Source organism: Humulus lupulus, chromosome 7 (assembly GCF_963169125.1).
Source record: "Humulus lupulus chromosome 7, drHumLupu1.1, whole genome shotgun sequence".
Classification (NCBI taxonomy): Eukaryota; Viridiplantae; Streptophyta; class Magnoliopsida; order Rosales; family Cannabaceae; genus Humulus; species Humulus lupulus.
Window position 1 is genome coordinate 203,915,395 of NC_084799.1, and position 72,089 is coordinate 203,987,483.

General features: G+C 35.2%; 3 protein-coding genes and 1 long non-coding RNA gene across 6 annotated transcripts; 1 reads left to right on the top strand and 3 right to left on the bottom strand.

Moving 5' to 3' along the window:
* Positions 1–7,035: 7,035 nt before the first annotated feature.
* On the bottom strand, positions 7,036–8,080 carry LOC133790153 (uncharacterized). The gene is made up of 2 exons (XR_009873932.1): positions 7,879–8,080; positions 7,036–7,290 (listed from the first exon to the last, which is right to left on the bottom strand). It is a non-coding gene; the product is annotated as an uncharacterized LOC133790153 (long non-coding RNA).
* An 11,066-nt stretch (positions 8,081–19,146) lies between these two features.
* Positions 19,147–24,708, bottom strand: LOC133789152 (proline--tRNA ligase, cytoplasmic). 2 transcript variants are annotated; one of them, XM_062226902.1, is made up of 13 exons: positions 24,553–24,708; positions 23,870–24,049; positions 23,629–23,714; positions 23,221–23,313; positions 22,811–22,927; positions 22,261–22,448; positions 21,880–21,946; positions 20,999–21,121; positions 20,736–20,888; positions 20,309–20,593; positions 20,004–20,222; positions 19,689–19,782; positions 19,147–19,415 (listed from the first exon to the last, which is right to left on the bottom strand). In XM_062226902.1, the coding sequence occupies exons 2-13, from the start codon at positions 24,036–24,038 to the stop codon at positions 19,351–19,353; spliced, it is 1,659 nt and encodes a 552-aa protein (XP_062082886.1). In that variant the 5' UTR covers positions 24,039–24,049; positions 24,553–24,708; the 3' UTR covers positions 19,147–19,350. The 2 variants fall into 2 exon arrangements, with proteins under 2 accessions (XP_062082886.1, XP_062082887.1); XM_062226903.1 differs by having other exon boundaries at positions 24,451–24,681.
* A 10,211-nt stretch (positions 24,709–34,919) lies between these two features.
* LOC133789153 (uncharacterized) lies at positions 34,920–42,809 on the top strand. Of its 2 annotated transcripts, none has more exons than XM_062226904.1 (13): positions 34,920–35,032; positions 35,139–35,254; positions 36,247–36,390; positions 37,226–37,356; positions 38,891–39,124; positions 39,503–39,681; positions 40,055–40,155; positions 40,445–40,597; positions 40,924–40,979; positions 41,100–41,157; positions 41,866–41,986; positions 42,063–42,173; positions 42,250–42,809. In XM_062226904.1, the coding sequence occupies exons 1-13, from the start codon at positions 35,023–35,025 to the stop codon at positions 42,387–42,389; spliced, it is 1,554 nt and encodes a 517-aa protein (XP_062082888.1). In that variant the 5' UTR covers positions 34,920–35,022; the 3' UTR covers positions 42,390–42,809. The 2 variants fall into 2 exon arrangements, with proteins under 2 accessions (XP_062082888.1, XP_062082889.1); XM_062226905.1 differs by having other exon boundaries at positions 34,983–35,032; positions 42,304–42,809.
* A 13,368-nt stretch (positions 42,810–56,177) lies between these two features.
* LOC133790154 (phytosulfokines 2-like) lies at positions 56,178–57,198 on the bottom strand. Its single transcript, XM_062227690.1, has 3 exons — positions 56,914–57,198; positions 56,722–56,816; positions 56,178–56,623 (listed from the first exon to the last, which is right to left on the bottom strand). The coding sequence occupies exons 1-3, from the start codon at positions 57,038–57,040 to the stop codon at positions 56,498–56,500; spliced, it is 348 nt and encodes a 115-aa protein (XP_062083674.1). The 5' UTR covers positions 57,041–57,198; the 3' UTR covers positions 56,178–56,497.
* Positions 57,199–72,089: the final 14,891 nt, after the last annotated feature.

A 72,089-nucleotide genomic window follows, 5' to 3' on the forward strand; every position in this document is an offset into this window, starting at 1 on the left:
ACCCGACCAACCCGCCCAATGATCAGCCCTAGTATGACCAACGATGAAGTTATAACCCCAGCCCACGATGTGACGCCCCACATCACTATGGCTGCTTTCTGGAATGACGACTGGCCCTACAAACCAAGACAAGTCTTTCCAGCGTGCTTTGTCCTCACTCGCACACTTCCTGGGAAAACTTCCCAGGAGGTCACCCATCCCTAGATTACTCCAGGCCAAGCACGCTTAACCATGGAGTTCTCAAGTGATGGGCTACCGAAAAGAAGATGCACCTTCCTGATATAGGTAGTACCCATCAATCCATTTAAGCCCTCTTCAACTGTGTAGTCCCATACCTACACAGTCTTAGAATCATCACACTTGACCTTCCCCAGGCGATGTGGGATTGCACAGCTTACCCGGTCTTTCCCCTTACGGATCACGGGATTCTGACTGTCACAATCACCCCCCCTTACGGGCTCGACGTCCCCGTCGGCCACACTTCCGGCTGGGTCAAGGCTCTGATACCATTATGTAACGACCTGACTTTTCTTAACTAGACCCACCGAACACGACTATGACTATCCGGGGTCAACTGGACCCTTGCGGTCAACTTTGGTAAAAATCGGACGTTAAAAACTAAATAAACTTTAGAGTAAACTTTAGAAAATTTTACATTGGAGTACTTTGAAATAAAATAGTATTTGGATGGGATCCCATAGTTTTAAAAACAAAATGTAGTTTAAACGTAACTTAATAAATAGTCTGTGGCCATAGGGCCTTCTTTAAGTAGAACTAGTAAACATGAAATTGATAAAACTGTTACTAGACTTAGCGGAAAACTTAAGAGAACCCTGACAACCCTGCAGGTCGGTTGTTTCACAGTATGCATACGTTAGACAGAATCCCCTCCAGCTTATTGCACTGCTCCTTAAGCTTTGCCCTTACCTACACACACAGAGTAACTTATGAGCTATAACGCTCAGTAAGGAAGCTAGCTACAAGTCATGATTCTACTATTCTAAACAAACTTTTCATAACAGAAATGCATATCTAGAACTGCAAACTGAGCAACACGTCTAGCATAATCGCATAAGTCAAAGTGCTGTGTAACATACTGAAAACATATAACTGAGCAATCGTGTTATCTGTGGGGTTTTAATCCCAGTGTGGCCTCCACGGCCCAGAGCAACCTCACCTCCCGTACCAAAGGGGTACACTCCGCTAAAACACGATGACTCTACTGACTTGGCGGATAACCCCACTGTACGGCTGCATGGGGAATCCGCCCTCACAAGGCCTTGTACTAAGCCATCGAGTTATCTGTGGGGTCATGATCCCCGGGTGGCCTCCACGGCCCAGAGAATACTCACATCCCGTGCCAAAAGGGTAATCTCCGCTAAAACTCGATGACTTTACGGACTGGACGGTGAACCCCACTACACGGCTGCATGGGATCCACCCTCACAAGGTTTCCCTTGACAGTCATAAACATTGGACATACATTCATGATAACTTTACTGCACTAAGCACATTCAAACCCGATAGATGGGTACTATCATGCGCATCCAGCCATATAATCACACACATATATAGCATCTAGAATTTAACCAGCAATCTACAAACATGCAAACAATTCACTAGAATCACAACAAGCTAAGTTACTCTTGGTGTATACTTCCTTACCTCTTGTCCTTAGCTTTTGTGAATTATGTCTTTGTGAGTATTTCCGATCGCGTTTAGACCCTATAATCATATTGGGACAATATGTCTTAGTTTATGCTTTACTAAGATTTTAAATATAAATAAGGGAATTTAAAATTCAAAAACTAAAATTCCCGACCCTGGCCCAAACCCGAGCCCACCTCTTGACCTTGAGACTTAAAATCGGTAATATTGTACTTCCTAAAATATTTTCTAAGTCCTTGAAAATATTTCGTAGGTTCTAAGTCATCAAATCTAAACTTTGAAACTAATTCCCGAACTTAGAATTTTCCTTCAAGCTTAAATAATAATTCTCGAGCCTAGCTCGTAAATCATTAATCTTAGATATTACTTAGATAAATTTTCTAAACTTTGATCCACAAATATCAGTTTGTAGACTTTGGGGTACCTAATCCCGAGCTTCACGAAAAAAGTCCAAAGTTTTGGGACCAAATACCACTTTTTGTCCCCTTTGGTTACAAATTGGTAACCAAAAAAAACAACAAAGCATGCATGCATGCTCACGTGCACAAGCCTTCATCAATGGCTTCCTTGTGCACGGCCAAGAATGGAAAACACTCTTCATGACCAGTTTCGAGCCATAGGTGCCTCCCACAACGTTCACTGCATCGTCCCGACACCACCATGATCCTCACCTCCGACCACCACCACCACCACCACCGGCGGTGGTTGATGAAACAAATGGTCAAACATGGCTTCCAAGCTTCGGTCGTGACTCCCAAATTCGTTATTTTTGGAACCCAACCCCAAGGTAACTCCTAATACACCTCTAGAACTCTTAGGGATGGAAAGTTGTATAGAAGGGGATATTCCATGCCATTACTTCGGTGTGTGACTCCACCCGAAGCCAAGAAGATCATTGAAGAAATTCATGAAGGGTTTTGTGGAGACCATACTGGGGGGCATAGCCTGTCCAAGAAGATCATACGCCAAGGTTATTTTTGGCCTACCATCAAATCGGATTCTTTCGAATATGTAAAGAAGGGCGATAAATGCCAACGGTTCGCCACGATCCCTCGAGCTCCACCATCCGAGCTGACCATGATGACTTCCCCATGGCCATTTGCGGTATGGGGGATCGACCTCATAGGATCTCTCCCAACTGGCAAGGGAGGAGTGAAGTATGTTGTAGTTGCCGTAGATTACTTCACAAAGTGGACAGAAGCTGAACCGTTAGCAACAATAACTTCCAATAAAGTCCTTGACTTCGTGGTAAAGAACATGGTGTGCCGATATGGGATGCCGAGGAAAATTGTATCCGACAACGGAACCCAGTTCGATAGCGACTTGTTCACCAACTTTTGCGAGAAAAATGGAATAATAAAGAGTTTTTCATCAGTAGCTCATCCCCAGGCGAATGGCCAGGTCGAAGCTGTAAACAAAACTCTAAAGAGTTCGCTGAAGAAAAAGTTGGAGGAAGCAAAAGGACGATGGCCTGAAGAATTGCCCCAAGTCCTATGGGGATATAGGACTACAGGTCGAACATCGACGAGACATACCCCGTTCTCTCTGGCATACGATTGCGAGGCTATGTTGCCTATTGAGGTCGAAATTCCTACAATTCGAACCCACGCTTATGACCAAAGCTCGAACCACACTGAGCTTGAAGAAACCTTAGACCTGATCGAAGAAAGAAGAAACAAAGCTCAGCTAAGGAATGCTGCATACCAACAACGAGCTACCAGGTACTTCAACAAGAGAGTTCGAGATCGAAAGTTCGGTGTGGGAGATTTGGTGTTAAGGCGTGTATTTTTGGCGACGCGAGATACAGCAGCTGGCGTGCTCAAGCCAAATTGGGAAGGACCCTACCAGATAGAGTCAGTCATCCGATCTGGTGTCTACAAGCTAGCGAGATTGGATGGGAGCCTAATACCGCGAGCATGGAATGGCAAACACCTAAGACCTTACTATTAATAGTGTAGGAAGGATGTTGCCTGTAACCATGCTTGTCTATTTGTATTGTTTTGCCTACTTTTGGATTTTATCAAATAAAGAGTTATTTCGTCTAACACGATTTATTTTTGCAATCTCTCTTAATCTAATAACCTATGGTCACATTCATAGGATATTAAGGGGGCATCATTGGTATATATATAAATACCACCAGCTTGAAAAATAAATTAAGATATACGAAATAAGTGTTTGGATATAACCAAATACGCGAGCTAAGATAATTCGAATATAACAGAATTATTAGAATCATATAAGTGTTTGGATATAACCAGATGCGTGAGCTAAGGTAATTTGGATATAACCAAATTATCAAAAATATATAAGTGTTTGGATATAACCAGATGTGCGAGCTAAGGTAATTTGGATATAACCAAATTATCAAAAACATATAAGTGTTTGGATATAACCAGATGCGCAAGCTAAGGTAATTTGGATATAACCAAATTATCAAAAACATATAAGTGTATGGATTACGAACCAATCACGACCTTAACAGGTTTGGAGCAAACCAGCTAAAACTAATCGACGATAAGTTGGAACTTAAACCCACTTCGAGATCGAGGCTGGAGTATCTTATAAAACAATAGTTTCGAGCTCATAACCTCGGAAGGATAACCGAGGATGAGAGAAAGTAACTAAAAAATAAGATATAACTAAACCGTTTGCATTACACACCATACAAGTACTTTCGGGTTCATGGTTAAAGTAATATCCGACCTTGACGAATAACGAGATCGGAAGCGGATAATTTGAGCAAACTATGCATGAATGCATTGAACCTCGAGCCTAAATCCAAACTAAGTTTGTGCGAATAAACAAACATACGCGATTCTTTAAATAAAATGTGCAAAATATTTCGAATCAAGAAATATAAAGCATATATATTAAAAGAAAAAGAAATTGTATCAGCCCTACGAGCATAAATTAAAACATTTACAAGAATAAAGGGACACAGCCCCGAGATGAGATTCAAGAAGGAGCAGTCTCCTTAGACTTCTCAGCACCAGCAGCACTAGAATCTCCAGGACGAATAGCATGACTATCCTTCTGAGCAGCCTCCTCCGCGTCAAGTCGAGCTTGCCATTTGGCCACAAACCCTTCCTCGAAAGAGCCCAGAAAACTGGTATCGAGGTCAGCGTTGCTAGCCCAGATCCTGTACATGGCTTGATCGACCGCTTTGTCCTTCTTCTCTTTGAACTCATTAAGGAGGCGGGCCTTTTCATTTTCGATTATCTCGAAAGTGGCAGCTTTCTCCTCCTCGAGCTTGGCATTAGCTTTCTCCAGCTCCGCAAGACGAGCCTTTATCTTTTCAAGCTCTGTCTTCGAGTCCTTGAGTTCATCAGCCGTTTTAAGCTGGAGATCCCTCGACTCCTGGGCCAGAGACATGCTCGTGTGCACCTCATTGGTCAGCTTATAATTAAGCTGAGCCGAGACGACGAGGGCCTGAAACACAAAGAGATTGAATTAGAACATAAGCCAAGGCGCACAAGCAATTAAAAGTATAGTGCAAAAATTACCGCGGCAAAAAGTTCAATACTCTTATCATAAAGAGTATTGCAGTCTCGGGCCTTATTCACAAACTCCAAATGACCAGCGTCAAATCCCGTAAGACTCTGACCCACTCGAGAGAGGATATCCGAGCCAAGTATAGCTCCGTGGGCCCCAGCGGTACTATCGAGCACGAACTCATCAACATGAGGTCGGGCCGACGGTAGGAGTGACTTGGAGGTTGAGGGTTTCTTCGGGGGCTGGCCGAGTGTTGGAGGAATTATGGCTGGAGGAAGCGTGGCAGGTGCGGTCGAGACAGATATGTCGACCTGGGCATTCGGGTCCTCGGCTGTGCTCACAGCAGTTGGAGCCGGTGGAGTCTTCTCAGTGCACTTGGGGATTTTAGAGGGTCGGTCTAACCTCTGCGAGCCTTTCGAGCGCTTACTCTTTTGAGCTCCCTCGCCACTGTAGAGCACGGCGTCAAGGTCGGAGTCCATAGCACCTGCACAGTTGCAATCAAGGTTTAGCATGGTGCTAACAAACGTAGAGGATACATAAAAAAAAACAAGTGGAGAAAAACCTAACTGGAACTCTCCTCCGAGCTTGAGCTCGGAGACCATGAAATTCCCCCATCTTCAGAAGAGGCGGGGGGGAGTACCTTCCCTATATGTGGACGTCAACCTCGAAAGGTCCCTATAGTCATTGGTCCCGTATTGGACGGCTATTCCATTCCATACCTCGTTCAGGCTATACATAGTATCGTATTGCCCGAGCCAGCTATCGAACCTATGAACCCGTTCATCTACCCAAGTCCACACATAAAAGTGGTTCCTATCATCTTTGCACAGAACTAGCCTATTGGGTTTGTGCTTTAACAAGGTGGGGGACCACATTTTCAAGCTTAAGATGACTATACCTTGATCATCCGAGCTCGAGCTCAAGGCTTCATCGTTGGTCTCGTTCCCTAATTGCGGGCTCCTTCGGCGAACTGGAGGTGGGGGCCTTACCTCTCTCCTCGGGGGGAGGATGCCTGTTGGCAGGGGCACGAGCTCCCAGCGGTCGTATTTTTTGTTGGATCAGTCCGAGGTGGACTGGCCATTTCCCAAGAGCCCGCAAGCTCGAAGTTTACCTTCATCCAAAAGGTATGAGAGCGATCTCCTGCCATAAGGGAGTTGGAGCAGGTTCTCCCTACACTCCTTCATCTCGTCAGAAGGAGTGGGACGACGATAGTTGGCTGGAAAATAAAATACATTTCAACTAAGTACAAGCCTATAGATAAAAAGTTCGAGCACAGAGATAAAGGAGGTGGGATACTTATGGATCTGTCTAAACGAATAGCATCGTGACGGAGATAGGCCATCCGTCCAGAAGAAGGCCTTCTTAAAATCAGGAGGATGATTGGGAAGATCCTCAAACATCTTTTTCTCCTTCGGGTAGCTCGAAAGGTAATAGAAGTCGTCTCCTCCCTGAGCTCGGGAGGGATTGCTTTTCAAGTAGAAAAGATACAGGATCTCCTCTGGCCTCGGTCCTTCCCACTTCAGCTCGTGGTATATCGACCTCAAGGCAGACAGAACCCGGTATGAATTAGTGTTGAGCTAGAATGGAGCCAACCCAACGAAGTCCGTGAAGTCCTTGAAGAAAGACTTCAAAGGCAGTATCGCTCATGCCTTCATATGCTCCTGGCTCTAAGCCGCATACCTCAGCTTGTTGTCAGGATGTCCATCTCCTGGGGCGTAGCAGCTTTGCTCGCTGGAAGTAGGGGCTCGACATGTAACGCCCTGGATAACCAAGACCGTTACACTGTGTGTTTAAAATAGTGCAAGACTTGCTAATCAAGTCATTCAGACAAAGTGTAGACTCTATACCATTATCAGAGTAGGAATAAAAAGATTTTGGTCACAAACAGGCTATTCTCATTAAAAATGACGGTTTAATACTTGGAGACTCAAAATAGGGTTTAGATGTCTTAGTTACAATAAATTCTAGAAATTACAAATAGTTCAAGCCACTCTAATGGCAAAATATACATTTTAGGTTTCCGTTCCTGTACAATTTCTCGACCGTGGCGGCCGAGCAGCTGACGATGTACACCTCGCCCCCAGAGCTCTCCAACTCATGGTCGATTCAGCCTACCCTTGCCTTTACCTGCACCACGTAGCACCCGTGAGCCAAGGCCCAGCAAGAAAACATAATAACATAGCAAAATTAGCAACACTTATCAAATATTTCACAAAGCTCAACCAAGAATTCAATATTTCATAACATTCATCCAAATAGTGATAACAGTTGTCATCTAGACAGTCAACCAACTATATCCATAACACAATATTCACATGTATAATCAGTAAGTTATCATATCCATCAAATAACATTCAGGGTTGGCGCCCTTAGTCGCACCCTCTATTTAACACACTGTCTTCGGCTCATTAGGGCCGCCCCCAGTGTAATACTCACTGACTCAGGCCAACTTAACCGAGCTCAGTGACAAATAAGCTGCCTCAGCTCCCAGTGGCCGAGCCGCGCCCCAGTGCGCAATAGTGATTCCGACACCCTTAGGCCGGTAATCGCGTGTCCCATGGCATAATAACACCATCTCACGACATGATAAACAAATGTAGGGAGCTCTTAGTCCCATCGTGTCCACCTGGTTAATCACATTCACATAACAATGCATACAAACATAGGGAACACTTAGTCCCAACCTAGCCACATAATCAGGTGCAGCTTTCTTACCTTTCGCTTTCAAACGAGCTAGTTATAAGCGATGTTCCTTGAGCGCGATCCGATCCCCGAGCCCTAGCTTAGCACCTAGTCACAACCAAGATAAAGGTTACCATTAACAATCTTAAATGAGCTTCTAAACCAAGTTCTAGTCCTCGGAACATTGAACTTCACCAAATATAGTAAAAGACTCAACCCCGAGCACCCTAGGTTAAATTCCCAAGCCTAAATTCTCAAAATCCCAAAATCCCTTAAGCGCCGCGGCATGGGCCATCCATGCCGCGGCATGGCCCCTGACAGAACCCTCCATGGGCACAAAAACAAGTAAGGGTCGCGGCATTGCTTGGACCATGCCGCAGCCCGCCCTCCTTCCTCAGCATGCCACAACATCGAAGGGCCGCGGCTCACCAAGAACCATGCCGCGGCCCGACCCTTCGAACCCAGAAAAAAACCACCATTTTCAATCTCTAAACCTCACCTAAAACCATCCTAAAACCCCCAACTCAAAACCAATTAATAATAACAACATTATAATGATTTAGACAACACAACCCAACCAAAAATCCAGCCTAAGACTCACCAAAATCCCAACTCCAACTTCTGAAATTTCAAACCCACAAACTCAAAACCAGCCATGAAAACTCTCAAATTCAACCATCAAACTTCAAATTAATCCTTACTTCAGCTGTAGAATCGTTCTAGCATCCAACCAGCTTCAAGCCCTTCAACTCCTCAGGTTCATATCCCTTTATTCATCCAAAACTCAAACTTAAAAACTATCTCATTAAAACCCAGAAATTCACATCAGAAAACCTTAAAACTTACCTCAATTGACTGGCTTAATTCTGCTAGTTCTTCAAGCTTCACCAAAGTCCCTAGCCCCAAGCTCCATTCCTGAGCTTGCTCTAGAATTCCAGCTCCAAAACCCACAAGAAATGGTGAAGAGATGTCCCAGTCGAATGAGAGAGAGTGAGATATCTAAGTGTTCTGTTTTCCTTTCTTTCCTTCTTCTTTTCTTTTCCTTAAGTTTCTAAGTTTATCTACAACCTCCACTAACATCAAAAAGCAGAACATAGCCTAAACTTAAGTAAGCCAAATGACCACCTTGCCCTCCCAATAATAACTAAACCTTTAAACATTCTAAGGGCATTTTAGTCATTGCTCCCGATTCCCACTAATTCCTCAAGTGTCTTAAATATTTACCACTTAATTCCCGATACCTAACTAATCTCCAAATATATTCCTCGATGTTAAAAATAGACTCCAATATGCTCACTGAATTCCCGTTTATACCCCTAGGCTCACCCCGAGCCGGGTATAAATCCCCGCCATGACTTTTTCGCTAATTTGCTCACTAGGATCGTCTCAAGTCGTAGATCACAGATATATCCACATAATAATGTGGTCTCAAATTTAGCTTACCAATATATACGCAAGTATGCAATTACGCTCTCAATGAGCCAAATTACCATATTACCCTCACAGCAGAGTATATAGCCCCATGCATGCCTTTATCATCATATAATAATATGACCCACATAATCATGCATATAATCATATAATAGCACAATAAATCAATTATGGCCCTCCCGGCCTCCTAATCAAGGTCCTAAACCTTATTAGGGAATTTGGGTCGTTACACGACACCTTAACGAGCCTGACAGTCTGATACCATGAAAGGCCAAGATATCGTTTATCTGACCTAGCAAGGTAACCGAGCTCCAATAGTGCTCGGCCTCGAAAAACTCCCTCCTTGGCTGCGAGGTAGAGGGCTCCCCCATCAGTGAGAATTGAAGCTCTCCCGGGTTGTACGCGATTGTCACTTTTAACCTAGGATCAAGGGGGATCGGTCTAGGCCCAGAGCCAATCTCCGAGTAAAGGGCTTCTCGGAGAACCCTTCTTTTCTTCTCTATGACCTCGACAATTTGGCGATGGTAGTGAGCTCGGGTTTCTTCCTGTTCGAGCGCGAGATCGTATTCACGAATCAGACGTTGGTTCCGAGCAAACAGTGATTCTGGGCTCGGAGTTTTTGGTGAATACGAGATGGAAAGCAGCAACCCCCACCGTCTTTCCAGATTCTGTGACATCTAGCGAGAAAGAAAAAATGGTGAGGGCCATGCATGCAAGGAGTCAAGAATAACGAGCTTGGTGAAACAAGCTCGGAAGTGCTTGGGTACGAGACGAGATCGATCCTGGAAACTCGATTAAGGGTCAAAACGTGTATTCTACGAAAAAAAAAAGGAGGGAAGTGGGTCTAAATTTTGAGAATCCCGAAATATCAGGGAAAAAGGTGGCGGTTGTTCAAAAATGGAATTCTTAGGTATCGTGCATTCTTTAAAACCGAGATTTTGTACCCAATATCTTGGTGTGCAAGATACGTCTTTTAAATTTTGAAAACCCAGAAAAAAGAGACCATGTTTGGGTTTTTTCTACATATAAACTGGATTTAGAACTAGTAATGGGAAAACCTAAACCTAAATACCTATTGGTCAAAGCGTCCTAATATGTCAAAACTACAAGATGAACCAGTGCATTCCCAAGAACTAAAAAACATCAAAGCCAAAGACTGATAAAAATATATATATCAGATACTTACGCAATGAAGAAGACGATTGCAGAGAAATCGTTGATTGAAGAAGAGGCTGCAAGTATAATCCCACGGTCTCGAGCAGGCTGGCGGTCTTTTACTTCTTTGGCTAGGAAAACATGCAAAAGCAAGAAGCTTTCTGGGATAGCCTCTGGTGTTTCCTTTCTCTTTTCTTTTTCTTTTTTTTTCCTCTGATGAACGTAAAAGTAAAATGAGGAAGATGGCTAAGGCCTTATATATAGACAATCAGAGATGGAAAAAAGGGATTAATCCGAGCCATTGGTCAGGATTCTTATCAAATCTGACGGTCAGGGACAAATGACAGGATGGCGTTGAAAAGGTGGCAGGCGAACGATCGTGGGCAGGTTTCCAAGGTACTCGAGTACCTTGGGTGAGCAATACCCAACTGGCACGTGTCCATACTCGAACATGTGTGACGGTGCAGTTCCCGAGGAAAGTAGTTCAAAAGTTTCCTTCTCATAGGATTCGAACAAATACTTTTGAGGGAGCAAAATGTTACACCCAGATTTCGAGCCTTGAGAATTGTGATCTCGAAAGCTGGATTCGTCTGGTGTGAGTTCGTAATATCTAGAATACGTGTTCGCAATCTAGGCGTCGAACCTACAAAGCAGGTGGCAACCTCAAAGATGGGTAGGCTCGAAGTCCTCACAAGCTTGAAAGACAAACATCGGAGTACGTCTATTCTCGGGTGGCCTCGGATCAAAAGTTCCGAGCCTGACATAAGTATGAGCTCGAAACTATGTGGTCTTGGAGAAAATAATACAACTCGAAAGTCACTCAGAGAGCTGAGCTGGTACCATGTTGACGATGTTGATTGCTGACTTCGAACATCTTAGTGAGTCACCTGGAGAGACGCAATCTACATTTATTGTTGTAACTTCCCTATAATAAATGGATATTTATTAGTCAGTTATACGCCCCCTGGTCTTCAGGGGACGTTTCCTTGTATATAGGAGTTACAGGCTTTTAAAGTCATTAAATTTATTAATGTAAAGGATAACTTCCCAGAAACGTGTGGGAGAGTATCCTGAGACTTCCTCTATAAATAGAGAAGTCATACACCTTTGAAAGGGACCGAAATTTTGTGATCTGGGGATAAACTCTGGAGAATTCATCTCTGAAGAATTTCCAGAAATTTCCCTTAAGTTCTAATAACAAAGACTCGTGGACTAGGCAGAGTTAACTGCTGAACCACGTAAAAATCCTCCTTGTTTTGTTGTATTTTTCTAGCCACAACTATTTACTGTTTACTTGTTCTACATTTCAAGTAGACGAAAAACGGCGTCAACAAATTTACATGGTAAAACAATTCAAAATATTATTTATCTTTATTTTTATTAACTATAATAATAATGAAAAAGTAAAAGTAAAACATTTGTGGAAGTATATGTTTTTATTATTATTATTATTACTATTATTATTAACATAAAAACTGAAATTTAATACAAATTAATTACTATTAATATAGAAACTAAAATATAATTGAATTACCCCACGTGTTGACCTATTATCAATATAGACAATGAAATAAAATATAATTGATTACTATTATTATTATTATTTAAAAAATAAATAAAAAAAGGAAAAAAAAAAGAGCAAATAGGAGACTAAATTGTAGAAACTTTGATATGCCATATTACCTCGCTCAGATAGATGGAAGACTTTTCAATAGTTACTACCCATAGGTGGGTACTTACAATTATAATGATTTGGTAACATAGTGACTTGGTATAGCAAGTCACCAACAGGTAAATATTTTTTTTTTACATTAATTTCAAATTTAGTTTTTTTTTTTGCCATAATTAATGTTGTTTCCAACTAATGAGAGACACTAGTTATATTTAAAAATTGACCTGCATTTGAAAAATGAAAAGTTTACAATATTATACTTTCATAATAAATACACGTTTTTTATTATGTAACCCTTTCATAAATTTGAAAAAATCAAAATTTATTTTTAAAAATATTAATTAACAACTATAAAAATGAACTATTGATTTTAATCTAATGGTTAATATTAAAGTAATCATTCATGGGTAGTAACCATTAAAAGTTCACTCATAAATAGATATAGATATACAAGATGAATAAAAAATAAAAAAATAAAGGAGGAAATTCAGAAAGTAGATTGTATACCTTTGTAGGACTTAACCACAAAATTATAGAACTTTAAATTACCTTTGTAACCTTATATATATCACTAAAACAAATATTTGAGTAAAAAAAATGACTTTATTACCAAAATGAAAATTTCAGATTTCATCAATATCATGTTAACTTTAAATTCAACTCACTTAATATATTACTCCTTAGAAGATGCACATATTAATCCCTTAGTCCCTCAAATATCAACAAATAATTCATAAATAGAAACTATAACTTACCTTGTCCACAAAAATCTGAATTCACAAGCGAGCTTTTTAAATCCCTAACTACTTGAAACCCTAATTACCAAGAAAATAATTATAAGTATTATTTCTCAAGAGATTCAAACCTAAAATACAAATCATAACATACTTTAATAATTTTTACTCATCTCATTTATTGTGCTCGAAACCTGATTACTAAGATAATAATCATAAGTACTACTTCTTACGAGATTCAAACCTAAAATACAAATTAGCACATACCTTAATGACATTTACTCCTATCTCCTTTGTTGTACTTGAAAGCCTAATTACCAAGATAATAATCATAAGTACTACTTCTTATGAGATTCAAACCTAAAATACAAATCATCACAAACCTAAAATACAAATCATTTACTCTTATCTCCTTTGTTATGATAACTTCTCTCTCTACCTCACATTGAAACCCTAATTATCAAGATAATAATCATAAGTACTACTTTGGCCCCGTTTGGGACAGCTTTTAAAAAAGCTAAACGTTGTTTTCTAGAAAAGTTGGGCAATAATTGTGTTTGGTAAACAGCTAGAAAATAGTTTATTGAAAAATTTATGCAGAAGCTACAGCTATAAGCTAAAGTTGGCAAAACTCAACTTCTAGTTTTTTCTAAAAATAACTTTTTGAAAAAGCTTTGCAATTAACTTATTTATTATATATTACTCAAAATAAAATATTTAAAATAAATTAATATTATAATAACATAAACAATATTTAATTCTTAAATATATTTTTTTCAAAAAATATTTTTATAATTTATATTTATTAGATATTATTTTATTTTAGTAAGTTTAAATTAACAAACCACTTTAATAAATAGTTTATTATACACTATAACATTATTTTTTGTATCTCATGGTATTTTAAATTATAATTTATCAAAAACTTATCAATTTCATGTTTTAGGAAAAAAAATAAAAAGGAAAATAATTAAATGCATAAAAAATGAGAGTTTTAAGATAACTTAAGTTTTACATATTTGATTATATCATGAACAAGATTATAATACTATCGTCATTATAATATGAATATTAACTACATCGACTAGTTATAATATATATATACACAATAATACATATATACTATATAATATAATACTTTTGTTTATGATCACTTTAATAGTCTTTTATCGAAAATATATTTAATTTAAGCATGTAAATTTGTTTAAATAAAATAAATATGACATAATACAACTTTTCTAACTCACAACATTTTAAAATCTATAATTTACCAAACACTCAGCAATTTTTTCCTACATCACAGCTGCAGCTACTTTTCCCCACAGCACAGCTGTACCAAATTGGCATTTCTTATGAGATTCAAACCTAAAATACAATCATCGCATACCTTATAACATTTACTCATGCCTCCTTTGTTGTGCTTGAAACCTTAATTACCAAGATAATAATCACAAGTACTACTTCTTATGAGATTCAAAGCTAAAATACAATTTATCACATACCTTAATGACATTTACTTCTATCTCCTTTGTTGTGCTTGAAACCCTAATTACCAAGATAATAATCACAAGTATTATTTCTTATAAGATTCAATCGTAAAATACAAACCATCACACATATATATATATAAATATATTTTTTTTGTTTTTTATCATTTATTTTTAAAAGAAGAATAAAAAAATTGGAGAAATTGGAAAATAGATAGAGTGATTTAAAGTAATTTTAGAGTATCACATCACCTTCTTAGGGCTCTCTTTTATATTAATATATTAGAAAACATAACCGTTTTTCGCGTAATCTTTTGTAATGATTAAAAAATATATTTTTTTAAATAATTTTTTGGATATTGTGTGGTAGGGATTCATTTTCACCATACATGTACAAAATACTCCTTATATAGACTCATGAGGGCGTCTTGATCATAATTTTTTTTTCATAATGTTATTTATTGTATAGCCAACCCCTGCACGTTTTTTAAGAATTATGAATAATTATATTGTCGAAAACAAAGTTCAAACTGTTTGTTTTACGTGTGCTTTTATTTATTATTATTATTATTATTATTATTTTATAGGCTTTGTGTGGTTTTTTATAAAAAGTTATTACACGTTTGTTTTATTTATTTTTTTGAATTATTGTTATCAATAGTAATTAATATAAAAACTAAAATAAAATAAAGTTTTTTTAAATAATTATAATACAGTTTTGTTTAAATAAATAAATAATTAAATTATTATTAAAATTAATTTACATCTATTATAAATTTTTAGATATTTTAGTTTAATTTTTCTTTAATTATTAAGTAATAATCATAAATTTAAAAAAAAATTAAAAAAAAATGAGAAAAAAATAAGAAAATAAAAAATATATATTTTGGAGTAATTTTAAAATGTCGCATCACCTCTTTGTGGCTCTTCTTCATATAAATATATAGATATAGATAGATTCAACGTAGATGTTATATAGACCCATTTTTACACATATGTTTACATTGTTTTTACATCATTAGATGAAATTAAACTAATGGTAAAGATAAGAGCATATTAATAAAAATTAGAATAAATAAACCTAAATAACTTCAAAAGAAAATATAAAAATAGTAAGAAAGCATTAAACAAGAAAGATATATATGACAAAAATAATAACTTAGAAAGTATATATGTAAGGAAAGAAATAAAAAAAATTACCAATATTAAAGTGAATTTTAAAAAAATAATAATCAAGTAATTAACACAGTAATAGCAATAATATGGTGAGATTTTTATTTTATTCACATTTTGTTATTAAGTGATGTTGTGGTTTGGCCTTCTCGTTAAGTGAAAAAGAAAAATAATTGATAAAATACTATGTGAATTCATGGAGTCAATCTAATAAAATTATTCATTTTTTTATTTTAATTATTGGTACTGCACTGCTACAAACTATATTTTTTTAATCAATCGTATAATTTGTTTGATATTAGTCATGCAATATTATTATTCAAGCAAATATACATATAATTCTAACAAAAACATATTTTTCTAAAAAAAATCCTAACAAATACGTGGACAAGACTTGATCATAATTACAAAAAACTTATATCAAGTTCTACTTACATATTTCATTTAAATACACATGTATATATAAATAGAATCTTTAATTGTTATTAGATTTTTTCATCTAATGGTGGAAAGTTAGTGTAAAAATATATACATACATATAACTTGGTGGTGTTCGTTGGCGTGTTCTGGCGCTAATGTGCGCATAAATGAAGACAAATGGATCCCTAGAGCGAAGACTTTCACTCTCAGGCAGCAAGCTCGTGTTCCTAAAGATACTCGAGTAAATTGGTTAAAAAATTATGACGGCACGTGGAACAATTCTAGAGTTACAGAGGTCTTTCATAAGGATGATGTCCCTTGGATTTTAGGATTAGCTCCTAGCCTAACATCCAAAAACGATGATTTAATCTGGGATTCTACTTCAAACGGTCGGTATTCAGTTAAAAGTGGCTACCATCTTGCCACTACTTGGACAGTAAATGTGGAATGCTCTAATGGCATGGATTTGATTCGATGGTGGAAAGATGCGTGGAAACTTCAAGTTCCTGCGAAAGTCATATTTTTTGGTGGAGAGTGTGCCATAAATGGCTGGCGGTTCTACATAACTTGATGCATAGAAGTTTACTTGTTGATCCCCACTGCTGTTGGTGTTTCCCTAGCAAGGAGTCAATCACTCATGCTCTATGGCTCTACCCCAAGGTTAGAAAATTTTGGAAAATAGTTCTTTTGTCTCAGCATTTCCCTTCTAACATAGAGGAGCCTGAGGCTTTTATTCAATGGATGAAAACTCATTGCTCTTGAACTTACTTTACTCACTTTATTATGATTTCCTGGGCTGTTTGGGGACAATTCTTCTATAGGAGCTTCACTTTAAGCCTTACCGGTGGAGCTCTCAGTGTTTCTCGACTTGTGAATAGTTTTCGACGCGATTTTTTTTATGACCGTGTATATTATAGCTATTTAGAGCATCATGCAAATTTTCAGAAAATTTCGAATAGTTTACAGTACCGAAAACTAGGTTCAAACATGTTGCTTTCCACGTGCATAAAAAAAATTAGTCACGCGTGGAACAACATGTTTGAACTGAGTTTTCGATACTGTAAACTATTCGGAATTTTCTGAAAATTTACAGGATGCTCTAAATAGCTACAATATACACGATCGTAAAAAAATCGCGCCGAAAACTGTTTACGAGTCAAGGACACTGAGAGCCTCACCGGTAGGGCTTAAAGTGAAGCCCCTATAGGAGAATTCTCCGGTTGTTTGGTACAGAATAAACATAAAGTATTTTTGTTTAAGTGTCCCTACTGATGCAGATTTAGTCTTTTGGGATGTAGACGTCGTACAAAGATACCAAGATACTTTGATTCCTCTAACTCCAAAGGATTCCAAGCTTGTTGCTCGCTGGTGTGCTCCCACTAATGATTCTCTTATCTTAAACTGCGATGCTGCTATTCACCCTCTCAAGCTTGGTTGTGGATTGGGTGTTGTCATTCGAAATGGTTGTGGCTCTGTAGTTGCTGGTGAAACTCGGTACATGGAAGGTCTTTTCTCTGTCCCCATGGTTGAATGCCTTGCTATCAAAATGGGTCTTGAACTGATTTCGAAACTCTCTACTTGCCACTTTAATCTTACTTCTGATTGTGCTCTTATTTTTCAAGGTTTACTAAACAAAGATCACACCTTGCTTGATTGGGGAGTCCTAGTAGATGACATCAAAGAAAGGGGTCTCCTTCTCATCTATAAATCAATTTTTCATTCTATTAGGCTACTAATAAAGTAGCTCATTCATTAGCTAATTTTGCTCTTTCTTACTTTAAAAACTCTATTTGTTTTGGGGTTGTTCCCATTTGTGAGTTGCCTAATTTATTTATATATATATATACGAAATTGAACTATTAATTTTGCTTTATAAATGTAATTTAATTCTAAAATGAATTTTAATTGATTTATTATAACTTAAATAATTTTTACGAGGAAAATTATAATTTTGAACTGATTTACCATATACAATATATTAAAAAAATTTACTCGTTTGATAATTTGTGTTTTACTAAAATATAACTTTAATATCTTTTAATTTTATTACGAATAATATTAATATGTTACTCTGAATTTGTAAAATTAGAATAAAATGATACTCTAAACTTAAATTTTGTCATAAATGACAGAGTAGTAAATGAGTGTATTCCCATGAATATAGGGTAACATTTTATAACGATTTTTAAATTTCGAAGTGCCTAATAACTATTATAGAGAACACGGGGTATCATTTATAGGAATTTTCAAATTATATGGTAGTTGATGATCAGTATCAAGAACACATGATACAAAAGCTATAATTTGTTAAATCTAAGGATACCAAATAAGTATCTACCCATATATTAATTAAATAATAATATACTAATTTGATAACATAACTTAGTGGTACATGTTTAAAAATAAATAAACAATATATTATATATTAATCTCCTCACAATCAGAAAGTCACAGAATTCCCCTCTCCCAATGTCTAAAAAATAAATAAAGAAAATTCAATTTGTTATCCCATCCATTAAAGACAATATTGATAGAAAAATATTCGACTAAAATTGTGGTGACATTGTGAAAAGCTTTTATAATAGTGACATTGTGACATTTATAATGGTGACATTGTGAAAAGCTTTTATAATAGAAAATTATTCGACTAAAATTCATGTTTAATTTGAGGCTTTTATAAATACCTTATAAGCTTAGTGTATTTTGCAGTTTGCAAAATTTATTTTTAGTATGTGAGGCATTGGAGTGTATACAAAATTTGACATAATAAAAAATACAATTAAATCAAAAATCATAGGACGATTAAAATTAAAACATGTTAAAAACGATATATACACACAAGTTAGTACATTTATTTTTATATTAACTTGTGGCAATTATAACTATCAGTTTTGCCCCAAATAAAAAAATGATCAAATTCACCTTGTCAATCCATGGTCATGATTTTGATCATCCAAACTCTTCCAAAACCCAATTGTAATTCAATGAAGGAATATGAGGAATAAACCACTTGAAATATCTTGGAATTTACTCAACATAAAGCAACAAATTGTAATTTAATCACAAAATATAAACATGCAAACAACACTTAAACTTGTAAACTTTCTTAAGTTGCTAATTTCAAGCAGCACATGAGAGTTGAAATAGCTTCTTATGCTAAAACTCGTGAAAGCAGAGGGAAAAGCAAATCCAACTTTATAATAAAAGAAATTGAAATCGAACATAAAACTGATCCAACAAAATTGGGTTTCAAAACATTTTTTATGTATGCATGTAATGTAATTTTGCAAAATGAAAAAATATAAATTAGATTGAAAAATGAAGTGGGATTTGTTCAATTTTCAGGTCAGTACTCTTTTCCTATAACAAATCACACTCCAATACAAGCTCGGCTACATTGAAAAATACCAAAGAAATGCTAATATCTGGTAATCTAGTAACTCCTTCCCCAATAGGTCCACTTCTTCGCCGGCTTTCCCGATGCGAAGCACAGAGTACCTACAATCGAAACAAATCATTTTATTTGAAAACATGCAACTTAACAGCATTCCAAAAGGTAAATGTCAAGATTTTAATAGCGGTTGCGGTCCCCTCATACAAAGTATCATAGAACCAGCTCAACCACAATGAAATCACAAGTTTTATGAACTAAATAGGAAAATACACCTAGTTCTACTATCAATTTTTCCTTTTTTTTTTTCATTTCAAAATCTGAATTCCCACAGGCAACAAGCGAAAGAGAAGAAACACGAAACAAAAAGGTTAGGTTACCTTCAGGGAGCTCTGGCTGTTCAAATGGGGAGCATAAAGTCTTGGCTGCTCCCATCTCACCCTTTGTCTTTGCTTTCACATCCTTCTCTACTTCCTACAGTGAGGACACAGAACCTCTTTAAGATCACAAAACAATAAAAATGGGACGCAAACATATCGATTTTGTAATAAAAGGAATGAAATCGTAGTAAAAAAAAATTATTCCAAAAAATAAAAAGGGCATCAGGCTACATAGTCTTCATTCTAAAAACCAGACGAGACTTGACAGGCCGACAAAAGTCAAGGAAAATTCACAGTCCAAATTAATATATTTACCTCCTCGTCACACCAAGGAGCTAAGATTAATTTCCTTTTGCCGAGTGCATCTACAAATTCTTCCCAAGTCTTAACAATCTGAACGCATTCATCTCGTTTTACTTTTGCAGCATCAAACAGGCTCTGTTGAACGTTGTCCAAAAGTTCTTTTACTCCCTCAACCAAGTTTGCCATTGGAATATCTTTTTTTGCTGCATTGTCACGGCGAACAGCGCGCACCTGTATTTGAACCATTTTAAGTAAAACATTTCTATAACATCATTCTGAACTAGAACAAAGACAATAATGATCAGAAGCTCCCTAACCTGACTGTTTGCCAAGTCTTTTGGCCCTATTTCAATCCTAAGAGGAACACCTTTCATTTCCCAATGAGAGTACTTCCAGCCAGGAGAATAGTTGTCTCGGAAGTCAGCCTCAGCACGAATACCTGCTTCACTCAAGCTATTCACAGTAGCAGTACAGGCATCATAAATCCCTTGAGTGTCGGCATCCTTGTATGGCACAGGAACTACAATAACTTGGACAGATGCAACTTTTGGTGGCAGCACCAAGCCTTTGTCATCCCCATGAACCATCACCATGACTCCAATCTATATTTTGTAATCAAAAAGGTTGAAATGGTCAATTTTCAAAAAGTTTGATTCAAGGAGTATCATACAGTCATAGACAAAAGAAGAGAAGAACCGACGGTGTAGCACAATGCTATTACAAGAAGTTAGACAGAAAGAGTACCGTTCGAGTACTATAGGCCCACGAGTTCTGCCAGACCATAGCCTTCTCTCCCTTCTCATTTTCAAAGTTAATCTCGAACATTTTTGCAAAATTTTGACCTAGGCAATGTGAAGTTGCACCTTGTACACCACGACCAGTGTTTGGAACGAATGCCTAACATATGAAGACATGCAGATATAAGCATCAAATAATTATAACACATAAATAAATGTGTCATAAAATCAAAGGCAAAGAAAATGGATTAAGCAAGTGTTGCACTTCACCTCAACACTTGTGGTGTAAAGTCCACCAGCAAACTTCTCCATTTCACTCTTCTTGCCCTTCACAACAGGAATAGCCAAGAATTCTTCATAGATGCGTCTGTATAACTCCAAAATATCAAGAACCTGAAGTATTGCACATGTAACAAACCCCACTTGTAAAACAAAACAGTACACAATCCATGTGAAAACAAATACTATCATTGCAAAAATTAAAGCTTTCATCATGGACAATAATATGCAAGATGCAACATCATGGGAAATATCATAGACAATCCTATAGCAAGTCATATGTACTTGAATACATGAAACTAAAGAAAAATATGAATGATAGCCTTGATACTAAATTAAGTGAATGAAAATAGAAACAAGCTAAAAGCAGTGTAAAGTTAACGAAGTATTTAACTAGTTCCAGAACATAAACAAGTTAGATTTAATTCAAAGTAAAAAAAATGTATTTGATGGAGTTCTAAGTGAATGAAAATAGAAACAAGCTCAAAGCAGTGTAAATTTAAATAAGCATTTAATTAGTTCCAGAACATAAACAAGTTAGATTTAATTAAAAGTAAAAAATAATAATTTGATATAGTTCTAAGTGGTCCTTAAATATGCACTTCGTAATCCAAATGAGCTATAAAACTCGTTAAAATCGGAAATGTACACATAAATCCTGTCACTAGATCTTTCATAAAATATAGAAAGCTATATACAGTGAAAAATATTTACTAACAATAAGAGGTAAGGGTGGAGATGATTTATGGCAGAATATCATGCCAGATATTATTTTAACCAAGAAATTTTAAAATAAACAAATAACAAATTAAACATGTTGGCAATCCTTGAGACAGGAGCACATAAGATCTTTACACGCTTGAGTTTCGTACCTCTTCATCTGCTTCTGGCTTTGTTGCAAAAGCAGTATGCCCTTCCTGCCAAAGAAACTCCCGACTCCTATAATAAGTATAAATGTCAGTGTTAAGAATTATCCATTCATGGCAGTCAACAGACAAAGCAAAATCTTCTATTCAACAGCTATTACATTATTTTTTCTCAGATTAATAAAAATTTACAGATCAATTAAGATATAATATATAGAATAAACAAAAAAAAAATTCCAGAGTAACTATGCCATGCTGTAGGCTACATGTGAAGTTCTCCATTTGTGACACGACACTCATGGCATGCTCTAGGAGCCTTGATGATATCAACATTGTTTAAGAAACTAAACTATGATAAATGAAGAAATATATATTTAAAAAAAAAACCTGATGAAAGGAGTGGGATTGCTGAACTCCCACCGAACAACATTGCACCACTGGTTAAGTTTCAAAGGAAGGTCACGATGTCCCCTTATCCATTTTGAATAATAGGGATACATTACAGTCTCACTAGTTGGACGAATTGCTATAGGCACCTCTAAATCAGACTCTCCAGATTTAGTCACCCAAGCAACCTGAAGAAACCCAAGGTATATGATTAATAAAAAAAGGCATTGTAAATTTTGTTGTTTCAAAAGATAAAGCTAAAACATTTTAGTTTATCAATTAAGATCAAATTAAACTTATATACTTCTTTTTGAACTTCAAATATAGAATCATATTGATTGTTATTCAACTTTGGTCAACACTATAACTGCAGATTAACATGAAGAATTAGCTTCATCCAAGGAAGAATCCTTTTCATTTGCAATTTATATTTACTGAAACAAAGCTCAAAGACATTTTTACACAAGATAAAATGACTTCAAAGAAGCAACAACAATCAGAAAAATAAGTGAACTTTTCTCATTGTTCTGAAAACGTTTCCAAATCTCACCTCAGGTGCAAAACCCTCTATATGATCCTTCTCCTTTTGCAAGACAGTAGGAGATACAAAAAGGGGAAAGTAGCAGTTCTTTATTTTCATTTTCTTTATTTCTGCATCGAAAAACGCCTGCAAATCGACACCATTGACAATATCATTAGACAGTCACAAATATTTAACACTAATAAGATGAAGTAAATAGAAAAATTGATAAAGGAAAACAGGAAATCTAAAATTATTGTAAAATGACTGCTTAACAGTTAAAAATAGGGGAGTTCAAATTAATTTTGAATGTTTCATAGAAGAGAAAAAAAAAACTAAAATCAAAGGGAACAACATCTTTTTAATTTTTAATAAATTATGATATTTTTAAAAAAAAACAATGAATATTATGGCATGATTATCAAGTTTCTCAGACTCACCTGCATGATCTCCCATATCGCCATGGTCCAAGGCCTGAGAATATAACACCCAGATATGTCATAATACTCGATCATTTCTCCATTGACAACTACCTACAACACCAAGAAGTAAAATCAAATTAAATTTAAATTTAAAAAATTTATGTTAATTTTTAAAAAAAAAAAAAACAGAACTTGTATTAAACACGGGTTAATACAAGAAAAGACTCATAAAGTCTGTGTTAGCTTCTGTATAGCATATTTGGTTATAACTTGGGAATGATATCTTATCATCTTCTATCAATATCCAACATATCATTTCTTGAATGAAAAAAAAATAAGGCTAATAGTTTGAGACTGGCATATATGGAAATTTTACAATTTCTACAACTTCAGAGCCCATAATACTAAATGTTACTTAAATGATACCTCAGAGTACCACTCTCCAAAGTTCTCATCCTTCTTGTGGGTAAGTCCTAATCCAGTCTCCTTCTTAACTTCCTTTTTCTTTCCCCCTGTAAAGCCAACATAATGCCATAATAAGTATGTGTAACCAAACAGAGCCATCAACTAAGAACTGCAACAAATGGAGCACTGAGCTGTTCACAAAGTAAAATTATGCACATAAATACTACTACATAAAAAGTATCGATGGTGAGACAAAACTCACCACCACCTCCACCAGCATTATTCTTTTTCTTATCTCCACCAGTCTTTTGCTTATCTCCACCAGCATTATTCTTTTTCTTTTCTCCACCAGACTTTTGCTTATCTCCACCAGACTTTTGCTTATCTCCATCAGCCTTGAGCTTATCCCCATCATGCTTATCACCATCCATGTCTCACAAACCTGGCAACAGAATTCAATCTTTCAAATGGAAATATCTAAACCGAAGACCAAATGCAAAAATGCACCAGTAACATGAATCTAATAGTACTCAATTATAACAACACAATGAAAAAGATATCACTTTTTTCTTATAAATTACAGTGTCGAATGATGCTAAAAAAAATCCAATTTGACATCGACCCAAATGAATTTCCAACAAGATAAACCAAATTAGAGCTACAAACCGAGATAAAATTCAAATCTTTCAAATGGGTTTCACTCTCAATTAAGTCAACGTAGGAAAACAAACTCACACTAACATATAACACTCGCACAAGAACCAAGCAGCAACACAACAAACAACAGTAGGTACCAAACATTGCAAAAGAACTAGATCTATCCTATATGAGCCGAAGAGGAACCTGAGCAACAATGGAGTCGTGTAGCAGTAGAGGAGAAACCAGACAAAAAAACAGAGAGCAACAACACCATTAAATAAAAGCTTGTGAATTAAGTTAGCTTACTTGGGTCAGAGAATAAAGGCGAGAAGGAGGAGAATGGAATCGACTAAGAAAGAGAAGGAGAGTGGAGAGAACGTTTGATATGATAGGGAAGGTTGACGATGATAAAATGCCCTGTCTGACCAATACCCTTTGAGAGAGATTAGGGCATCACCGCAATTTCACCTATTCAATATTTTGTCATTAATTTTTTTTTATGACAAAATTCTATATTTTATTTCTAAAATAATAATAATAATTTTTTAAAAGGATAATAATAATTTTGATAATGAGCATTTAAATTATTATTATATTTATGATTATAAGCTTTTAAATTCTGGTGGTGGAAGACAAGGCCTTGCCATATGGTATTAGCATTTTTTATCAGAAAAGAAAAAAGAAAAAATTATTTGATGACACATTTTTATCCTTATTTATTATTGAAATAATTTAATTAAATTTTTATATTTTTTATTTTTGAAATTAAAAGTGAAACAATAATAAAAAATAAATTTTATGAAAAATGTCATATGAAATTTTATAAAAAACTAATATTAGTTTAAAATAAATAAAATTTTATTAATTATAATAGAATAAAAATAAAAAAGTCTCATTGAAAATAATAAGACAATTTTACTCTTGTTTTATTATAATTTATAGTAATTTTATTTTTTAAATTAAAAGTAAAAATGTCTTATTGAATCTACATAATTCATGAGTCACTATTATTCAGATGACCTACGTTAAAGCTTGTCAGCAATTTCAAAGTTCTTAAATAAAAATGTGTGCGTGCTTTACAACTAAAAAGACTCGGTATTTATAGGCTAAGTTTTTATACTTCTTCTCATGTTTTTAGGGAAGTTTCAACAATGCATAATTTGAATTTGAAACATAAAAGAACGCGTGAAAATATGATTAACTAAACAAATCTATAACTAAGTTCACGATTGTAGACTTGTAACACGTAAACACAACTGTCTGTTTGTCCACCGATCATACACTTTCGAGCCTACACCATGGTTCGAGCTGACAATTGTGGTGGTATCCATGTCATCATCCTTCGAGCCTTCGAGGTAAACCTTTGGGACGACACGTTCCTTTCGAGCTAACTCCTTATCTTGAGCCAAACTACTGACACAGCATCAGTGTTGATGACACTTGAATAAACCATATGCTCATTTTACTTATTCATTTGATCCTTATCTCTACGAGCCTACATTTCGAGATACATTAATCTGTCTCGAAATTTTGGGTGTAACATTTTGCCCCCTCAAAAGTATTTGTTCGAGCCTTGGGAGAGAGAAACTTTTGAACTTTTCTTTCGGGAAACATGCCCACCTATCATACTCGAGTAGATATATATATGTAAGCTTGGGAATGGGGCAATTACAGTACTCAAGTACTGTCTTCTTTGCCCACATCTTTTCGTAAGCCTCATTATCGCAATTTTTCGAGATTAAATGTGGCCCCTTGGATCAATTGTTAATAAATTTTAAGTGTAACGCCCTACTACCCTAAAGTCATTACCATGTGATTTTAAAATGTGTCATTAGTTCACTAATTGAGGCATTAGACTAGAAAGTGTAATTAATTTAAAGTAAAGACTCTTTTAATAAAAATTACGAATAAAATGTTTGGACATTACTTAATATTATAAAAGTGTTACACTGAGATCTCAAAATATTGTTTAAAACGTATTTACAACTCAAAATTAAACGTTTATAGCATGTAGGCCAAACATGTACGTGTCGCTCCATGCCCTCCAACTCATGTTTGGTCGGCCTTTCCCTTGCCTTTATCTGCACCATAGAACACTCATGAGCCAAGGCCCAGCAAGAAAACTCCACACACATAGCATAAATAACAATTCACTCTAGTAAATGCATAACTTTAAACAAATACAATAAACTATTCACATAGCGGCCTATGCCAACCACAGTGCATTACTGTAATGCCCCGGATTCCCTTTTATGGTTAATGGCTGGGTTAGTAGGCCGGGAGGGCCATAACTGTTTAATTATGCCATTAAACGTGTTATGCATGCTTATGAGAATTATATTATAATGTGATGTTAAATGTGTGCATGTGAGTCCACATTTGTTTACAGGGGTGTTTTGGTAATTTGGCCCGTTGAGGGTACAATTGTATATTTGTATGTGCGTTAATGATATATTGTGAGACCACATTATAATATGGATTGGTTCGAATATTCCGACATGAGACGATCGTTGAACGGGATTTATCGGTTTGGTCATAACAGGTTTAAACTCGGGGCTCGGGGTGAGTCTCGGGATGTTATTAATGGCTATAGCGTTACCGGGGATTTTAGGGTAACGAGATATGGATTATTGGTGTTTGAGGATTTTGAGATTAGCGGGAATTGGGAAGCGTTAATTATAATTAACGGGTTAAGCTAAAGTTCCAACTTTACCCCTAGAGTAGCTTGGAAGGCTTTAGATGGCACAAGGGTATTTTGGTCTTTTTGGGAGGATATATGTGACTTAAGAGGCTTAGAAGGCTGTAGAATAAACAGAGTAAAAGCAGAGGCAATTCCTTTCTCTTCCCGTACCTTCTCCTTGCTTCATCTTCTTCACTTCTCTTTGAGGGTTTTGAGTTCTTGGTGGAGTTTCAACCAAAGGAAATTGAAGGCTGGGTTGGAGCACTTGTGTTAGCTTGTGTGGGAGGTTGTAAGCTAGTTTCAAGGTGAGTCTTGGTCATATAACACAGTTGGTACTCTGTTTTCGTTTTAGTTTTTAATTCATGGATTTTGATGTGGGAAGTAAGAATCAAAGGGGGTTTTGGTGTTAGTTTGATTGGGGTTTGATGTGAGTGAGCTAAGGGAGTTGTTTGGGGGTTTAATTGTGTGTTAGGAAGAAGTTTTATGAGGGTTTGAAGGACTGGTTTGAGAGGAAGAAGCACAGGGGAAAAAACTGGTTCGTGTGGGCGTTCTTGCTGTTCTGGGCTGGGCGCCGCGGCGCAGCAGGGGTGCGCCGCGGCCCTTAGCGTCTGGCAGATGGGGAGCCTCTCTGTTTGGGGGCGCGCCGCGGCGCAGCAGAGGGGGGTCGCGGCCCTTAAGGCCAATTTTGCTAAAATGTGGTTTTTAGCTTGGGGATTCAAGCCATAGGCCTCGGGGTTGGACCTAGTACCCGGTTGGGTAGTATTTGATGTCTCGGGGGCTGGGATTTGGTTTGGGAACCCTCGGTTATCATTTTTATTGATAAATTCTATAATTTGGTTATGACCAGGTGACCGTCAAGGAATTTAAAGGTTGATCGTTCTCAGGGGTCGTTCATATTATAATTCTCACTCGAACCAGAGGTAAGAAAACAGTGTATGATTACAATTGCACCCTGTATAGGTATATGACATGCATGGTTTGATATTGAGGCATGTTGGTTGATATATGTGGACGTGGATTGCATATTAAATGCTGATGTACGCTGATTACCTGTTTAAGACACTGACTAGTCAGGGACTGACTCTAAAGTCGAGAATCATGCATTAAATGGCTTTATGGCATTAATGCTAGACCGACCCTAAGGTCGAAGAACTTATAAGCGCCTGCCTGGTCTACGACCAGATGACTATAGCCAAGGTATATGACCCCGGTGACCGTTTGTCACATGGCTAAGGGACGTTGTCCATAGTTTCGACTCTAGAGTTGTGAGGAAGGTTATGTTGGTGACTAATCACCATACACCTGTCCTGAACAAGCTTATGAAAGAATCACCTGTCAGTTAAGCCCTGGTGACCCTATCGTCACATGGTTAGAGGGAGCGATACTCACTATTGTGACTTTTGGCTATCGTCACCTATTTGTTGGACTGGTAGTCCTGAATGGTTGTTATGATCGTTGTTGATATTATATCATGTTTTATTATGTTTTCTTGCTGGGCCTTGGCTCATGGGTGCTATGTGGTGCAGGTAAAGGGAAGGAAAAGCTTGGCCAGCCTTGAGTGGAGAGCTTGGGCGATGTGGTGTACATACAGGGCCGCTTGACCGCCACGGTCAAGGAGTTCTCAGAGGGACTAGGGGTTTACCCTACTTTTGCCGCTTAGGCCGGCGGGGATTGTAAATTTGAAACTGTAGCAACTCTTTTGTATTACGAACTACTTGTAAACATTTTGAAAGGCTCATGAGCAGTTTATTTACTTAATGAAATGTACCCTTTCCTTTTTATTGGTTTTTCACATTAACCTGTTAATGGTACCTAGATCACGTTTTTAACCAAAGGACTCGGGTAGCGAGTCAAATTTTCGGTTCACTGTTCACCGTAACTGTTCTGGGGTAACCAGGGCGTTACAATTACCAGGCACCGGGTTCACGGTCTTCACCGAACGGGTGAGTACCACACCCTAGATGGCCATGCCATGGCGGCCTGCATTCAGCATGCTTATTGCCTTTCCCGGCCTTCGTCGATCAGTCATAATCACACAAACATGGCATAACCATTAAAAAAAATACTCATACATAGCATTAATCACATATAATCGGGTCATGCCATGCTCTACAAGCACAAACAGTTTTCTTACTTGTGTCCCGAGCAGACCGCATAGTGCGGTCCTGTTTAATGCCCAAAACGTGTATCCACTAAGCGGTGGTTGTAGTATAGATCGGGCGGTCGATTCCACAAGGAGGCAAATAAATAAAGTTAATCAATAAATAAAGTTTAGAGATAAATAATATGAGGAAAATAGAACAAGTGATATTTTTGTTGTTTTTTAAATTTAAAGATTAGAAATAAAGATAGAATAAAGTGTGATGTAACAATAGGTAACAAGTAGGAAGGATCAAGAGTTACCAATATGCATACTTATTTATTTGGATCTTTGATTCACAAAAGTTACACAAATGAGAAGTTCACATCCCAACTATTCATTTGGAAGATTTAACATTAAAGCTGTAACGACCCAAATTCGCTATTAAGGGTTAAGGGCCTTAATTAGCGTGCCAGGAAGGCATGATGGGATTTATGTGTGACTTTAATGAGTAAAAAGCATGGTTATGATTTAAAGCATGTTATATGACTATTTGACTATTTGAGATGCATGACTATGTGTATTAGTATGCATGAAGGCCCTGATTGTGTTAGAAGGGCATAATTGTAATTTTTACCATTTTGGGCATAACTGTGTCGTTATGTGATAATTGTTTTATGTGATTTGTACCACGTGAGTGTGGTGATATTATTGTGATGCACGTGCCAAGACGGTCCTAGAGAACTAGTTAACTCAAATGTCACAATGGGATTGTTATACCCGGCTCGACGGGAGCCTAGGGGTATTTTGGGGATTTTGTAATTGGGTTCTTGTGAGTTATTGGTAATTGGCGATATGGTAACTTATGTAACTGTTAGTAACCATAGAGAGTAACAGATTTAGATGGAAAAATGGTAGAATTGTAATGGATAGGAAATGACAAGTGAGCCCTTGGGGCTTAGTTATGAAAGGATAGGTAAGGAGGGGTAAAATGGTCATTTGGCAAGGGGTTTAGACAAATTTGAGCTGTGTTATAGGGGTACACGGTTTGGGCTTGGTCATTGTTGGTTTTGATAAAATTTGAAGAGAAGGAAAGAAAACTAGAAGGAGAAAAGCTAAAGCAAGAAGAAGAAAAAGAAGAAGAAGAGTAGAAGGGGGGCTGAAGTGGAAGTTTGAGAGGAGATCAAGGAAGTTTGAATGGATTCTCCACTTGAGGTAAGGATTTTATATACATTTAAGACTTGGTTTCTGTTTTGATTTGAGAAATATAAAGTTTGAGTTATGTTTTTAAAGTTTTGGGTGGAGTTGCTGAAATTAGGAATCAATGGGTGGATCTTTGGGTGTGATGGTGTTTTGGTCTTGATTCTAGTATCTATGGGTGGTTAGATGGTCCATTTGAAGTTTTAAATTGATTTTGGGGTTTAGGTATTTGTTTGGGTTGATTTGGGAGGTTGTAGCTCGGAGAAAAACGCAGAGAAAACCCAGAAATTCTGGGTTCGCGAAGGAGCGCCGCGACCCTGTTCTTGGGCGCCGCGGCGCAAGGTTGCATCAGGAGAAGGGAAAGCCGCTGGGCGCCGTGGCCCTTGAAGGGAGTGCCGCGGCCCTAGGCCAATTTTTGGCAGCCAAAAAGTGGGTTTTTAGGGCTTTTTCCCAGGGACTCGGGGGATGGTTCCTAGGTATTGTTTTAAGGAATTAGAGGTCCCGAAAGTGCGGGAATGGTCCCGGGAAATGGTTTTGGATTGGTTAGTATTAAAAAATGTTTTATGTGTGTTGTGACTAGGATTTCGGAGAGGCTCGTGCTAGGGGATCGTGCTTGTGGCCGCGGTGCATCGGAAAGCCGGGATACAGGTAAGAAAACTGTAGCACCCGAGAATAAGGCATGGGCCCATAGTGTTATTGCAGGGCATGGCCCTAGATTGTATTATGTGCTAATGTATAACCTTGAGTGAATTATTATATGTGTGAATGGTTATTTGGAAATGTATTATAAGTGTGATTATAGTGCAATGAACGGCTAAGGCCGAGAGCGGCAAGGCCGAGAACGGCAATGGAGACGAGAACGGCGAAAGGCCGAGAACGGCAATGGAGCCGAGAACGGCGAAAGGCCGAGAACGGCAGTGGGGCCGGAAGTAATACTTAGCACATGGGATGCTTATAGTCAGGGTAGGACCCAGGGGATACATGTGATATCCTTACGGCGAGGACCGAGACCCCAGGCTTTGGTAAGGCTTCTGGGGCGGCATGGCCGTGTTTGCTTAGTCTAATGGTTGACCTGTTTATCTGTGGACTATCTGATATGATTAACTGTATAATTTGCATATGTTATGAGCTGCATGAGTTTTCTTGCTGGGCTTCGGCTCACGGGTGCTCTGTGTTGCAGGTAAGGGCATAGTTTGAGTCAACCAGCCATGAGTACGGAGAGCGTGAAGCGACGCGTACATGTTTGGCCTGCCCGACTGCTTTGGTTGGGGGTTTCTTCGAGAAATGGCTATAATAATCTTTGATTTTTATAACTAATCAACTGTAAACTTATTTCAAGATGTAAACAGTTTTCAAACCTCATTTTGGGATCCCAAATGTTTAATACTAGAAGTTTTTAATGAAACGATGCATTTTTCAAGGGTTACAGCCTTAACTTTTAATTAGTCACACTTTCGTTTTAAAAACCTCGGTTAGCGAGTCTTTGCACACTGTTTTGTCTTAAAACTCACTAAGTAACGGCTCTAAGGAAGTAGGGCGTTACAAAAGCACAAATATGTTTTACAAAAATGTATTCAAGTGATTATTATTCTTTACCATGAAAAGATGAGATAAATCTTATGAGAAATCTAAAAATGACATTATACCATTGAGAATAATGCAATAAGAGATTGGACATAAAACCTAACACAAATATTACTTTTACTATTTATAAAATACATAGAAAGAGCATGACCAATTCTATATAGATTTAGCAAAAGTAAATATATATGAATGAGATGGAGAAAATGATAAAGATATTATCTATATTATTTTCACTAATTTGATAATACATAGATAGTGCATGACAAAATCTATATACTATTAATAAACATAAATATAGATAACAAGATGAAGAAGTAGAGATGAAAGAAAATAAATCACTAAAATATATAAACTTTAAGCACATGGTGAATCAAAAATATCAAACAAAGCCATAGTGCATATAGGATCATCCTAACCTTCCTAAGAAGGTTAGCCTATTATACTAGACATTCTCATGAAATTCTAGAGATAAAATATGATAAATGAGACTAAAGTTTGGTAGAGTTTTGCTACCTAAAAATTACATAGAAAATGTGAAGAAAGAGTCCCTATTTATAGAGGGAGAAAATGACTAAAAATAAATTAAACAACAATTTGAGGTTTACAAAATAAATATGAAATATTAACAATAAAATATGATTTTGAAAAATCAAATCTTATTATAAATAGGGATATTTGCGGCATAAGTACCCAATGTTTGGGTTTTGTACGCAATATAGACCCAATGTGTATTTTTAGTGGCAATAGTACCCAAAGTCAGTAAATGTGTAATTCTGTCAGCCTCCTCCGTTAGGTCTCCGTTTCGTGATGACTGGACCAACACGTGTCACTCCATGATTGGTCCAGCTCAATAATATTTAAAAAAAAATTATTATTTGGACCAATAAAAACGTGACACGTGTCTGCGAAATCAGCTCATTAACAGACCTAACGGAGGAGACTGACGGAATTACACTTTTACTGACTTTGGGTACTATTGCCACTAAAAATAAACATTGGGTCTATGTCGCGTATAAAACTCAAACATTGGGTACTTATGCCGTAATTATCCTTTATAAATATTAACCTAGTTATTTTGGTGTATGGTCAAATGCATTTTTTCTAAAGCACAAAAAAAGATGAGCTTTAAAGCTCCAAATGGCAATTTTGCAAGGCCCAATGTGCATAAAAAGGTTGGGCTAATACTCGAAATACCCTTTGACTCGCCACGAGTCGGGTATTCGACCTCGTTGTGACTTTCTAGCTAAACCGCTCCTTAGGACTGTGTTGGATTGTGCAACATAGATATATCGCAAATATATCATAATAATCACATTTATGCCCTCAACAGGCTAAAATTACAACCGTGCCCCTAATAACCAAATGGGGCCCACATGCATACTTAATTCACCTAAACATGCATTTCTAATCACACACTCATCAAATTCACACATTAACATAATAAACCACTTATTGCCCTCCATGCACGCTAATCAAGGCCCTAAGTCTTATTAGCAACTTTGGGACGCTACACTTTTTCCCTCCCAATTAAATCCAAGCCTTTTAATCATTCTAAGGACATTTTGGTCATTTGTTCCCAATTCCCGCTAATTCCTCAAGTGTCCCTATTGTTTACCACTTAAATCCCGTCATCTAATTAATCACCAATTATTTTCCCCAATGCCTAATAATCTCCAATATATTTCCCAAATTCCCAGAAAACACCCTGAGGCTCCCCCGAGTCGGGTATAAATCTCCATCGTGACCGTAATGCTAAATCGCTCACTAGGATCGCCTCAAGCTACTAGCTGCAAATATATACACATAATAATGTGGTCTCAACAATTTATCACAAATAATTACATTTAAGCCCTCAATGGGCCAAAATTACAAATATGCCCCTATAAGCTAAACAGGGCCTATATGCATACTAATACCCATAGTCATACATCTCATATATCCATATAATCATATAAGCATGCTTATCACATAATCATGCATTTAATCATTTAAATCACACATAAACCAATTATGCCCTCCCGACATACTAATCAAGGCCCTTAAGCCTTATTAGTAATTTTGGATCGTTACAAGAATCCTTCCTAAGCGTTTAGATTTGAGTTCCTGAGCTTAAAAACCCTATTTGGCCAAAATTCTCGATTTGAGTCGCGACTCCCCTACAAAAAAGCCGCGACCCTCTACAAGTCAGAGAGCCTTACGCTGCGGCGCTAAGGCAGTTCAGGGAACCCCCTTAGGCCTCTGAATTCATGTTGGCTACGGCGCTCCAAGAATAGTGCCGTAGCGCAACCCCGCGAACCCAGAAATTCCAACGTTTTCCCTGCGTTTTCCCCAAGCCAAAATCACCAAAATTCACCCTAAACACAAACCCAATCCAAAATTGAGTCTAGGACTCTCAACAACACAACATAGACACCTCGATTACCCCACAAACCAACCAAAATCTTACCCCAACTCAACAACCAAAGCTAGTATTAAATCTCAGTCAAAACCTAAGCTAATCAGAAAATTTAAAGTAAAATCAAGTCATAAACCTTACCTCACTAGTGATTCCGACCCCTGAACTGAACCTTAATCAACTCCAACCTCCAATCTTCAATTTTTCTCAACCAAGCTCCCTAAAAAAGACTCAAGCCTCAACCAAGCTTCAAGGGAGAGAGAGGAAAGTGAGAGGGAGAAAGAGTGGACTAAGTGAGCTTGTTTCCTTATGTTTTTCCTGGTTGTTTCTAGACTTCCAAGGGCAAGTCTATCCCTTGACAAAAAAACTAAAATGCCCCTTAGTCATAACCTTATTCTTTAATGCCCCTAAGGGCTAAAACGTCATTTGCCACATTTCCCGCTAATCCTCAAGTAGCTCTATAAATTCCCGAATAATCCCAACATACCCAAAAAAATCACTAAATAATTACCCATCACATATAAATCTTATTTGATATATTTAGTATATATTTGATATCAAATTTAAAAAAAATTATTTTAAAAATAAAAACTCAAAAACCGTATTTTTGAAATAAATATTTTCTAAAAAACCTAAAAGTTGGTTATTTTTTAAAAAATAATCTTAAATTTGGCATTCTAATGCAAAAGTCTTTTGGGCCTTTATTTATTTTATAGTGCTTCTTTCTAGCAAGAAAAAGCCCAAATGTGAGTTCGGTTTGGTCACCGCCAAGAAATATAGAGAGAGGTCTTCGTTCAACTCCTCTCTCTCTCGAGCTCTCCACCGTCTCCAGTTAACATGCCTCAAGGTCCTTACTTTATCTAATTTATTACATATTTTTGAATAATTTTTTCTGGGTTTGAGAATCGAATTGTGTGTGAGTTTGAGCTTGAATTGTGTTTGTTTGTTTACAGATCTTCCTGGGTTTTATTATGATGCGGAGAAGAACAGGTACTTCCCCTGCAAGGGTCCAATACCTGGTTCTGCTTCTGCTTCTTCTTCTAAATCTTCTACCAAGCCAATAACCAAGGTAACCAATCTTCTACTATTTTCTTCTTCATAAGCAAACTGATTGTGCAAGTGGAAGAGTTTGTTAGCATTGTTGAATTTCTATATGCCAAGAGAATGTGCTTGTTTACAAAATTAGAAATGATTATGGGTATGTTTGTATGAAAATTGTAGCAAACATTGAATAAGTTTATTTCCACTTGTGCTTTTCTAGGCCCATTTGTTATTCCTTTCTAAATTTTCTTGTATTCATATTGTTATTCTTTTTTCCTGTGTTTTGATTGTAAGTATTTCAACTTTGATTTATTTTTATAGTTGTAAAAACAATAGTTAGTCGTGTGAATTTAAGTTTTTAAAAAATTATATTTTGCTCAATATGTTTGAATTAGATTATTGAGGATATGCTTGTTAGCATATAACATTCTCTTTTGAAATTCTGGATCAGTTTGGCTGTATTTTATTGCTAACTATTTAAGCATATAGCAGAGAAAAATTGTTATTTATCTGCCTTAGGTGACTAGATGAATCATATTATATAATGCGAAGAGCTTATTGGAAGATTAAGTCTGTTCAGTATTTCAGTTCTTCCTTTGTGTGAGTTTTGGTTAGGCAAGGATGCTAGTCATACTCCTCAAAGATGTGACATAACGCCTAATGGTAACAATGTACCGAAGAAGTCATTGATTCTGATTGTTGGAAAGTGATAAGTCTAAAATCTATTAGAACTAATTTTTTTTAAGTTACTTATAGGAGTTGTGCAATTTTATCTGGGAATTCTTGCCTAAATATTTGCAACCATGAAGTTGACTTAGGGAAGGGCACATGTCTTAACACAGATGGAATTACATGGTCAAATCACTTCTTGCTTTGTTTATGATCTTCAATATGAAGTTAACCAATTTCTGTATTAAAGTTATTGTTAAGGTGGCAAATTTGATAGTCTTTTGAAAATTATCTACAGATATGCTTTCTCTCTGGTTTTTGAAAATTAATACTGTCCTCATTTTATTGCAGGAGATAAAGTTAAGTAGGAAAAATGAAGTAAGAACTTCTAAGCTGCTTCAAGTTAGAGAGTTATTTGGTAATCTCATTTCTTTAAATAAAGGAAAGTGCAACTTTAAGGAGGAATTCAGGAAAACTCGAGCATCAGATCCAAAGGTATGTTAATATTTGGTAGGTTTCTGAATGTGAAGTACAAAATTAGCTGATTCCTTAAAAAGGTTATCTTAAAAAAAATTGACAGAAGTGTTCTGCACATTTAACTGATAGTTTTCCCTTCACAATAAGGGAGTTTTTGAAAAATGATCTATTATCATTTGAAATCTTGAAGTGGAAAAGTTTTGACTGTTGGAAATTATCAAAATGCTTTAATTAAATGACCAATAAATGTATGTTTTGATCAATTTTTTTGGTTTAGGTCATTATTAGAAGTAGAGATGTAATGATAGTAGCTTTCTACTCTCTTGTCACACTAAGAAGAACGATGTTTTTTTTAAATCCACTGACCCTAAAATCTTTGACGGGCTGGAAACTCTAGCAAAGTGCTAGATAGGCGGCGTGAGGATAAGAAATATGGCTGTTGAATAAAGCCTGCTTAAGTTGATGAAATATTTATTTTATTTGCACTCTTTCACTTTAAAGGATGAAATATTCATTTGATTCATCTTAATGTTGAAGAATTGTTGGACCAAAGTTTGGTTAACTATTTTATTTTCATTATAGTTGGTTTCAATCATGTGAAAAGGCCTTGCTATCCTTTTTTTTTCCCTCTTTTTTTTTTTTTTTAAAGTTCTCCTGAGTTTTAAATATACTAGGTATTGAAAATTTTTAATATTTTTTTCCTCTTATGCCCTTTGATATTCCTATCCATTTCTTAAACTTGCTTTGTAAAATCAAGTTCTATACTTTGTCATTTCACTGAACAAGCATGTAAATTTGAACATTTTTTTTTCTTAATGCAAATAAGAAGGAATATTTATATGCATGCACGCAGGTTTGGAAATATTTCAGAACAGAGAAGATAGGTGATTCTGCTTTGGAACGGATACATGTTGATGTGCAATTGTCAGAGGGTCAAACCAAAACTGATGTTTTATTGGCAGGCGGGATAAATGGATCTCTAAGGTATACATATAGTTGTTAATTATATCTGGCTGCAATACATTGAATGCTTTTAAAAGTTTTGCAGTCAGCTATAGTTGTATGAAAAAAAATAAAAAACTTTCTCCCCTATTGGAATAATTGTACAATTTCGAAAGTAATAATCTGTTAAGACTAATATTGTAGATTTGAGCATTATTTGAGATCCAGGCTATATGATAGAGAGTTTCTGCATCCCAAAATTTGAGGGTTCAGTGCGGGGGAACTGTTATAGAAATGGTTGTAGCATTATTTGATGTGGTGGTAGTGAAGAGTGAACGTACGTTGCTTAATGTGTTACTAACCACTACCTAATTAGTAATTACTAGGATTTGTATACCTTCATTCATAAAAGTGGTATAGGGAAATGATATTTCATGTTGAAGGAACTTGAATCATTGAATATTTTTCTTCCTTTTTGGAGATAAAACAACACACTATTTCTGGTGCTGCAAGTAAAGTCATTAAATAGTAACAGCTCTTGTATTTTACATTTGCTTCGATGTTATCATGTGGTAACTAGGAGTATCTACTTTGATACTATTATGTGATATATAGAAACTGCAATTTTATTTATAAAGAAACATAAACTTCTATCAATGAAATGAACAAAATACCGGAAAGAAAAGGATAAGGTATCCTTGAGAAAAGAAATACAGGAAAAAAAAAAAACTGAAAACAAAATAAACAATTGTTTTTCCTTGATAACAAAAGAAAATAATTAAAGAAAAAAGTGTTTTCCAACACCACCTAGCAAAGTGTTTTCCAACTAAGAATAATTAAAGAAAAAAGAATGTCATTCTTTTTCAAAAAAAAGAAAAGAAAAAAGAATGTCATTAAATTCCTTTGTTACTGAAGCCCAAAGTGAAGGACGGAACTTATTTTTTTTCCCACAAAGAAATCAAATCCAGGTCTTTTTCTTCGAATATGCAATTGTTTCTTTCCAGCCAAATGACCCAAAGAATTACCAAAACTACACAATTGCACATAACTATCATTAATTTCTCACACCCTTTTAGTCAACACCCAAGTAAAATCCACATTCATTCAATAGCTTATACCAAAAAGCATTAGCCACGTTACAATGTAGGATTGACCCAACCCAATCAATCCCCATCTGCTGAAGGATTGACCCAAATGGCCCTCGTAAAAGAACAATGAAGGAATAGATGGATGACCACTAGTCTCAGAGTTCTTCTTGCACGTAACACCAATTCGGGGAAACCTGTAGACATGTTTTCCATCACTGCAAATGTGTCTAGACATTTCAATAGTGCTCTTAGGAGGAGTGAAAGAGAATCTTCTGTTAGGTCTCAGTTATTTCTCCCTCACCAATTTGGAGGAATGACTGTTTATTCTTTAAATTTGTAAATATCCAGTTCCCTGCTTAGCATAACGACTTTACTTTCTTTCTACTTGTATTGCTTTGCAGAATTTTTCATTTTTTGCATGCTTTTTTGTAAATATTTGTATGGATTTTATTACTAGTTATTTCGTGTGAAGTTTGTTGCCTTTGCAGTTTTTCTGATGTGGGAAACGTTCGACAGCAATTTGATCATGGTCTACAAAGCGTTCCTTACTGCGTGTGGCCTATCACTAGAGGAGATGAAACTAAGCGTAGTGGGTCCCCTGAACATATTTGGAGAGGATCAGGAGCTTCATTACAAATGTCATCTAATATATCATGCATAAAAACTTTGAGAAAGAACTCTTCTTCCACCATGGAAGATGGTGGCAGTATCCAGCATGCAATGTATCCTTTTATTAATACTTGGTTCAATTGTTTTGTACGATGTGTGTGCATATGAATGTATGAGGGCTAATGTGTGCGCGTATGACTATATGGGGGCTAGTGCAATAGGGATTTTCTTCCCCTATTCAATAACAATTGTATATGGTTTTTGTTTTTTTTTTGTACAAATTTCAATAAGAATTAAATAGTTGTAGCATTTGTTTCTATAACCATCAGATTAAAATCTAACTTCTAATATTAATTTTCCTATATATAAGAAAAAGAAAAAAATTACTTCTGTACTATATATATATATATATATATAGACATCCATCTCCTGCCTAGCTTTAGTCAGGCGTAATAAAATGATGCATCATAAAACCTTAACATAGTGAACAGGATATCCACTTTGGGATCAGAGAGACATGGCGGATCTCTTTGTATTATTGATCTAAGTGAACCCTTGGATTTTGATCAATCAGCCCTTTTCATAAGACGGAGGATACAAGAGATTGCAAATTTTAATTGTACCATATGGACTGCAGATTGTGGATCTAATGAAAATCGAGTAGTGATTGGTAAGTTTCTTTTTTCTCTAGCTTTTTTCCCCTATTTATTTTTCAGTTTTTTTAATATCAAAGTAAAAGTTCGGTCTTGGATTAGCTTTTGATGTTGTATCATCAGTAAGTTCCTCATTGAGATGCAACCAGCAATTTTGATAGATTCCATGTTTAGAAATTACTTACAGTTTCCATTTGTTGAGAACATAAAAACTTTTTGCGCAAGTTTTACGCTCTCAACTTTGGTGCACCTTTTTTCGATTTGCTTAAACTTTGATCTTTGGCACCTGTGCTACTAAATATCTGTAAAGTAATTGGTTCAATGGAAGATTGAAGGTAAGCTTTGTATCTTTTTGTATGAATACTTATTGTGATTGTTGATCTGTTTTAGGAACCGATATGGGGGCTGCTTTGGTAGATCCAGAAACAGGAGCGACATCATGGGTGTTACGCAGTAAAAGTGATGTTTTGGCACAACAACTTGTTCACTCGGTGAGTTATACTTGAGGATAACCACAGTTACTTATAAGTTACTGAATGTGCTCATATATATGCTTCTGGGTTCTGAATACGTTTATTTTGATATTTACCATGTTTCTATGTGTTGGTTGTACTTTGTACTGATGTAAGAAATCAAATTCTCAATATTACACATAAAAGAATAGAATGAGAATTTTTTTTTTAAATCTATATAAATTCAGGTTTGTACATATTCTTGTGTAAGATTTTTCGTCTTTAATTTTGGGGCTGATTTATTTTCACTGTTCTTTTTCTGGAGTAGGGAAATGTTGTTTTGTGTGGACTTAGAAATGGAGCAGTTATTTCTGTTGATGTTCGTGAGAAACGGGAAGGATCTGGTAGGCTTGTCAGACATAGAATTTCACAATTGCCTTTGGATAACAGTGCCAGAAATTCAAACAAACGATGGTTTAAGGTAGCAAGTTATTTAAAAAGAATTATAAAATTTGATAGTAGTTGGTGCTTGATGTGTGGTATGCCATCATGATCTTGGTAGGGGGCGTAGACTATTTTTATTTTCATTTTATTTTTGCAGTGCAAAAGAAAATTATTGTTTTATTTTTGATGGATTTTATTGAACTATTTATTTATTTTTAAAAACCAATGTAATTCTATCATTTCTTTATAAAATATGAAGCTGATTTATTCCTGTGAATCTGTTTCTGTTTATCTGTGTGGTATTTTCACTGCTTTTCTTGGTGAAACTATTAGGTATCGATTATGATTCTCTATTTTTTACAGCTTTCTGGAAATTTACATCCTTCTCACACAATTCAATTGCCTTCATCAATCTCCAGGTTAGTCTGCTGTACAATCTCAACTTTGCTGTTACTCTACTTTTTATTAGCTGTTACTATATTTTAGTTGTTCTTGTTTTCACATTTTGATAACTTTCGCCTTTCGACTTCCATGCCTAGTTTGTTATCACTTCAATATGATGATCAATACTTCTTGGCAAGCTCCATGGACGGATCGGTTAGTATTTTCTCTATTTTAACTCATGCACATGTATGATATCTTTATAGCTTAATTTTTTTTTTATTAGCCACTCGAGCAGCAGTTACTTCAAAGCTTATATTTCTTCATTTAATCTTTGTGTTTATTTATATTTGCATTGATGCCCATTTAGTTGTCTGTTTTGTTTTTATTCTTCCTTCTCCGCCATATATCTCTCTCGAAGTATCTTTATCAAGTTATTATTCTTGTTAGGAAAAGAAGCAAAGAATGGATTGACGAGATTAGTCGAGTTTTTTAATGTCTATGCCAACCTATGAGGATGACTTAAAAGACTAGAGTAAAAAATTCAAGGGAAAATGTTTAAATGGATGAAGGTAGACTTGATTAAACATTTTGAAGGCCTTAATCTTGTCTTTTGTTGTGTTACTAATGGTGCAATTCTCGTCTCAATTGTTACTCTTTTGCTTTCACTTTCGTTTGTCCTTTTTGGTTTTGGATTGGGGCTGGGTTAATTTCCATTGTGTTTTGAGAGTCTTGCTAAGATGCTCCATAGATATGGTAATTTACATCTTCTAGTATACAAATTTTTTCTTGAATTATCCTCGGCACTCAGCAGTACACACCTTCAGTAATTAGTCCTTCAACCCAAAGTAATTGTTAGAATCATTGTTTGAAAAATGAGTGAATTTGTTTTGCTTATCACTTTCGTCTCCTGTTCATTCGCAGGTAAAGCTTTACGACCATCGCCTTTGCCAGAGAGGTGCTGTACAATCATACGAGGGACATGTTAATTCTCACACTCGCATACAGCTCGGGGTTGATCCATCCGAGAGATTCGTAATGTCAGGTATTAATTATGTCACTGCTTATAATTTTCTCTCCTTCAATTTGCCGAGTTTTCCACTCATAGCTTGCTTTTATAGGAGGAGAAGACTGCTACTTACGCCTTTGGAGTATCAAGTCTGGTGAACTTCTTTTTCAAGATAAATTCTCAAACACCATCCTCTCAACCGTGTCCTGGCAGAGGAGAGAAGGTAGGTGTTGTTTGTTTATTCATCAATATTTTTCTTCATTTTATGTATTAATTTTTACCATGCCTTATGTTTGTAGTCATAGAACTGGAGCCCTCCATGGGACTCACAGATGAAACAAAAACCTTTACAGGGTACCATGATGAGCAGAGTTCTAGCATAGGGGCATCAGCATGGCTTGGATCACAGGAAGGACTGTTTTTAATGCAATGGTCATAATTGTAAAAGCTCAAGAGATTAACTCGACAACGTTTGCCGCCATCATCGAGTCGAGAAAAGCGGACTCGTTCTGGGCTAGTGCAGGAAGCTAGGAAATTTTTTCTACTGATGTTTTTTGTCAATGGCAATGGCCAAAGCACAGATGAAAAGTATGGTGGTGGGGTGGGTAGATCACCAGCAGTAAAAGAGTACTGCATAGATCATTACAATAGGAAATAGTTTTTTTTTTTTTTTTTGTAATTTCTTAATGTTCAGTCAGTTTTAGTTGAGTAAAGGGTAGTGATTTTGTAAAGGATTTTTTTTTTCTGATTCAATTTCTTTTTTATTTTGTTAAGAAATTGTGTATTCTAGGGAGGAATAAACTGTTTATTATTTTATTGTCACCTCTATAATTTAAACGACAAAAAAAATGATGTGTCATCTAGTGTGTAACTAAATTTTCATTCCAAGTCTTCCTAAAGTTGTTTGAAACTTCACAAAGATCGAATGTGAAGTGAGATTTAACAAATTTTTGAAACTCGCACAAGTTAAATAATTTTTTGTGAGTTTTTTTGAAGAAAATGAGTATTCTTAAAAAGCTAGAGAGGGTTGAAAAGTATGATCAAAGTTTTTCAAGTCTAAAATAATCATTTTATAGTGTGCGTGCCGCCATTAAATTTAACCAATAAAATTATAGCTTTTAAATACATCATTTTGGAGCCTGACTTTCTCGTAACGCTTTCGCCTATCTTGGTTTTGGTTTAGTTTTGTAGCACATGTCACTCTCTATTAGTAGGGTGCCCAAAGTCTCTTTAGATATATCATAGTATTACTTTAGATCTATAAAATTTAATAATTAATGGTTACAATAATTTTTTTTTAACTTAAGTAAAAATCGTTAAGTGTTTTATGCTACCTTGCGTGAGACTACTTAATCATTATATTTAACCAATCTCAACATATATTTATTTTAATAATACATTAATAATATTGGATCTTTTTCTAGAAAAATAACACATAATTATACAAATTCAAATATGAGGGAAAAATATTATCTTTATTTAAATACTTAGTAAATGCTTTAAGAACACACATCCTAACAACTTCTACTTTATAAAGTTATATGAATATCTAACTTTCTCTTTCAAAAACTAACATTAAAATGAAATTGAATGTTGGGTTTTTCCAGTCTCTTATGAACGAGGTAAAAAATTTGAAACTTTCGATCTATTTCTTGCATCTTAAGAAGAGCTTCCGCTTTCTTCTTTCTTTTTACTATTTGCTGTTCTATTCTTATTTTTCCGTAGTATTTTCTCATTTATTTGATTTGTAAGGCCAACTCCAACCGAACTAGATAATACCAAATTTGAGGTGATTTTACACCAAATATCATTCCAACCAGACGACATATTATATACTATATATGCTGATATATACAGTAGCCCCTCAAATTTGAGGTGACACTGTAGATGACGGCAAAAAATTATTTAGTATATTTTTTTTTACTTTTTAAATATAATACTAATAAAACTTGTTAAATGTATATATATTATAATTATATGTTTTTAAAAAATAATATAATAATAAAAAATATACTTTTTGGTGTTGTGGTTGTAATGAAAAAAAATATGTTGCTAAGATTCTTTAATTTTGGTGTTGGTGCAACATCATATATGATATTATGGGTTGGAAATGCCCTAAGGAAATCAAGCTCTAAATATTTATAAAAGGGGATCTTCTTGATACATTGTTGCCCCTATATTGACATTTAAAGGTTTTGACCTAACTGAGGCCAAAACCACTTTAAGCATCAGTTACAACTTTTGGCCTTGGTTAATATTTGAGGCAAAAATTACATAAGAAAAAGGTGTAATCCAAAATGCATTATCTAAGGTACCAAATTAGAGTAAAAACACAAAAATCATATCCACCAAAACATAAACATTAAAGAGCATAATCAAACCCATAAACATAACATATTTATTTATTTATTTTTAAAAAAAAAATTGATTGCAAAACAAATCCATATACATAATAAACCATATTGTCAACTCATATTACAAGAATATAACTTCAAGCCCTCCCAACTAAAAAAAACAGAAAACAAAATCCCCAAAATTACTCATGGATTAGCCATTTAAACTATCTTCATGCCATCCTAACAAAGAACATAGAAAACAAAAACTAAAAAATTACTTATCACCTAGCCCTGTCCACAGCCGGCGCTAACCATACCAAACAAAAACACTTTTTTTTTTTTTTTTAAAAAGTAAAATAAAAAAAAAAGAAGCAAGATCATGATATTCAAAAATGTTAAAAGTAAATATAAGTGAAAAAGTAAGAGAGTGTTTAGCTATTTAATTAAAAAAAAAATTTTGTTTTTAAAACTTAAAAATTGTTTTCTAGAAACAAGTTGGTTGTTTGTCATTGTTTTAAAAACAAAATTACGAAAAACAGAAAAATTTGAGAAAAATAAAAAGTTGTTTTTAGTTATTCTCAAATTTTTTTTGTCAATTTTTTTTCTCACATAACATTTTTAATTATTATTATGTCACATCACTTCTCTCTCATTAATTTATCTTTCCTTACTTTTGATATCCTTATTTTCTCTCTCATCACTTATTATATTATTATTTTCTTTCTCATCACTTCTTATATCCTCATTTTCTCTCTTCTCATTTTTTATATCTCGTCATTTTCTCTCTCATTTTGTTCTTGTATCAATTTCTCTATTCTCAATTTTTCTTCCTCAAAATTTCTCTCCTTATTTTCCATCAATTTTTCTTTCACATTACTTTATCTCATTATTTATTACAAATTTTTAAAAGATTTTTCTCTCCTTATTTTTCACATTATTTATTACAAACTTTTAAAAGATTTTTCTCTTTGTAAATATATTTATTAATTTTTATTTAAGACTTTTTTTAAAATAATACTAAAAAATTATTTTTATAATACATTAACCAAACACCTGTTGTTTTTTTAAAAACTACAAAAATTGTTTTCCGTTCTCATTTCTGAAACACAATTTTGAAAACAAAAAAAAGAAAACAATGTCAAACAGGGCCTAGCTACTATGCCCATGCCTTGTGCTCCATCGTAGTCCTCCAAGCTTGCACCACATTCTTCATCGCTAGCCCCTCGCCCCGTGCTTCATCACTGTAGCGTCCCAAATTTGCTAATAAGGCTTAGGGCCTTGATTAGCGTGCCGGGAGGGCAATAATTGATTTAATTATACTAATATGTGAATTCAATGATTATGTGATTAGAAATGCATGTTTGGGTGAATTAAATATGCATGCGGGCCCGTTTTTGTTAATATGGGCATATTTGTAATTTTGGCTTGTTGAGGGCATAAATGTGAATAATGTGTGTGAGAATTTATTTGTGTTTTAAGCACCATGCTTGGTAAACATGGGCATTTTTGTAAATTGAACCCGTTGAGGGTATGATTTTGAGCTATGTGCGGTATTTCCGGCATGAGGAGATCCTGTCCCGCGGTGTTAGCGAAGAGTCACGAATTTGATATTTGGTATCTCATCACTTATTATATCATTATTTTCTTTCTCATCACTTCTTATATCCTCATTTTCTCTCTTCTCATTTTTTATATCTCGTCATTTTCTCTCTCATTTTGTTCTTGTATCAATTTCTCTATTCTCAATTTTTCTTCCTCAAAATTTCTCTCCTTATTTTCCATCAATTTTTCTTTCACATTACTTTATCTCATTATTTATTACAAATTTTTAAAAGATTTTTCTCTCCTTATTTTTCACATTATTTATTACAAACTTTTAAAAGATTTTTCTCTTTGTAAATATATTTATTAATTTTTATTTAAGACTTTTTTTAAAATAATACTAAAAAATTATTTTTATAATACATTAACCAAACACCTGTTGTTTTTTTAAAAACTACAAAAATTGTTTTCCGTTCTCATTTCTGAAACACAATTTTGAAAACAAAAAAAAGAAAACAATGTCAAACAGGGCCTAGCTACTATGCCCATGCCTTGTGCTCCATCGTAGTCCTCCAAGCTTGCACCACATTCTTCATCGCTAGCCCCTCGCCCCGTGCTTCATCACTGTAGCGTCCCAAATTTGCTAATAAGGCTTAGGGCCTTGATTAGCGTGCCGGGAGGGCAATAATTGATTTAATTATACTAATATGTGAATTCAATGATTATGTGATTAGAAATGCATGTTTGGGTGAATTAAATATGCATGCGGGCCCGTTTTTGTTAATATGGGCATATTTGTAATTTTGGCTTGTTGAGGGCATAAATGTGAATAATGTGTGTGAGAATTTATTTGTGTTTTAAGCACCATGCTTGGTAAACATGGGCATTTTTGTAAATTGAACCCGTTGAGGGTATGATTTTGAGCTATGTGCGGTATTTCCGGCATGAGGAGATCCTGTCCCGCGGTGTTAGCGAAGAGTCACGAATTTGATATTTGGTATCTCATCACTTATTATATCATTATTTTCTTTCTCATCACTTCTTATATCCTCATTTTCTCTCTTCTCATTTTTTATATCTCGTCATTTTCTCTCTCATTTTGTTCTTGTATCAATTTCTCTATTCTCAATTTTTCTTCCTCAAAATTTCTCTCCTTATTTTCCATCAATTTTTCTTTCACATTACTTTATCTCATTATTTATTACAAATTTTTAAAAGATTTTTCTCTCCTTATTTTTCACATTATTTATTACAAACTTTTAAAAGATTTTTCTCTTTGTAAATATATTTATTAATTTTTATTTAAGACTTTTTTTAAAATAATACTAAAAAATTATTTTTATAATACATTAACCAAACACCTGTTGTTTTTTTAAAAACTACAAAAATTGTTTTCCGTTCTCATTTCTGAAACACAATTTTGAAAACAAAAAAAAGAAAACAATGTCAAACAGGGCCTAGCTACTATGCCCATGCCTTGTGCTCCATCGTAGTCCTCCAAGCTTGCACCACATTCTTCATCGCTAGCCCCTCGCCCCGTGCTTCATCACTGTAGCGTCCCAAATTTGCTAATAAGGCTTAGGGCCTTGATTAGCGTGCCGGGAGGGCAATAATTGATTTAATTATACTAATATGTGAATTCAATGATTATGTGATTAGAAATGCATGTTTGGGTGAATTAAATATGCATGCGGGCCCGTTTTTGTTAATATGGGCATATTTGTAATTTTGGCTTGTTGAGGGCATAAATGTGAATAATGTGTGTGAGAATTTATTTGTGTTTTAAGCACCATGCTTGGTAAACATGGGCATTTTTGTAAATTGAACCCGTTGAGGGTATGATTTTGAGCTATGTGCGGTATTTCCGGCATGAGGAGATCCTGTCCCGCGGTGTTAGCGAAGAGTCACGAATTTGATATTTGGTATCTCATCACTTATTATATCATTATTTTCTTTCTCATCACTTCTTATATCCTCATTTTCTCTCTTCTCATTTTTTATATCTCGTCATTTTCTCTCTCATTTTGTTCTTGTATCAATTTCTCTATTCTCAATTTTTCTTCCTCAAAATTTCTCTCCTTATTTTCCATCAATTTTTCTTTCACATTACTTTATCTCATTATTTATTACAAATTTTTAAAAGATTTTTCTCTCCTTATTTTTCACATTATTTATTACAAACTTTTAAAAGATTTTTCTCTTTGTAAATATATTTATTAATTTTTATTTAAGACTTTTTTTAAAATAATACTAAAAAATTATTTTTATAATACATTAACCAAACACCTGTTGTTTTTTTAAAAACTACAAAAATTGTTTTCCGTTCTCATTTCTGAAACACAATTTTGAAAACAAAAAAAAGAAAACAATGTCAAACAGGGCCTAGCTACTATGCCCATGCCTTGTGCTCCATCGTAGTCCTCCAAGCTTGCACCACATTCTTCATCGCTAGCCCCTCGCCCCGTGCTTCATCACTGTAGCGTCCCAAATTTGCTAATAAGGCTTAGGGCCTTGATTAGCGTGCCGGGAGGGCAATAATTGATTTAATTATACTAATATGTGAATTCAATGATTATGTGATTAGAAATGCATGTTTGGGTGAATTAAATATGCATGCGGGCCCGTTTTTGTTAATATGGGCATATTTGTAATTTTGGCTTGTTGAGGGCATAAATGTGAATAATGTGTGTGAGAATTTATTTGTGTTTTAAGCACCATGCTTGGTAAACATGGGCATTTTTGTAAATTGAACCCGTTGAGGGTATGATTTTGAGCTATGTGCGGTATTTCCGGCATGAGGAGATCCTGTCCCGCGGTGTTAGCGAAGAGTCACGAATTTGATATTTGGTATCTCATCACTTATTATATTATTATTTTCTTTCTCATCACTTCTTATATCCTCATTTTCTCTCTTCTCATTTTTTATATCTCGTCATTTTCTCTCTCATTTTGTTCTTGTATCAATTTCTCTATTCTCAATTTTTCTTCCTCAAAATTTCTCTCCTTATTTTCCATCAATTTTTCTTTCACATTACTTTATCTCATTATTTATTACAAATTTTTAAAAGATTTTTCTCTCCTTATTTTTCACATTATTTATTACAAACTTTTAAAAGATTTTTCTCTTTGTAAATATATTTATTAATTTTTATTTAAGACTTTTTTTAAAATAATACTAAAAAATTATTTTTATAATACATTAACCAAACACCTGTTGTTTTTTTAAAAACTACAAAAATTGTTTTCCGTTCTCATTTCTGAAACACAATTTTGAAAACAAAAAAAAGAAAACAATGTCAAACAGGGCCTAGCTACTATGCCCATGCCTTGTGCTCCATCGTAGTCCTCCAAGCTTGCACCACATTCTTCATCGCTAGCCCCTCGCCCCGTGCTTCATCACTGTAGCGTCCCAAATTTGCTAATAAGGCTTAGGGCCTTGATTAGCGTGCCGGGAGGGCAATAATTGATTTAATTATACTAATATGTGAATTCAATGATTATGTGATTAGAAATGCATGTTTGGGTGAATTAAATATGCATGCGGGCCCGTTTTTGTTAATATGGGCATATTTGTAATTTTGGCTTGTTGAGGGCATAAATGTGAATAATGTGTGTGAGAATTTATTTGTGTTTTAAGCACCATGCTTGGTAAACATGGGCATTTTTGTAAATTGAACCCGTTGAGGGTATGATTTTGAGCTATGTGCGGTATTTCCGGCATGAGGAGATCCTGTCCCGCGGTGTTAGCGAAGAGTCACGAATTTGATATTTGGTATCTCATCACTTATTATATCATTATTTTCTTTCTCATCACTTCTTATATCCTCATTTTCTCTCTTCTCATTTTTTATATCTCGTCATTTTCTCTCTCATTTTGTTCTTGTATCAATTTCTCTATTCTCAATTTTTCTTCCTCAAAATTTCTCTCCTTATTTTCCATCAATTTTTCTTTCACATTACTTTATCTCATTATTTATTACAAATTTTTAAAAGATTTTTCTCTCCTTATTTTTCACATTATTTATTACAAACTTTTAAAAGATTTTTCTCTTTGAAAATATATTTATTAATTTTTATTTAAGACTTTTTTTAAAATAATACTAAAAAATTATTTTTATAATACATTAACCAAACACCTGTTGTTTTTTTAAAAACTACAAAAATTGTTTTCCGTTCTCATTTCTGAAACACAATTTTGAAAACAAAAAAAAGAAAACAATGTCAAACAGGGCCTAGCTACTATGCCCATGCCTTGTGCTCCATCGTAGTCCTCCAAGCTTGCACCACATTCTTCATCGCTAGCCCCTCGCCCCGTGCTTCATCACTGTAGCGTCCCAAATTTGCTAATAAGGCTTAGGGCCTTGATTAGCGTGCCGGGAGGGCAATAATTGATTTAATTATACTAATATGTGAATTCAATGATTATGTGATTAGAAATGCATGTTTGGGTGAATTAAATATGCATGCGGGCCCGTTTTTGTTAATATGGGCATATTTGTAATTTTGGCTTGTTGAGGGCATAAATGTGAATAATGTGTGTGAGAATTTATTTGTGTTTTAAGCACCATGCTTGGTAAACATGGGCATTTTTGTAAATTGAACCCGTTGAGGGTATGATTTTGAGCTATGTGCGGTATTTCCGGCATGAGGAGATCCTGTCCCGCGGTGTTAGCGAAGAGTCACGAATTTGATATTTGGTATCTCATCACTTATTATATTATTATTTTCTTTCTCATCACTTCTTATATCCTCATTTTCTCTCTTCTCATTTTTTATATCTCGTCATTTTCTCTCTCATTTTGTTCTTGTATCAATTTCTCTATTCTCAATTTTTCTTCCTCAAAATTTCTCTCCTTATTTTCCATCAATTTTTCTTTCACATTACTTTATCTCATTATTTATTACAAATTTTTAAAAGATTTTTCTCTCCTTATTTTTCACATTATTTATTACAAACTTTTAAAAGATTTTTCTCTTTGAAAATATATTTATTAATTTTTATTTAAGACTTTTTTTAAAATAATACTAAAAAATTATTTTTATAATACATTAACCAAACACCTGTTGTTTTTTTAAAAACTACAAAAATTGTTTTCCGTTCTCATTTCTGAAACACAATTTTGAAAACAAAAAAAAGAAAACAATGTCAAACAGGGCCTAGCTACTATGCCCATGCCTTGTGCTCCATCGTAGTCCTCCAAGCTTGCACCACATTCTTCATCGCTAGCCCCTCGCCCCGTGCTTCATCACTGTAGCGTCCCAAATTTGCTAATAAGGCTTAGGGCCTTGATTAGCGTGCCGGGAGGGCAATAATTGATTTAATTATACTAATATGTGAATTCAATGATTATGTGATTAGAAATGCATGTTTGGGTGAATTAAATATGCATGCGGGCCCGTTTTTGTTAATATGGGCATATTTGTAATTTTGGCTTGTTGAGGGCATAAATGTGAATAATGTGTGTGAGAATTTATTTGTGTTTTAAGCACCATGCTTGGTAAACATGGGCATTTTTGTAAATTGAACCCGTTGAGGGTATGATTTTGAGCTATGTGCGGTATTTCCGGCATGAGGAGATCCTGTCCCGCGGTGTTAGCGAAGAGTCACGAATTTGATATTTGGTATCTCATCACTTATTATATCATTATTTTCTTTCTCATCACTTCTTATATCCTCATTTTCTCTCTTCTCATTTTTTATATCTCGTCATTTTCTCTCTCATTTTGTTCTTGTATCAATTTCTCTATTCTCAATTTTTCTTCCTCAAAATTTCTCTCCTTATTTTCCATCAATTTTTCTTTCACATTACTTTATCTCATTATTTATTACAAATTTTTAAAAGATTTTTCTCTCCTTATTTTTCACATTATTTATTACAAACTTTTAAAAGATTTTTCTCTTTGTAAATATATTTATTAATTTTTATTTAAGACTTTTTTTAAAATAATACTAAAAAATTATTTTTATAATACATTAATCAAACACCTGTTGTTTTTTTAAAAACTACAAAAATTGTTTTCCGTTCTCATTTCTGAAACACAATTTTGAAAACAAAAAAAAGAAAACAATGTCAAACAGGGCCTAGCTACTATGCCCATGCCTTGTGCTCCATCGTAGTCCTCCAAGCTTGCACCACATTCTTCATCGCTAGCCCCTCGCCCCGTGCTTCATCACTGTAGCGTCCCAAATTTGCTAATAAGGCTTAGGGCCTTGATTAGCGTGTCGGGAGGGCAATAATTGATTTAATTATACTAATATGTGAATTCAATGATTATGTGATTAGAAATGCATGTTTGGGTGAATTAAATATGCATGTGGGCCCGTTTTTGTTAATATGGGCATATTTGTAATTTTGGCTTGTTGAGGGCATAAATGTGAATAATGTGTGTGAGAATTTATTTGTGTTTTAAGCACCATGCTTGGTAAACATGGGCATTTTTGTAAATTGAACCCGTTGAGGGTATGATTTTGAGCTATGTGCGGTATTTCCGGCATGAGGAGATCCTGTCCCGCGGTGTTAGCGAAGAGTCACGAATTTGATATTTGGTATCTATTGAGATTGGTAACTACTAGTAACTTGAGGTTGGTGTTGTTATTGAAATAATAAGTAAAATGTGGCAGTTTTGATAATAGATGAAAGGACCTAGATACCCTTAAGGGTTAGCCTAGAACTAAGTTAGAGGAGGGTAAAATGGTCTTTTAATGTTAGCAATAGAAACCCATGGCTGAGGGAAAGGACTCTCACGTTAGTTTTCTAAAGCTCTTTGTTTTAGCTCTTGGTTCAACTTTGAAAGGAGGGAAGAAGAAAGCTTAAGCCTAGGCAGTTGGGTTTGAAGGAAATTAGAGTGGAGTTAAGTTACAGGAAGGGATTTGCAGCCATCTTCACCTAGGAATTTCGAATTTCGAGACAAAGGTAAGGTTTCATCCTTGGTTTTGGGTCTTCTCACTTGTTCTTGAGAGTTTGGGATTGAATGTTGAAAACTGGATTTTTGGCTTCATATTTGTGAAGAATAAGCTTGGGAATTAGAGGATTTGAGCTTGGAGTGGGATTTGAGGCAGCCTAGGGTCGAATTCCTCCTTAGGGTAAAGATTCCTTTGAATTTTTAAAAGAGTTTCTGATGGGTTTAAGTTTTTAGGAATTTTAAACCATTAGGTAATTTGGAGTTAGGATGTGAGTTTGGATTTGTTTTTGATGCATATGTGTTGTTTATGTTGTTTATTTGAAGTTTTGGGTTCAATTGGAGCTTGGGTACACTTGGGGAATGGTTTGGGCAAGTTTTGGCTCAGGGAAAAATGGTGGAAAAACCTAGTTTTCTGGGTTCGTGTAGGAGCGCCACAGCGTTGTTCTTCTTAGCCACGGCGCTGGGATGATCCAGAGCAGGGGGTCCTGGCTAGGTGTCACAGCATCCGTATGGTTGTGCTGCGGCGCTAGGCCATTTTTAGGGCCCTTAAAGTTGTATTTTTAGGGCATAGGCCCAGGGGCTCGGGGGACGATTTCACCACCTTGTGTGGGGAAATTAGAGGTTGCAAGAGCACAGGATCGATTCCGGGGTTCAATTATAAAATCAGATAGTAATGAGAACGTTATTTATGGGTTGTGACTAGGTTACTGCTAAGGCTCAGGAGAGGATCGTTCTCGGAAGTTGTGGTTGCTTGCTTAACTGCTAGCGCTTGGGACACAGGTAAGAAAACTGTTGTACTCGTAGAGCAGGGCACGACCCTATTGTTTGTACTTCAGGGCGCGACCCTATTGTTTTATGCTTAATATGTATTGTGGATATCTGTGATTTACTATGTTGTGTTATACATGTTTGTGAGTGAACGACGAAGGCTGAGAACGGCAAGAAGCCGGGTACAGCAAATGGCCGGGATTGGCGTTGAGCACACTGAGTGCAGGCCGTTAGGGCGAGACCCTCCTAGGGTGATGTATCCACTCGCTCGGTGAAGACTGCGAACCCAGGGCCTGGTAAAGCGCCTGGGACGGTGTGGGCCGCTATGTGTTTAGCTCGTTGGTTGTTTTGTTGTATACTGTGAATTGTTATGTTATATGTTTTGTGTTGAGTTTTCTTGTTGGGCTTCGTCTCACGGGTGTTCTATGGTGCAGGTCAGGGCAAAAGAAAGATCGACCAACCATGAGTACGGAGAGCATGGAGCAACGAGTACATGTCCGGCTTACCTGGCTACCACGACCAGGGTTATTTTGGGAAAATACTGTAAATAATCGCTTTATCGCTTAGGTCGACCTTATTTGTATTCTTGAGTTGTAACATATTTTCCAAATAGTATTTTGGGATCCCAACTGTGTAACTTTTTAATAATTTCAATGAATGTTCAAATTTTTATACTTAATATCATTAAACGAGTTTTCTTTCAGTTTAGTCACACTTTTAACTTAAAACCTCGATTAGCAAGCTAATGATACATTTTTAACTCACATAGTAATGGTTCAAAGGAAGTAGGGCGTTACAATCACCAACCCTTTCCCTATCAAGTTGGTCACTGTTGCCAGCCCAGTGAGAAAACAAGAAAGATGAAAACTAAAGAGTGAGAGAATGAGACGGATGAAAACCAAGAGTGAAGTGTAGAGAGAGAGATTAAGAAGGGGTAGTTGGGTGTGAGGAAATGAGAGTGGTATGAGAAAACAATGTGGTTAAGGAGAGATGGGCTTGGGCTTAGGCTTGGGCACAGGACTTTTGAAAAAATATATTATAGGCATTAGTCATGGACTAATGTAGTTTGAGTATGTTGTCTGTGTTTTCAACGTACGAAAATGTGATAAGAATAATGTCGTTTAACCTACCTCGAAAGCTAGAGACTAATCCATGAGTGTCATTCTTATTACTCCCGGAGAAGATATTAGACTGCCGATGAACCTCGCCTCCCAAGATGCCTAATATGGGGATGTTCTTCTAAAGCTCCTCGAGTCGTGAGATCCTCGAGGCGTGAGCAACTTGCCAAAATACATATTTTGTATTTGTACATAATTAGTTATTTTTATATAACTAATTTTCTACAAATAAGTTTTGAAGGTAACCAAAATACATATGAAATAATATAATCTAAAAATAAAACCATTATTAAAAAAAATAAAGTAAGTAATGAAAAAAAGAATTGCTAAGGGGCACTACCGGTGTCCAACACCACAAGGAGGCGACATATCGCTATTAGTACAATTTAATATTGAATTCCATACATTTGAATTTTTGTAAGTATTATGAAGTATCGCTAACCAACCACGTAGTGTTAGTTCATGTGTTATCGTGCATTTTAACAATAAAAAAAGTTACTTTAAAAAACTCATAAAAAGGAACCACGATAAGGGTAAAGGATGACACAACACAAGTAGTGAGTTGACAAAAATCTCTGTCGACATCTACAAAAGGTAGCTGCTATGTTAAAGTAACTGACAGTAGACATAGAAAAAAGGGTTAATAAATAAGCACTACTAGCTACCAAAGTGCTCTTTCCCTCAATAATGGGTACTGCTCTACACGTGATCTTTAAGTACAAGTTGATTGAATCCATGCAATTCATTCAAACTTTCAACCACATAAAGTAGCTGCTTTTTAATTTTATTACCAAATAAAAGAAAAAGTAATTGTAGATCTATCACTAAATTTCTCTTTACTACTAGTGTGTTACTATAACTTTACTTATCATAACACCCCAATCTCCCAACTGTATTTACTATTAAATTGCTTTGTAAGCATAAACCCTTAATCATCAACCACCATATATAATTAATTTTTAAAGCATTGTTATTAGGTATCAGTGTCCAACATCATCATGAGGTGGCACCTTATGAGTAGGAGTAATAATACGTGTACTCAAAATATACACTCAAATATTACACACAGTGATGTGACAGTTTAATATACATTTATTAAAACTGGGACCCATTATTTTAAAAAAGCAGCGACACATCACTGTGTATAATATTTGAGTGCATATTTTAAGTGCACATATCATTACTCTATGAGTAGTTAGTCGTTTTTCATATATGAGATCCAATATTACTAGTTGTGCTCTTTAACAATTCTCTAATTTTTAACTCTGCATAGTAAGTTTGAAAGTTCTTGTTACTTTTTCTTTAGATGTATGTTAATTTTGGTGGTTGAAGAACTTTTTTTTACTACTAAATTTCTCATTCTTAACATGTAATTAATTAATTCATAGATAAAAAAATGTATTTATATTTATAATTGTTTATTAAACTGTTGCTTAATTCAAGTCATCATTTTGCTCCTGATGGAAAAAAAAGGCCGGAAAATTAACCATTTTATATTATTTTTCCTCAAAAACCAAAGAACAAAAGGTTATAATTAAAGAAACTAATAATTACATCAACTTCATTATATAACATATTTTTTTAACATTAATTATATATATATATATATAAAGTTTACACTTCGTTTATAGCACAATATATAACATCATGCCTAAACCAAAGTTACAAATTTAGTACACAACCTTAAATAAACCTAATTAAGTTATTAATAACACTCCTAAATATTAATTATAGAATACACTTTTTTCAAAGCTAGTTAAGGGAATAAAGGAAAAGGTGGGAAGTAATTATACCTGATAACATGGCTAGCTAACTAATTAATAAATACTTATAAAGAAAAAGGTAATAATCATATAAATATATATATATATATAAATATTTCAAGGCTTTTGATGTTGGGTGTAGATGTAGTCCAAGTGAGCCTCAGCAATAATCCTTCCCTTTAAACATTCTTCATCATCATCATCATCACCTTCCTTTCCACAGTCCTCCAATCCCATCAACTCCTAAAAAAATATCCCAAAAAAGAAAAAGATATATTAGCCACATATATAGTTATATATATATAAGTATATTGAAATATATGATCAGTATGGGGCCATACATCAACTGATTCACTCCTTTCCAACTCTTCAAATGTACCCTCAGTACTAGTAGTAGTAATAGTCATTTCTTTGAGTGTTTGTTCCTCTTGTATTCCTGCAATATATATATATATATATATATATAAAATATTATCATAAGATCAAGCAAAGAAGATAAGAATATAAAAGTGGGGAGGAGTAATTATATATACCATCATGTTTGGTTACCAAGAAAGTGGCTGCAGATAATTTTGAGGAATAAGAAATCAAGAGAAGCATGAAGAGAAAGAGAAGAAGATGAGTACTGGAGTTCTGAGAGCTTTGCTTCATTGCTGTCATGAGTTTCAACTTGAAATGAAAGACAAAGAGAGGTGATGTGATGATATGTACTTGAAGGAAGAGAAAGTTGGGCTTGGGAGTTGGGGTGGTGAGAATAATTTATGAAAGCTGATCAGAGAAAAATAATAAATACATATATATATATATAAACAGTTGAGAAAAACAGTCATTGACTACTGTTTTGTGTCACATTAAGCTCCCCTCCAAATAAGGCATTTATAGAGTTAGGAAATTTATATGTATCGACGTGGCCGCTCTTTTGTGTTTTCAACTAGTTTAAAAATAAGATATTGTAAGCGTGACTAATATTTTTGTGCATGTAAAAAATAATATGTTTCAACTTAATTTTTGACACTGTAAATTATTCAAAATTTTATAAAAATTTATAATATATTTCATTATAAAAAAAATCACGTCGAAAATTATTTGCAGATCATAAATATAAAAAAATCCAACCAGTAAAACTCTTTTTGAAGCATAATCCTCCTATAAGTTATTATCATTTTAAGAAAAAAAGAAAAAGAGTTTATATTATCTTAATTATGAAGTGGGCAAACTCAGCATTTTTTTCACCTTATTATAAGAATATACTCCATGCCCTATGTGACACCACTACACTTGTTGATTTTGAGAGAAAGAGAGAGAATTAGGGTTTCATAAATAATTGTCTGCCAAAGTGGTCCACAAGGCAGAAGAACCAAAGTCCAAAGATATATCACTCCAAAAACCAATGTAGTAGTATAGTGGTTGACAGTGTCAATAAAAGTCAACCTTTTCAACATGCTGACAACTGTTGTCCATCACTGCTATATAAAAATATATATATATATATTTATACACTTTTCACTCACACTCTCTCTACTGAGGTGTGTAAAGTAGTTTTGTTTGTTTTCAGAGTTAAATTTGTGAAGAAATCAAATTATCATGGCATGTGATTAGGCATAATAATTAAGTTCCTTGCTTAGAGGAACTAATATATATTAATTTCATTTAAGTTCTAGTAATTTTAATACTCATTTTTTAAGTTCCTCATATATGATTTTTTTTTTAAAAAAAAACCGTATTGTTTATTATTAAATGTGTATATGATTTTGGATATTAGATTGAGTATTAGTGATAATTTTGAATTTGAGTTTTTGGTTTTGATTTTATGATTTTGAGGTTGTTAGTTCGAATCCGATGTTGAAAATAGATTTGTTTATGTAAATTTTTTTTTAGATTTTGGAGAATATTTTGCATTTATGTTTATAGTAATGTTTCATAATTTCAAATTTCTCATCCGATAAATTTGAAAGCAGAGTCAGCTCAACCTTAATGAGATCTTAAGCCAAAAATATGTTGAGGCATTAATAAGCTAACATTTAGATAGTGGAACAAAGCTTATTATTTTTATTTGGACAAAATTATTTTTCAATTATCTGTTCTCCAAAATCTTGAAAGTTAAATTAACAAATGTAATTTGTTTTTGAGTGATAATTCTTATTAATAGATTTAAAATTAATTAAAGATTGGACATTTTTTTATTTATTTTATAATTTACTATATGATAAACCAGACCATCTTTTATAGTAGTGTGGTTTACCATATAAAAAAGATATAAATCAGCTAAAAAAAAGTGGATATTGAAAAAGGTAATTACCTATAGTTAAAATATGTAATGACTTTTTGGACAAATTAAAAGGTCTTTCCATAGTACATGAGCTAGCTAAAAAACTTATTAGGGCATACATAGGATTGCTCATGCCATAAATGTTTCTATTATCATGTATTTTTTTAATTATTATTATTATTATTATTATTATTATTAGATTGTAAAATGGTGGAAGGACCACTTCCATGGATGAGGGGTTATTTTTATATACAATTTTTAGTGTTGTACATGTGTTTTTGTCGTTTCTAAATTATATATTCAAGAAGTAGATTATGATTCTCTTTTAGAAGATATGTATCTACATCTCCTTTTGTTGCTAGAAGCTTGAATAAATTAAAATAAAATTTGTTAGAATTTTTGGATTGGATTTGGATTTGGATTGTGTGGAGAGCTAAGATATGTTTATTATATTATATTATATTGTATATATAAAAATGGATTAATAATTCTCTTGAGAATCGAGTTGGAACTTTGAATAGGTGTGTCTGCTAGCAAAGTTCCAGACAAGACAAGTATGATCATACTTTGAATGAACTAACTCATGGGAAGTGCTAAAGACTCTTTTGACCACATTTAATGTGACAGTCTCGTAATTGGAAACTACAATTAAATCTTATCCTCACTATAGTTTTTTTATTATTACCAAACAAACTTAATTAAATCTAAAAACTATGACAGGTTGTTTTGAGTATAGTAGAGTGACTTTGGAAATTATACATATGCTTACGATGAAATTGATATTAAATTAAGTGTATAAAATGATTAATTTTACTTTTAAAATTCATGTGGGATTTACGAAAATAATTAATTTTACCCTTTTGAAGTTTGAACCAAACATAAAAAGTATTTTAGATTTTCATTCCGACCTTTACTTTACTCTATTCCAAATATCTCTTAGAGTCAAATAGGACTACTTAGGTGGCAAGTCAATGATTTTGCAAACCATAAGGTGTGGAGGAGTTTGGTTAGTTGATTGAAATTAAAATGGTAATAGTAATAGTAATGGAATGAAATTAGAATAATAATATGGTTATATTATTTTATAATATGATATTTAGATTAAATAATGTGACAATGAGTGTTATATATTGTAACATATAAAAGAGAGTTACAATATTTGGATATATGTGAATATTCAAATATGTAACATATTTGGAGTTACAAATTTGTAACTCTTAAATATTACTCAATAATATAGAGATTTGATGTTACACATTTTTATTTGAATTTGTCAAAGCCATAAGTGATATGGCTGTTGGAGACATGATTTTAACTCCCTAATGTAGGAAATGGTATACTTCATTTAAAACATAAAACTGTTCATGGGCCCATAAAAACATTTACAAATTATTTACAATAGAAAATGGTCATTACAGTGTAAAATTTACAACCCACCGACCTAAGCGGCAAAAATAGGTAAACCCCCTAGTTCCTCCGAGAAACTCCTTGGCTGTGGTGGTCAAGCGGCCGCATATGTATACATCTCCACCTAAGCTCTCCACTCAAGGTTGGGTAAGCTTTTCTTTCCCTTTACCTGCACCACATAACGCCCATGAGCCAAAGCCCGACAAGAAAACTCAATATTGCATGTATATAATATCAAATGATGACCATAATAATCATCAAGGACTTATAGCCCTAAACAGACGAGTGACAGTTGTGTAAGTCACTCATGTGGGTTCCGCACCCTTTCCAAATGAGTGACCGAGTCACTAACTTAAATCGGATGAGTGACTGATGAGCGAGTCACTAATGTAAACCAAATGAGTGACCATGGAGTCACTAGTGTGGGTTCCGTACCCTTAGCCATGTGACAATGTAGTCACCTGGGCCTTCTGGCCCTGGCTCTAAGTGACTAGTCATGGAACTAGGCAAGCGCTTTTAGTTTTCATTGAACTTGGGGTCGGTCCGACATTAATGCTCATGATGTAATGACCCAACTATTTCTAAGACCTTGGACCATTAAAACTACTAGACATAGCTACTATATTGGGAAAGATGCATAAGAAATAATATAACTTTATTGAAACTCAAAATATTGTATCAAATACATAATAATAGAAAATATGGCATGGGTACCCATTGTTTAAAAGAAAAACATAAACTTTAATTCAATTGTTTAAAAACTAAATGCGGAAAAACATGATCTAAAAGACTAAAAATAAATAACTTCATCCTCGATCGACACGCAGTCCACACATTCCATCCATCCTCAACACACAAGCCAAGCTACCAAGAATCATTCTGCCTTCCAGATGAATTTTTTTAGTATCACACTAAAAATAAAGGAATGAGCCTAATGCCCAGCAAGGAAAACCTACTAAAAACATACATCATATATCATAAGCATAAAACTACATCATAAACATAAACTATAAAACATATGACTATAAAAACATATATCATATATCATAAGCATACACTATAAAACATATGGCTATAAAAATATCTATTACAATGGACATCATACATCTTGGGACTTGCTAGCTAGGCAATCATATACTCATAAATTTACGGGGCTAGTTCTCTAAACAAGTCATATAAATTTATGGGGCTTGTTATCTAAACAAATCATATGCCCAAGGAATATACTATTGAGACTTGTTATCTAAACAAGTTATTTGTTATCTAAACAAATTATATGTTTGTTATCTAAACAAAGCATACACCCAAGAACTAAAACATATCATACATATATATATCATAGCATAAACATATCATAACATAAACATAACATATAAGCACATAAAATCTATCCTATTTTCCTTACCAAAACCGGAATATTTGAGAACAAATGCAGACTCGGAACACTCCTAAAACCAACAATACAAATGGTGAGTATTTATAAAGAAAATAGATGATAAAGAAATGAACTAAACCATCAAGATGAAGCTTACCGAAAAGAAACCTTAAGTTCACAGAACTTAAATTCCTAACCAAGAATGGAAAACAATGAGTTAGGATTTGAGTAAAGAAAACTAAAGGAAACTAAAGAAACATACAAAAATGAACTTAAGATTAGGAATGCCTTAGTTGACCTTAGGGATTGGTCTAACTTCAATACTGAAATACTCTAAACCTCACTTCCCAAATATTTTATAAAGCTTAAGAATGGCAAAACTTCTATCCCAACCCAAGTGTTTATTACTCTATGGTCTCACTAGCACCTTGGAGGTTCTGATCACAGCTTGAAGAATGAGAGGAAAGGCTAGGTACTAGGTCCTATTTATAGAGGTAAGGAGTGAAACTAACTCCATTTTGATTTGAATAAAATAATGATTTTAAAATGAAAAAGAATTGAATTTTCGTCAATCAGAGGCTGAAGACTCGGTCAAAAATGTTCAGAGGTAGGTCTAAGTAGTTAAGCCTTAATTTTAAAATTAAAAACAAAAATTAAAAAAAAATATATAACTAAGGGCGATATATCGGCTCTGCCCTAATCCCGAGCCTCCGCTCGTACGATCGTGCAATGTCAATGTGTTTTCCGTATTCTTCGTCAGGCGATATATCGGCTCCAAGCTGCGATATATCGGCATGCTTGAATATTTTAAACATGTAATTGCACTTCTTGAGCATAATTAAGGTTGGATAACTGCTTTGACTGGGTCAAAATACGACCCTAACAGTTTCTGGTAAGCACTAAAGTTGTTATTTCTTTATTTCATCATTTAAAATACTTAATTCCTTAATAATCATGCTTATGACAAGTGTCATATTCTTATTGGCTCTATCTAAACCTTAGGTTATAATAAATAATACATTTAGGACCAGCAATATTAATCAAACATTATGTTATAATTAATATTCTTAAACTATAGGTTAAACTTATAAAATCCATAATTGTTGCTATGAGTTTCCAACTAAGTCCTAGTTTGAACCAAAATCCACGGTAACTAACATACTATAACTACTACTACTATCTAACTAGCTAAGTAAATATTCTGGGACTCTACACATGATGAGTCATTCAATGCTGATATCGATTAGATCTAATCTTCTCGGCTCTGCGTTCATGACGCTTATGCTGCTCCTGACTCATAGGTCAGTAACATACGACTAATGCTTAGTATCGCTGTCGAAATTGACTAGTAAGTCACAACTTCACAGACGGATCTGACACCATTGCCGATTCTGACTAATAAGTCAGTGCCATTCACAAGTAAGCAAGATTTGCTAAGCATTTGATATGCAATCAATGTCCACATTTACACACTCAACATGCCTCAATAATAACCATGCATGTCACATATGGGGTGCAGTTTTCTTACCTCTGGTTCGAGCGAGAAATAGTAAAAGAACGACCCTTGAGAACGATCGACCTTTTGATTCCTTAGTGGCTACCTAGTCATAACCAATTATAACTTCCATTAATGAAAATCAACAATAAAAGAGTCTTGACCTAAACCTCACTCCCGGGACCCCGAATTGTACCCAAACGGTGAGTAGGTTCAATCTCGAGCCTTAGGAATTGAAACCCCGAGCCAAAAACCCTTAAAAATGCCCAAAATAGAAATCTGAAGAAGCTAGGTAGCGTTGTAGCGCTACCCCCCTAGCGCCCCAGGGCCCAAGACTGACAAGACTCCTCCCTGAGTAGCGCTACACTCAGCCAGAATTGCCCTGAAACTTTCCCCCTTCGACTCCACCATTTCCAACCTGAACCAAAAGCTCCGAAACCTCATTTTAAGTCCCAAATGAACCCCAAAACCATCTACATATGTCCTAGGCATCACAATCCAAGTAACTCTAGCCAAAAACTCCCATCAATTCCCTTTAACCAACCTAGAAATCCAAGCTGAATTTCAAAACAAAAACAGAGCAAAGCTAGAGTTTCAATCGCTAAAAACTTACCTCAAGCTCAGTTTAGGATCCTATTCAATGGTGGAGCACAATCCTAAGCCCTCAAGATCCACTTCCCTAGCTTGACTCCTCAAGAAAAGCTCAAAAAATCCAAAAGAAAAAGGAGAGAAAAGGAGGTACGGGAGAGAAACTTTGATACTCTATTTTGGCTAACCTTCCACAGCCTTCAATGGCTTAAACATATCCTAGGGGTGAAAAGACTAAATTGCCTCTAGGTCATTTAAAGTTTTCTTGTAATGACCCACTACTCTAGACTTTTGGACCATTAACGAAACTATACATACAAATCCTTAGTAAAACTTACATTTTTGGAAAATACCATAATTTTATTAGGTAACTTGTAAAAAATAAGAGTTTTACTTACAAAATATCAAGAAGGATATGGGATCCCATTGTCTTAAAAACAAAACATAATTTAAGATAAAGGAGTTACATAGAAAGTGCGAAAAAATTACACATAAACCCATAAATAAAAGACTACATCCTCGAAATCGAACTCTCGACTCCTTGAATCCATTCACCATCGATACACAATCTCCAAGCATCCATGAACCTTACCGCCACTAAGACCTATTTTCCTGCACACATAAACAAAAAGGAATGAGCCTAATGCCCAGCAAGGAAAATCTAACACATAAGAAACATAAAAACTTAACATAACACTTATAACATACACATACTATAATGGCCATTATTACTTGGGGTCCCATAGACTAAACAAGTCATATGCCCATTAGATTGGTGGGGTCCTACTAGCTAAGTAGGTCATATGCCCATAATCTATTTGGGGTCTTGTTAGTCATATGGGTCATATGCCCAAGCCTACAAACATACATATCATAACACATATCATAACATAAGAAACATAAGATAACATATAAGACATATAACATATGCATTTCTATCCTATTTTCCTTACCAAGTTACCGAGATAAAAGGACAGCGTTGGGACTTTTGGAACACTCCTAAAACCATATATAACAGGGTGAGTAGATTTGAAGAAAAAGAAATGAAAGGAAAGGAAGGAATGGAATGACTAAACCTTTGAGAAGCATACTTACCAAAAACTTATGTGCAAGTTCTTAGATTTCTTAACCAAAAATAAGAATAAGGTTAGAAGACTGAGTAGAAGACTATGAGAAAGAAAATAACATAAAACCAATGAACTAGAGTTTTGGATTACCTTGAAGACTTGTAAGACCAATCTACACCTCAAACCAAAATACTATAAAACCTTACTTCCCAAAGTGTTTGATAAGCTTATGATGATCAAGCTTATGATTCCCCAACCCAGGTGTTTACACTCTCACACTCACTTAGCACTTGCAGCCTCTGAACTTAGAGCAAAAGATGAATAATGGCTGGGTACTAGGTCCTATTTATAGAGTTTAGGAATGAAAGGATCTAAATTTTACTTGAATAAAAATAATAGCTTTTTAGGTGAAAATAATTTGAATAATCGTTCAGCAGAGGCTGAAGACTCATTCAAAAAGGTACTGGATTTATCAAGAGGTTGAATGGCTGAAAGGAAAAAGAATTCAAAAACTTTTGAAATATACTGAAGGAGGCGATATATCACCCCCTGTAGGCGATATATCGCCTGGGCCAGTATGCCCGAGGCTGTCGTGCATCATCTCGTGTTTTCCATATCTACGTGCTGCGATATATCGGCACACACTGATTAATTAAACATGAAATTACACATTTTTAGGTAAGTTTGAATGGAGTAAACAGCCTTGACTAAGCCCTCAACGTATTCAAAGCTGCTGACTGACCTTATAGCACTCAAACTTTACCTCTTATTAAATTAAATCCTCAAAATACTTAATCCTTAATCACCCATTCATAACATGTGCTTAAAATCCTATTGGTTGTTGTCTAAACCTTATAATATAATAAATATTATCCTTAATATCAGTCATATTAATCAAACCTTAGGTTAAAATTAATATTCTTAAACTATAGGTTAAACTTAGAAAATCTATAAGTACTACTATGAGTGTCCAAATAATTCCCGGTCTGAACCAAAAATCCACAGTTACAAAGATAATGCTATTAATACTATAATACTACTATCTATCTTAGCTAAGTAAAGTTCTTGGACTCTACAATTCTAAAGGCTCCCAAGGGTAAAATCATCCTTTCCGCCTATTTCGTTAATCATAATTAACACCCTCCAATTCTCGTTATTCCCAAAATTCTCAAATACCAATAATTCATATCCCGTTACCCTTTAATTCTCGACAACGCTCTAATCACCAAAATACCCCGAGACTCACCCCGAGCCTCGAACTTAATCCTGTTATGACCAAACCGCTAGTTTGCACTCAAAGATCATCTCATGCCGAATGGCTCGAACAAATCAACATTATAATGTGGCCTCAACAATAATTCACCAGCATGCATACAAATATACAATTACGCCTTCAACGGGCCAAATTACCAAAATGCCCCTATAATTAAATGTGGACCCATATGAATGCATTTATCATCATATTATAATATAATTCACATAAACATGCATACAATAGTTTAATGGCTTAATAAATCAATTATGGCCCTCCTGGCCTACTAATCCAACCACTAAACTGCATTAGGGATTTTGGGGCATTACATTTTTGTTGTATCTTTATTGTATAGAGTTGTATTTCCATCTTTATCTTGTTCATCATCCTTTAGTTTATTTGTATCATTTTGTTATAGAGTTGTATTTTTTATTACTCTATTCTTCTAAATCTTTTCACATTTACATGTATATTTTGCAATAGAGTTGTAACTTATTTAATCAATCATTTTGTCTATTGTATTATTTTGCTTAGAGTTGTAAATGTTTTTACTTCTTTCCATTGAGACAATTTAAATATCTCTAACATTAAAAAACTTAACCCTTGTTTGTTTCAATGGAAGGTGAGACCATCAAGATCATGAACCAAGACCTAGTGAGGTTGGATAGGTTTGATGGATCCAATTTCACTAGGTGGCAAGACAAGGTGAGATTCCTCTTGACCACTCTCAAAATCGCCTACATCCTAGAGTCCACCCATGAACCTCTCCCGAAGCCATTCGACAAAGACACTCCCAAGGAGGTAGAGAAAAGAAGGAAGATAGAGGAGGACAATCTTCTTTGTAGGGTCATATCTTCTTTATAGGAAGATAGAGGAGGCCTTATCCGATAGGCTCTATGACCTCTATATCGAGACCAAGTCGGCAAAGGAGAATTAGGATGCACTTGAGACAAAATTAAAGGCGGAAGACGAAGGTACCAAAAAGTTTTTTATTTCTCAATACATTGATTTCAAATTTTTTGATGATAAACCTATTCTTCCTCAAATTCACGAGCTTCAAATAATTGTTAACAAATTGAAATTTTTGAAGATTGAGCTTCCCGAGGCCTTTCAAGTTGGTGCAATAGTGGCAAAATTACCACCAACTTGGTGGAGATATAGGAAAAGAATCCTTCATAAAAATGAGGATTATTTTTTGGAGGAAATCCAAAAACATATTTAAATCGAGAAGGAATCGATATGTAGAGACAAACTTGTGGAGGGGTCTAATGGAGAGACTTCCAAAGCAAATGTGGTGTCTCAACCAAAACATTCCAAAGATAAAGGGAAAGGCAAGAAGGGTAATGAGAGATCTATGGATCCAAAAACCAACCCAAACAAGTTCAAGGGCGAGAAAAGTCCTTGCTTTGTGTGTGGGAAAATTGTCACTATGCTAGAGAGTGTAGGCATAGAAAATACCAACAAGGACCTAAGGTGAATGCAACTCAAGAGGAGAATATAGTTGCTACCCTTAGTGAGATAAATGCATTCCAAGGCCAGGTGAAAGGGTGGTGGTATGACACATGTGCCACTGTCCATGTCACCTATAAAAAGTCACTGTTCAAGACCTTTGATATAACGCCCCAACTCCTGGGACCGTTACGGTGTGCCTTGTAAATAGTGCTAAACTCGCTAATCGAATCATTTGGCCAAAATCGTGATCTAAGTATGATTAGCGGTTTAGGGATTAAAAATTTTGGTTAAGATATAACGTTTCACTAGAACGTTTAACATATACATTGGGATCCCGAAAATACAATTCAGAGTTTATTACAGAAAATATTTACAACAGGCCGTTCTAAGCGGCAAAACAGGGTTCAACACTAGTTCCACTTTAAACCTCGGCCGTGGTGGTCGAGCAGCTGCATATGTACACGCCATCACCTAAGCTCTCCAACTCAAGGGTGGTCCAGCTTCCTCTTGCCTTTACCTGCACCACATAGCACCCATGAGCCGAAGCCCAACAAGAAAACATAACACTTTTCATAAACACTATCAAATGATTATCATTATAATCGCATTAAACGTAAAGCTTTCAAACCAATGAGTGAACATCGCATGATTCAAGAGGGAGAGTGGCTGTTAAGTAAGCCACTAGCCTCCAAGCTCTGTTTTCTAGCAAGAGAGTGGCTGATAGGTAAGCCACTAGCCTTCAAGCTCTGTTTTCTAGCAAGAGAGTGGCTGATAGGTAAGCCACTAGCCTTCAAGCTCTGTTTGTTCATCGACCCTCAGGGTCGGTCAGGCATTAATGCTCCTTGAGTCATTCAATGCTAGTAATCGATTAGATCTAATCTCTGTTGGCTTGCGTGATTCACGCTAAGGCCGTTCTGACAAGTAAGTCAGCGCTTCCTGACCTGTGTCCAGTATCACTGCCGAACCTGACAAGTAAGTCACAGCTTCACAGCTGATACTAACACTTTTGTCGATCTGACTAGTTAGTCAGTACCATACACAAGTAAGCAATGCTATCAATATGTATCATATGCCAGTTATCCAAGAATAGGGCATTCAGCATGCTTACTAAGCAGTTTATAGCATAATCGTGATCATGCACAAACTCAGAGACTCAAGCTCTGGCCAATCTCATATTCATCATTCACGGCACGCCCTAATCACACGTTACTCGTGCATTACATGCATCACACTTAATCATCCAGCATGCCTCAACAACAGTCATATGCAAATGGGCAAAATCATCAAGCATTCATTATGCTATTAATGTTTAAACACCCAACATGCATCAATCATAGCCATGCATGTCATACTCAATAGCCAACCAACATGCATCATAATAACCATGCATGTCACATATACACAGGGTACAGTTTTCTTACCTTGGGTTCGAGCGAGAATTAATAAAAGAAACGACCTTTGAGAATGATCAGCTTTTAATCCTTTAGTGGTCACCTAGTCATAACCAAACATAAAACTTCATCAAAATGAGTAATTAAATACTTCCAAACCCAACCCAAGCCTCCAGAACATCCAATCCCACTCAACTAGGTAGTAGGATCGATCCTAGGCCCTTAGAGTTAAGTTTCCATCACAAAAACACACTTTTGGGCAATTTTTCCCTTAAGGGCCGCGGCCCTACATGGACCATGCCGCGGCCCGCCCCCCTGACAGAGCCTTCACCACCTTCTTCAAGCTAGGGCCGCGGCGCCCAAGAACAGGGCCGCGACCCAACTTTGCACCAGCCATTTTTCTTCGTTTTTCCACCTCTAAAACCTTCCAAAAACCCATCTAAACATCTCCATATCATCAAATAAATATTACCAAACTTCTCAATGGTCCAAAACTACCAAAACCTGAAGCTCAAACCAACCAAAAACTCAACAATTCACAAAGTCCAATCCTAAGCTTAAAAACTTATGAAACTCAAAACTTAACTAAAAAAAACAGAGCACACCTTAAATTCATAATTGAAACTCACCTCAAACAGGGTTTTGAATCCCCTTAAATGGCTGTGACAAGTTCCCTAGCTTCCCCCTTTGATCTCCAAGCCTAACTCCTCAAGGTGGCTCTCAAAATTCAAAGAAAAGGATGAAGGAAAGTTTGTACGGGAGAGAAAGGAAGAAAGGATGAGGTTAGGCTCTGTTTTGCTCTGTTTCTACAGCCTTCCAAACCCCCAAAAACTTATATAAATCCTTAAGGTCAAAAGACCATAATGCCCCTAGACCAATTAAAAGCTTCTAAACACTCCCAAGGGTAAATTCGTCATTTCCAACCTATACCGTTAATTATAATTAACGCTCTCCAATTCCCGCTAATCTCCACATTCTCAAATACCAATAAATCACATCTCATTACCCTTTAATTCCCGGTAATGCTCTAATCATTAATATCACCTCGAGACTCACCCCGAGCCTCGAACTTAAGCCCGTTATGACTAGACCGAACACTTACATCTCATGATCGTCCCATGTCGAAAAGCTCGAACCAATCCACATACAATGTGGTAAAATTAATTAATCTCAACCATGCACCCAAAATATACAATTACGCCCACAGTGGCCAAATTACCAAAATGCCCTTGCATTTAAAATATGAGCCCATATGCATGTATTCACCATCATATAATAATATAATTCACATAAACATGCATATAATCATTAAATATCATAATAAATCAATTATGGCCCTCCCGACCTCCTAATCAAGGTCCTAAACCTTATTAGGAAATTTGGGGCATTACAACTATCCCCTCCTTACAGAAATTTCGTCCTCGAAATTTATCTGAACAACCTGGAATAAGAATTCCGCACAACCGTTTCCAGTTTCCCGGGTCATTCTCTTGACCTCACTGTTTCTGCAACATACCTGAAATCAAGGTATACCTGGTTTCTCAGAACCTCACAACTCAACTCATGAGTTCTTCCAACCCATGTCCACTGCATGGAAATACATAACATAATGTACAGCTATTAAAACCAAAACCATGGTCCAACAAACGATAATCTGATCAGTCCTATCTAGAACTCAAACTGTCATACCAATCTAGGCTCAACTCGCCTTTACTTATCACCTCTTTCCATGGTGATTCTTTAGGAAGACACAACTTCTGCTTATATTGTTGAGTATGATTCTTTATCTTTGTGGCATCTTAGACTATCTCATATAGATTTTTCAACCATGAAAAGAGTAGTAAAATGTGGTATGATTGCATGCAACATTAAAAACTATGGAAAATGTGAAACATGTGATAAAGCTAAAATGATAAAGAAATTATTCCCTAGTGTAGAAAGATCATCTAATTTACTGGAATTAATCCATAGTGATCTTTGTGAATTAAATGGTGTTTTAACTTGAGGTGGTAAAATGTATATTCTTACCTTTATTGATGATTTTAGTAGATATACCTATGTGTTTCTTTTAAAGCATAGAGATGAGACTTTTGATGCTTTTGAAGTTTATAAATTAGAAGTTGAAAATCAACTAAATAAAATGATTAAGGTGCTAAGAAGTGATAGAGGATGTGAGTACTTCTCTAATGAATTCAATACATTTTGTGAAGAAAATGACATAATTCATGAGTGCATTGCACCTTATACACCACAACACAAAGGTGTTGCCAAAAGGAAAAATAGGACTTATCTAGAGATGATAAATTCTATGTTGGTGTTTTCTAAGTTGAATTCAACTTATTGGGTGAAGTGTTGTTAAGCGCTTGTCAAATTCTTAATCGAATACCGATGAAGAAAAATAAGATATCTCTATATGAGTTATGGAAAGGAAGAAAAATCAATATAAGGTACTTTAAAGTATGGGGGTATCTTGCATATTGCAAGAAAAACGAACCTAGTTGAACAAAGTTAGGTTCAAAAGCCACAAAGTGTGCTTTTGTTGGTTATGCCAACAATATTAAAACTTATAGGCTATTAGACCTAGAGTCTAATGTTTTGATATAATCTAGGGAAGTTGAATTTTTTGAGAAATTGTTATGTGACAACAATTCTCAAGCTTTAAACTCTCTAAAGGAGAATTTGTTATACGAGAACAATTCTCAAGCATCTACTTCCAAAACTCATTCTCAAGAGGAGAATTCTTAAAGGAATGTAGAGCAACTCATTGAACTTAGAAGAAGTCAAAAGGTTAGAAAAGATAAAAGTCTAGGATTGGATGAGATAGATTCTCAATGAATTTCATTCTACATGGTTGAAGGAAATAGAGAAGAAGTCATTAGGAAAATTCCAATTGTACTTCTCGTTGAGGATGATCCTACGACTTATAGAGAAGCCATGCAATCTAGAGATAATGCATTTTGGAAAGAAACCATCAATGATGAGATGGATTCCATTATTTCCAACAACACTTGGGAATTGGCAGACCTCCTACCGGGGTCTAAGCTAATTGGGTATAAGTGGGTATTTAGGAGAAAATACCACACTGACGACACTATCAAAACCTTTAAAGCTAGATTAGTAGCTAAAGGGTTTAGGCAAAAGGAGGGTATCGATTATTTCGATACCTATGCGCCTGTTTCAAGAACAAATTCTATAAGAATTTTGTTCGCTTTGGCTTTTATACACAACTTGTATGTTCATCAAATGGATGTCAAGATGGCATTCCTTAATGGTGACCTTAATGAGGAGGTCTATATGGAACAACCTGAAGGGTTTGTCATACCAAAGTATGAACATAAAATGTGTAGATTGAAACAAGCTCCAAAGCAATGGCATGAGAAATTCGATCAAGCCATCATATCAAATGGGTTTAG

What these genes read in the sequence shown, in the direction of transcription:
- LOC133790154 (XM_062227690.1), bottom strand. Translation starts at nt 57,040, where the DNA reads ATGACAGCAATGAAGCAAAGCTCTCAGAACTCCAGTACTCATCTTCTT. An exon ending in CTTGGTAACCAAACATGATG is followed by an intron (nt 56,817 to 56,913) that starts GTATATATAATT and finishes TATATATTGCAG; the next exon opens with GAATACAAGAGGAACAAACA. An exon ending in AAAGGAGTGAATCAGTTGAT is followed by an intron (nt 56,624 to 56,721) that starts GTATGGCCCCAT and finishes ATATTTTTTTAG; the next exon opens with GAGTTGATGGGATTGGAGGA.
- LOC133789152 (XM_062226902.1), bottom strand. Translation starts at nt 24,038, where the DNA reads ATGGATGGTGATAAGCATGATGGGGATAAGCTCAAGGCTGATGGAGAT. An exon ending in AGCCAGAAGCAGATGAAGAG is followed by an intron (nt 21,122 to 21,879) that starts GTACGAAACTCA and finishes GCAATACTTCAG; the next exon opens with GTTCTTGATATTTTGGAGTT. An exon ending in CTCCTTGGTGTGACGAGGAG is followed by an intron (nt 19,783 to 20,003) that starts GTAAATATATTA and finishes TCCTCACTGTAG; the next exon opens with GAAGTAGAGAAGGATGTGAA.
- LOC133789153 (XM_062226904.1), top strand. An exon ending in CTACCAAGCCAATAACCAAG is followed by an intron (nt 35,255 to 36,246) that starts GTAACCAATCTT and finishes ATTTTATTGCAG; the next exon opens with GAGATAAAGTTAAGTAGGAA. An exon ending in CTCGAGCATCAGATCCAAAG is followed by an intron (nt 36,391 to 37,225) that starts GTATGTTAATAT and finishes GCATGCACGCAG; the next exon opens with GTTTGGAAATATTTCAGAAC.